The sequence below is a fragment of the Carex rostrata genome, chromosome 4 (genome assembly GCF_964058835.1).
Source record: "Carex rostrata chromosome 4, lpCarRost1.2, whole genome shotgun sequence".
In the NCBI taxonomy this organism is placed as follows: domain Eukaryota; kingdom Viridiplantae; phylum Streptophyta; class Magnoliopsida; order Poales; family Cyperaceae; genus Carex; species Carex rostrata.
Window position 1 is genome coordinate 12,318,994 of NC_135921.1, and position 72,089 is coordinate 12,391,082.

The 72,089-nt window shown below is 33.1% G+C and overlaps 6 protein-coding genes across 9 annotated transcripts; 5 read left to right on the forward strand and 1 right to left on the reverse strand.

The window, feature by feature from the left end:
- The first annotated feature begins 559 nt into the window (after window positions 1-559).
- On the forward strand, window positions 560-5,492 carry LOC144552698 (uncharacterized). Its single transcript, XM_078300692.1, has 4 exons — window positions 560-1,287; window positions 3,305-4,466; window positions 4,922-5,005; window positions 5,143-5,492. The coding sequence occupies exons 1-4, from the start codon at window positions 652-654 to the stop codon at window positions 5,193-5,195; spliced, it is 1,935 nt and encodes a 644-aa protein (XP_078156818.1). The 5' UTR covers window positions 560-651; the 3' UTR covers window positions 5,196-5,492.
- A 2,089-nt stretch (window positions 5,493-7,581) lies between these two features.
- Window positions 7,582-9,325, forward strand: PRXQ (Thioredoxin superfamily protein). Its single transcript, XM_078301555.1, has 4 exons — window positions 7,582-7,938; window positions 8,387-8,524; window positions 8,762-8,851; window positions 8,948-9,325. The coding sequence occupies exons 1-4, from the start codon at window positions 7,741-7,743 to the stop codon at window positions 9,164-9,166; spliced, it is 645 nt and encodes a 214-aa protein (XP_078157681.1). The 5' UTR covers window positions 7,582-7,740; the 3' UTR covers window positions 9,167-9,325.
- A 3,177-nt stretch (window positions 9,326-12,502) lies between these two features.
- LOC144553411 (uncharacterized) lies at window positions 12,503-13,599 on the forward strand. The gene is made up of 2 exons (XM_078301557.1): window positions 12,503-13,326; window positions 13,388-13,599. The coding sequence occupies exon 1, from the start codon at window positions 12,595-12,597 to the stop codon at window positions 13,210-13,212; it is 618 nt and encodes a 205-aa protein (XP_078157683.1). The 5' UTR covers window positions 12,503-12,594; the 3' UTR covers window positions 13,213-13,326; window positions 13,388-13,599.
- Window positions 13,600-29,690: 16,091 nt separating this feature from the next.
- LOC144553414 (uncharacterized) lies at window positions 29,691-33,414 on the reverse strand. Its single transcript, XM_078301560.1, has 6 exons — window positions 33,001-33,414; window positions 32,536-32,629; window positions 32,306-32,376; window positions 32,157-32,213; window positions 31,658-31,951; window positions 29,691-29,957 (listed from the first exon to the last, which is right to left on the reverse strand). Exons 1-6 carry the CDS (start codon window positions 33,133-33,135, stop codon window positions 29,883-29,885), a joined length of 726 nt encoding a protein of 241 aa, XP_078157686.1. The 5' UTR covers window positions 33,136-33,414; the 3' UTR covers window positions 29,691-29,882.
- A 4,642-nt stretch (window positions 33,415-38,056) lies between these two features.
- On the forward strand, window positions 38,057-39,041 carry LOC144552582 (HSP20-like chaperones superfamily protein). The gene is made up of 2 exons (XM_078300562.1): window positions 38,057-38,422; window positions 38,532-39,041. Exons 1-2 carry the CDS (start codon window positions 38,189-38,191, stop codon window positions 38,790-38,792), a joined length of 495 nt encoding a protein of 164 aa, XP_078156688.1. The 5' UTR covers window positions 38,057-38,188; the 3' UTR covers window positions 38,793-39,041.
- Window positions 39,042-56,542: 17,501 nt separating this feature from the next.
- Window positions 56,543-65,311, forward strand: LOC144553416 (phosphoinositide phosphatase SAC2-like). Of its 4 annotated transcripts, none has more exons than XM_078301563.1 (16): window positions 56,543-57,271; window positions 57,639-57,843; window positions 57,926-58,082; window positions 58,330-58,555; window positions 58,639-58,715; window positions 59,395-59,576; window positions 60,196-60,290; window positions 60,387-60,520; window positions 61,046-61,177; window positions 61,476-61,875; window positions 62,487-62,608; window positions 63,215-63,319; window positions 64,000-64,110; window positions 64,274-64,399; window positions 64,513-64,627; window positions 64,808-65,311. In XM_078301563.1, the coding sequence occupies exons 1-16, from the start codon at window positions 57,182-57,184 to the stop codon at window positions 64,901-64,903; spliced, it is 2,373 nt and encodes a 790-aa protein (XP_078157689.1). In that variant the 5' UTR covers window positions 56,543-57,181; the 3' UTR covers window positions 64,904-65,311. The 4 variants fall into 4 exon arrangements, with proteins under 4 accessions (XP_078157689.1, XP_078157688.1, XP_078157692.1 ...); XM_078301562.1 differs by having other exon boundaries at window positions 56,547-57,271; window positions 60,384-60,520; XM_078301566.1 differs by lacking the exon at window positions 64,000-64,110 and having other exon boundaries at window positions 56,560-57,271.
- The last annotated feature ends 6,778 nt before the right edge of the window (window positions 65,312-72,089 follow it).

Below are 72,089 nucleotides of genomic sequence, written 5' to 3' on the forward strand. Positions count from 1 at the left end.
GGCTGTTAAGTATATCTGATCTCTCCCCTTATACTTCAATGGGCCATTAACGGTCACGGCCTACCTTATTTAGAGTAAGGTCTAGTCATCTCAAGTTAAGCCAAACTGGATGTGTCCATTAATTTATAATTTAGTCTATCAACATTTACATATTCTGACCTTTTTATAGATATAATTAGTAATCGCTGAAGCTTAATTTGTTTACCTTTTCATAGCTGTTATATTCTTATAGAATTCATACAGTCACATCCTTAATTTACAATTCAATACAAATTAATTTCTAGCGCGTGTAATTAAATTAAGTTGACCATATACAAGAAATAATTAAATCAGAGATATTAATGTGGCCAAACAGAATTTGAAATCCCACAAAACAGGAGGCATATTTATAAAACAATAGTGTACTATAGAAGCCTTTTTGCCAAAGAAGTCCATTAATTAACACCTAATTAATATTCCATTTCAATTACTGTTTTTTCAAGCAATGGAAACTTCCATCTTACGCAATTTTACAGACTAAACCCTCCTATATAATCCCCTGGCATGAAGTTATTCTACTGTGACTTCTCATCTCATATTTTATAAAAAAAATGTATACATATTTCCACACACAAAAAAAAAAGTATCTTGTTTAACTATATATATATATAGATGAGGTATAAGGAATGGCAGTTAAGAAGCAAAACCGCAAAAGAAACATATTGCTTTTCCAGCGCTGGCGAACGGGTCCCACCACTCAGAAACTTCCACGTGTACAGTACAGTACCACTACGACCATTTCAAGACAAAGCACGCACGGAGCCATTAACCAAAACTGTACAAAACCATCCAACATTAAAACCATCATCTCCTTACAAAACTATACAATACCACAAAGAAAAACTTCAAAAGAAGAACAAAAAAGAAAAAAAGATGATGCATCAACCGCGGCGTCAGCAACTGACTGCCGATCTGTGGGCGAAGGCCGGAGAGTTGGAGAAGCAGTTTGCGAGCTACAAAAAGAAAGTCGAGAAATCAGATCAGGCGAAAGATGAGTCGACACCAAGGGAGAAGAGAGACGATGGCAGAGGCGAGTATTACGAGAGGTATATGAGGATAAGGGATGTGAAACTGAGACAACAGTTGAGTCTTCGAAAGCAATCCGAGATGACGGCCATGTGGGAGCAACTTGAGAAGAGCCGGGCTGAGATGACAGTGCGGTTTGGTGGAGGCGCCGTTGGGAGAGCGGGACCGGGACCGGTACGGGTACGGACGCCATCTCCGTCTGCACCGAAGAAAACCGTGCAGGTACGGTAGCTAGCTTGTGAGCTGTGATATATCTTGTTACATCTTTTGTGTGTTTTTTTTCTGAGTAAATAATCAAATCAAACTGTATTCATGTGAATGTTTTCAAATTTGTTTTATGAAAGTTCAATGTATACATGCATATTGCATAAGAATGTGTCTCCAAAGAATAAAAGTTTCTCTCTGTTTCTATTTTCTACCAGTTGACATTACAAATATAAATTTTTGTGTTTTGTTTAATTATTCTGTTTATTAATTTGATGAAGTCAGCATATATATATTCTCATTAATGCATGTCTCTATAGAACCCCACCAAATCCTAAAACCATTGATGTCTTGCAGCAAAGAATTTAATGTTTGCTCTTGAACAATCACATTTTTTTTAAATTTGTTCCTTTTGTATTTATTTGGTGTATTTTATATTTGGTTGGATTTATTTATTTGAAAATAAAGGTGGTGTTTGTTGTTTATAGCTGACAAAATGTTGACAGCGACAATTTTTTTTTTTATTATTATTGAGATAGTTTAAAAATTAACAAAGGATATGCCTTGATTATTAATTACCTATGGTTAATTTAATCTCAGATCTATTATTCTATGCTTGAACACTGGTTTGAGATTTGTCATCTGTCTACGAAAAGTACACTGGTTGATTCAGTTTAATGGAAAAGAACAATTAAAGCCTGCTGGCTAATTGCTGCAATAGGGAAAAAAAAAAGTACAATTAGAATATGAATATATGTAAAAAAAAAAAAAAAAAGATTCTTGCAATGGTTTTTACCATGTAATTTATGGTATTTACCATGCACCGTCATAATTGTGAAAAAAAATTAATCTTGCATTACAAAATTTAATTTGTAATAGATTATTTTTTATTTTAAAATTTATACAGTTTAAAATTAACATATTTCCAAATTTTCATTTCCTACATTCCAATTTTGTTTTGAGTTTAATATATCCTCAAATCAAAATACTAAATCTAAATTTTTTAATCTTCAGTTTAGATTATACTACTAGAATGGTTTTTGGCATTAGAATTAATTGATTTGCATAATTTGAACTATTTAATATTGGAACTTGTAAATTAAAATTTGTTACTTTTATACTTGAAAATTTGTATTTGTTTATTTCAAATTTTCATGAATAAAATTGTCAATTTAATATAATTTTAAAGTTAATATTTATTATATGAAGTTTCATTTTTTTTTTTGTAATTACCGATTTAGTTGATTTAGATATATAATATTTCCATAAAAAAAACACTTCTGATTGCGTTGTGGAAATTTAACAAAAAGAATATTAATTGATTTTAATATTTCAATGTTAATATGTATAATTAAAAATTAGGAGGAGATAAATGACACTGTTTAGCTCCCAAATCATCTTGAATCTGAAACAATTGGAAAGAAGAAAAAAAAAAACATATTTTAGCATTAACTTAATTAATATTTAAAAATATTTAAAAAAAAAATAGGCGCCTATATAATATGTGGGATCCTCCAACCTTTTCCAACTGTTTCCTTAATTATTTTCAACTATAAAACTGGCATTAACCCAACTAAAATATTACCCTCTAAAATAAAAATTCAAATAAAAGATACATGGCTATGCATAAACACTAACCCAGCTATACACAAACTGTAGCAGCTATTTTATTACCTGATATCTTTTTCTTCCACCCCAGCACGATTCCTAATCCTATTTATCTATTTTTTTTTTTTAAAAAAATCATTAGAACACCTCGCTAAATAAAATGTTTTTACATCCAATCAATTGACTGTTTCGCAATCAAGCTGTTAGCCCATGATTTCAATTTAATTTGGGCTGGGCTTTGTTAATTGATTGGAACTTTAATGATTAGTTAATTAATTACTTAATTTTAAATGGAACACCTTCATTTTTATACAAACAATCCAACAGTCTAAGAATTTTTCAGAATTTGTTATTGTTAGATTTTTTTTTCATATATATAATAACAGTTTTGTTATTTTACCAACATTTTTTCCCTTGACACTAACAGTTAAGAAGAGAATTCTCAGATGAAAAGAAAGGCCAGAATGTGACACCTAGAAGTACAAACACAAGCACAAAAAGACATGGCACCCCCTCTCAAATTACACCATCAAGCTCTCAATCCTCGACCACTCGCGCCTCTACCTTACCGCAAAGCCCGAAACGATCAAACATGAACTCAACCAATCAAACAAGAAGCGTACCAAGGCTCAAGTCGCCTGCCCGTTCACCTGCTATATTTTCGGATTTGCGTAAAGAAAACAAAACACCGGTAACTCCTAGAACAAGGGTTTTAACCAAGAGTCAGAGTTTAGTGTTGGAGAAGAGCAATGCTAGAGGGGCACCGCAAAAAAAGGCGCCTCAAACCGTCAAAATTAGCTCAAGGTTTAATGATACCGGTGCTACCATTGAGTCGAAGGAAGACGACCAAATGACCCCGACTGCCCTTGAAGAAACCCCACAAGCCGCGATCGACACATTTTTTGACCCGGACATTACAATTGAAGACGACATATTGCCTAAATTACAGGAGACTTTAACCGAGATAGTGTTAAATAAAAAAACTGAAGAAGAAATTCCGAGTGTGTGGTCCAGTTCGAGCCACGAAATGCTTGATCATGAAAATAACAACAAAGATGATAACACGAACATTATTGAACCTGACATTGCAAATAACAGTCATATTGATTCAATCACTGTGAGCAATATCAACAGCATATTGAATCCCGCAATCGATGATGATGAGGAATCATCCGGTGGGAGTTCGAGATCATGGTGCTCTAATTTCGAGACATCTTTTTCGAGATCAACTGTTGATCCGGCGATTGATTCTCCAATTCTAAGCCCACGCGGGAGCGGGTCCACTTCCTTCAGGTTTTTGCCTGAGCCAACCACCGTTAGAGTGAGAAAGAAGTGGGAATCACGGTCGATAAATTCCCCGAGAGGCATAAAGAGATTTTTAAGTTTCGGGAAGAAAAACAAAGGAACCGAGATATTAGCCACTGACATGATCTCGCCTCATGGCGGCTTAAGTTCAATTTTCATGGATGATGAAAGTGATAATGCTTCAAACGTGATTAATCAAATGAGCTTGGTGTCATACGAGGCTAACGGGTCCAAAAATGAAATCGAGTCAGAGAATAGCGATCGACTATCTGTCTGCCAACAAGGTATGTTTAATTTCTTTCCAGCAGTAGAATTGCACAAATATGAGAAATTTTAAATGAATCTTTTGGTCGTCGTGTAGATACAATCTCTCAACACGAATTCATCAAAATAACAATCTATCGACATGGTACCATTGTGGGGGTCTTTTTCCCAGTAGTATTTTCTTTAAGGTATACTGGCATGCAGCATTGAAATTCGACTACTGTTAATTGTTCTAAGTGTGAATTTCTTTTTATTTTGAGTGTGCTTATTAGTTACTGGTAATGAGTATCAACTAGACAGCTCTTTAACTGCTTTGAACTAATTATAAAATGCCAATGATCTTTATTATTAACTTATCGAAACACCGGTGTTATTCATGTCATACTGGTTAAATTCTACGGGACTGTCAATATTCAGTTTCAATTTTTCTTGGTTTTAAAATGAGTTTCCAGAAATTAACCTTTTTTATTTGCAGCTCATGCTTTGACTGGCTCCCTAGCTGCTTCTGGTGCAAAGTATGATCAAAAGGAGGATCTCTTATCTATAAATTCTCAAAAATGTAAGTATTCAATCTTTCTAAGATCAATTAACTCTTCAAATTATACTATCTTTATACCATTTTACATTTTTTCATGCAAACCTGTGACCTGTGGGTGCTTCTGCTAATTAATCTATAAATTTTGCTTATTTCTACAGCTCATCGCTCGTTCTTTTCCTTCCCACCATTTCTTAATTTTCAAAGAAGCTGAATCCAAGATGAGATCATAAAAATGGCTAAAATGAGCTAGAATGTATTCATTCATTAACTGAGTGTGCCTTTTTGTTATCAATCAGTTTCTTTTTCTATGTTCTTAATTTATTCACATCTTCTTTTCTAATTTTATGCCTTTGCTCTGTTCTAGGATCTTTGTTCTGATTCTCTGCTTACAGTTATACTCATCAAAACAGAACAATTATTTTAGAACTTGAGCATTAATTCTCCAAATTGACCATTATTGGTTTGTTATTCTTTACTTCATTTTATTTATATTTAATGAATTAATTATGAAATCTTCTATTTAGATGATTTATGCTCACTTTTCCAAAAGCAGTTGCGCGCATGTACCAATTATATCTGTAGAAACATATTTTTATCAGATGCATTGTAAGATGGTTGAACTGACCTACATGATATTTTTGCATTCAAATGCTTTGTTCATTGACTGTGTAACAGTACTTCTTAAATGCATGAATTCTGACTGAGTTTTGCACTGTAAAAAGTCATAGATGGACCCCTTTGAAAGAATAGTTCATGTCTCAAATTCAGGTACAAGACTGATCCAGTCCATTCTAAAATAGAAGGACCAGATGTACACGCCTGATATCTTGTACGAGACTAATTATGGGCGATCAATAATACTTGGATCTGAATCATAGCGCACTGTATGTGTGTCGTTACTTAATTATGTACCACCACTTTTGGGTGGTACATACATAGTACACAAAAGCGGAGCCAGTGTCAGATTATCGAACTATGGGTAAAATACACAATAAGAGTCAATTATATAAAAATAAAAATCAATTTTATAATACTATAATATTTTACTCTTTAAAAAATCAATTATAGAAAATTATAAAAAGATACAAAAAAAAAAAATCAGGGTCAATTGAAATTAGTTGACCCCCATTCCTTTTACGAATCCGTATCCTCTCTATTACTACAGAGATACTGTTCCGTAGAGTTACTAGATCTGAACCGTTCCTTTTAACTTGGCACGAATCTCAAAGCCCAAAAATACTGCCCCTATTGCGATCCGAATCTCAAACCGATTGAGATTTAATCTCAAACTGTAAAGTGAGAGTGATCCTCTACAATACTATAGAGGATACGGATTCTTCCTTTTACTTGGTCCGCCCGTGATAGTACATACATCCTACAATTATGGTATCAATGGCACCCTTCTATTTGTTTATTGATCGATATCGTATTCGATAAGATGAGTATAGTTAAGAATTTTTTTTTTCGTTGACTTATTGAATATGGACATAGATAAAAATAAATTTATTAGCTTAACGAGTAAGGATACAGTTAAAAATTATTTTGTATCCGTTACTCTATAGGTATTTATAAAAAATTAAATTATATATAGATATATATCATATAATAATTAGTTATGATATGATATAGTTTTTTCCCTAATCTAAAAATATATGATGTAACTCTAATAAAATATTCTTTTCTTTTTCTTTTTCTTTTTCTTATTTTGAAAAATATTTTATTAAAAGCATAAAAAGAAATGTCAAATAGCACTATTTTTTCATATTTGATAATATATCAATAAAAAAAATTCATTAATTTATCAGTTATAAATATAAATATAAAAAATTCGCTAATGTAATGAAAATGAGTAAAAAAAATGCTTCCACTCAATTTGTACTGGATCCGTTGGCACCACCATAGTTACAAATGAATTATTCGGATTCGGTTCGGCGAGTTCAAAATTTTTGTGATTCAGGAATATTTCGGGTATAATTCGGGAATGATTCGGAATTATCCAGATCAAAGATCTCTGTCCTGTAAGAGAGAAAAAAAACCAAAAAAATATATATTTAGGGAAAAGTTTGGGAAAAATTCGGAAAATTTGGGAAAAATTCGGAAAATTCAAGAAAAGCTCATAAAATTCATGAATTATTCGGATTTAATTTGATCAAAGTTTAGTCAACCGAATAATTCGATATTCGGTTCGACATTACCAAAAAAATGAATTATTCGGATATAATTCGAGTATAATACGCGAATCTTGTCAGTATGGTCACCACTGACTACAAGCAGAGACAATAAACGGACAAAAATGGTTTACTTTGGTCAAACTTCATCGGGTTTTGATTACAGTTTCGGTTCGGATCTAGTCCTTTCTCGGATGATCAAGATTCCCAAAACTAAGCCCAAAGAAAACAGCACTATGGGCCTCCGGCCCATTTTACAATGGGCCCAATAGCTGTGACGGCAGCCAGCAAAGGGTCAGAATGTGGCCACGTCCGAGGCGAACCCAATCTACGGGTATATGTAATGACAAATCATAATTTACTTCAAGCAGCGCATCAGTCAATGTAGTGCTGCTTTAACTTTATTGTCTGTGTGCTGCGTAAAGAAAACACTTCTCTGTCAATATTTTTACCCCAATCTGCACCCAGTCACCCAAACCCAATCCCCAACCCCAACCCCAACCCATCTTCTTTCTCCAAGACTCGAACCAAACCAAAATTAATAAAAATAGAAAAATACTCATAGGAATTGCTACTTGCTACTCCACCATGGCTTGTGCTTCACTCTCTGGATACACCCTCCTCTCAGCGCAACCCACTTGTTCAAGATCAAGAACGAATCATATGGTGTCTAAGCCGTTGGATTCCAGCTTCAACGGCCACAGATTTCCGGTGCTTGTTAAGTCTCGCGCCTCAACTACATTGGCGCCTAGGAGAGTGCCTCTGATATCCCCCATTTGTGCCAAGGTAGTTCAATTCATATGATGAAAAAAAATTAGCGTAATGTGGCGTCGTGTTGTGTTGTTTGTTCATTGTTACTGTTGTTTGGATTCTTGCTGTAAAAAAATATGATTTATTTTTGTAACAGAATTCAATATTTAATCACTCTATGTCTTATCATGTAGTTTATCATCAACTAGGTGTGATAAAACAAATACATAAAGGAATATTCTTGCTATGATTCTGGCTTGCAGCGCCGTATCAGATTATAAGAATATATATAAGAGCAACAAAACAAAATAAGATGCCTTGGTATCAGATTATAAGAATATATCATGCAATTTCCTAAAGGGAAACCTTATTTAATGTGTATAATTTATAATTTCTGGGGAACTGGAAATCAATATCTGTTCATAATTCTTATTTAATTAGCATCAAGCAAGTTATTAATATTGTTGATTTTGGGTCTTTTTAGGTAGGCAAAGGTGATGTGCCGCCTAATTTCACATTGAAAAATCAAGATGGGAAGAATGTATCTCTGTCCCAGTTTAAAGGAAAACCCATAGTTGTATATTTTTATCCAGCTGATGAGACACCTGGCTGTACCAAAGAGGTAGATGTTTATATATATAACTATATTTTTCTAATATTTCATATCATTTTAGTATCAGATCCTCAAATCATGCATGTGGGTTTGGCCTTTGAAAATGCCCAAGTTGCTTCTAGTTAGTATTATATTGAAGAAATTACAGATATGCATGTGTGGAAGTGGAATGGATCACAATTTTGTTTATTTTACAGTCATATATGATAATTGGTACTAACAAAATGCTAAATTATATTTCTTCAGGCATGTGCATTTAGGGATTCATATGAGAAATTTAAGAAGGCCGGTGCTGAGGTTGTCGGCATCAGTGCTGATGATCCTGATTCTCACAAGGCAAGAAACTAAAATTAATCACATTTCACAGTCACTGTTTTAGTCTATGTTACTGATGATATACAGTGGTTTACTGGCAATCTGGCATTAATACAGGCATTTGCAAAGAAGTACAAGTTGCCATTTACATTGCTAAGCGACGATGGAAACAAGGTGAGGAAGGATTGGGGGGTACCTTCGGACTTGTTCGGTACTTTGCCGGGACGACAAACGTACGTGCTCGACAAGAAGGGGAAGGTACAATTGGTGTATAACAATCAGTTTCAGCCCGAGAAGCACATCGATGAGACCTTAAAAGTTCTCTCCAGCATATGAGCTCTTTTTTTTTTTTTTTATGTTTTGTATAACTCTGAAAATGTACTCGTGCATTTGTTATTTAGTGTTAATATGTATAGACAACTGAGGAAATGTAATTTCTCCTTAGAGCATGTGTGAAAACATGTATAATTAATTATACGCGTATTAATTTGTTAATTAAGTGTGATGTTTTGTATAATTTGATGATGATATCTTAATACAATAAAAAAGAATGTTATGGAAATGATTTTTCTTGTACGATAAGCTACAAATTATTTTATGAAAACTCATGTTTATAGGTATGCAAAAGAATGTGCTGAAATAAATATTTGGTTGTATCATAGGAATAATAGTGAAAAATACTGTTTTGTTTAGAAACTATTTATATCTATTTATAAATTTTTATTTATATTAATACTGAATTTACTAATTACGTAGAATGGATTATGAACCTTGAAGGGGATACACATGAGTGGTCATCGATCCACCAAAATCAAAATATGATATGGATTCTGGATTCTGGATTCTTCTAAATTTTCCACTTTAGCAAATATTATTTATCGTGAAGAGTGAAGACCATCACCCAATAAATTATAGTATGAAATCAGCATACAGAAACCGACTCAGTTTCAAAAGTCTGGTCGGTTCGTATTTGCAAGCCCAAAAAGATATCTGGCCGGCCCATTAGTATACCTGTGACGTCGGTTGTTTGTATTTGGGGAAATTTTATGCATGCTTCATTTTTTAAATATGATTTGGGTTTTCAAGTTATCTAACACATTTCAAACTCAGATGAATTAATACAGATAATTTTCTCACTTTGTAGATTAAGAACATATGACCTCTCTTATGAGAGTTATGTATCTTTGTCACTATATCAAAGTAGATTATTTTAATGCATACTTCTTAAAATTTTCAAAATTACATTTTTTTTTTGTAATCATATTTATTCTTCTATTTTTTTTTTTTTTTAAACTTATCTAACTTAATTTATTCCTATTAAAACTCATTTTAAATTTATAAAATATTAATTTGTTTTTCTATTACAAATTAAAAAATATATATAATGTTTAAGACAAATGTTCAATCACTATTGTGACATACTTACAGGTGTATAATTAAATATCACTATTGCTTCACAAGTAAAAAATATATATTATCTGCTCTCAGAAACTAATTAATTAGAAGATCTATATAGACAATTAATATATCTTTTAAAAGAGAAATTTGTGATTTTTAAATTTAGAAGAATAAATATGGTATTATGAATTTTAGAAGATTTCAAAAAAATTTGAAGGATATACGTAAAATACCCTTTTTTGTATTTTTATGTTTGTTTGTATCGTCTACGCCACATCACCACAAAGTCATATCATACTTCATGATTTCCATGCTACGCTTATTAGCCACCAAAACAAGATTCAATTAATTAGTGGCCAGCAGAACAAGTTTCTGGATATTAAACAAATGATACAACAAATAAATAGAAAATGAGGGGGGCCACTCACATCATACAAAGACAAAAAAATAAAAAAAATGGCGTAAATTAAACCTATGTCATCCATTCGTTTGATCACGACCCCACCAACCATTAGGAATTTTTTTTAGAAACTATAAATAAAATAAAAAATTAGTTGCTTTGTTTTTTAAAAAAACTACAAGAACCGAGATGTCATTTCGGTCCCAGCCGTTTTCACAAATTTCGAAAAAAAAATATGTTGAAAAATTGTGAAAATACATGGGATCAAATTGTGAAAAAATCGGGACCGAAATAGTATTTCGGTTCTTATAATTTTTATAAAAAAAATATAATCATGTTGGTTTCATAAAAATCTTTTTTTTAATTATGGTTTATAAAAAAATTCAACCAATAGATCAAAATCCTTGAGTCTGGCTGTGCTGGCCGTACACGTGTCCAACTTATCATCCACTTGGGATGAAAGAATTTGATGGGGAACTAGGTATATCCGGTTAACTCAAAGACAAATTTTGTTTAAAACATTGTAGGTGCATTGAATTGAAGAAATTAAGAAATTTCACCGAATACAATGGATTGACCAATTAATCCAATCCGTCTCATAGAAAATTGATAAGTCAATAAAATGTTAATCAAGGAGCTTTTTTTTTATTATTGTAAATGAAAGTATCTAAGTTTTTGTAAATGGTCAAGGCAATATTTTTTAGTACTAATTTTTTTATATATGAAGAAATGTAATTAATAAGTACTTACCAATGTAGCTTCCATCTAATTATTGACATTACAAATATTTAAAAAATATATATATTGGCATTACAAAGTATATAATTGTGTACACAATATGATCAACAAAATAATAATCAATTATTAACGCATATGGTTTTTATTTATAAAAGGTTACTACATAATAAACATGTATAAAATGTTATTTTTATAAAAAAAAATTATCGCTTTTAAAATTGTCATTAAATAAGTACATGTCGGTATTCGTCCTTAAAACATATAAAAACATATATTGTAATTACTAAAAACTTAAAGTTTGATATTAATGTATTTGATGAAGTAAAGATTGTGTTTTGCTTCCGCTCATGAGATTTATTTTCAAAATTCAAACAGTTGACCTGAACTGTTTTAAATTATTCTTATATTAACAATTAATGAATTTTCTACCTATCTAATAAAAAATTAAAAATATATAATTTGGTCTTCACGTTCATTTTTAAAATGGAAATTCCGTTTAACAGTTTAAATTGACAATTTAGATTTCAAAAACAAAGACATAAGTGATCCGACTTAAAAACTTAAATTAATGATTATATAGATTAAATGATTAATAGATGTATTTTCGTCAAACAAATATCACTAGATAAAATAACATGTGTCTTTACTCTTTTGCAACCAGAGAACCTGCCTTATAAAATTGTACCTACTACCTTAGTACCTACCAATAAGCCCAAACAATGACAAACAATTTACTAAATCCTAATTCCCAATCAGGTCCAAAATTAAATTCTAGACCGTGTCTAGGCAACTTAACTAAATCCAGTGGTGAAAAAGATTTCCAGCGATCGCATAGCATCTACTTGGCATCTACCGATTCTCCCGCCTCCGATTCTTAGCATCTCTGCATTTTGATACCTCCTTCAATATCCGAATTTATATTCCCTTAGTCAACTCAAATTCTGAATTTAGATCAGAACCGTCCGATCTACTTCAGCACGAATATTAAGAGAACCGGATGGTCCAGATCTAAGCTCATAATTTGAGTTACTTCAGAGAAACTTGAATCTCACTATCCAACGTCTCTCGTTGCTCATCTCTCCATCCAACGGCTTGCAGCATTGCTTCTCTCTCTTCAAATACCCCACGCTAGTTAAACCAAACCAAGCTCAGCCATCAGACCTCAAACTCAAAGCACCAAACCTCACAACTTTTGCAACTCTTTCTCCAGCAACTAGACTTACAAGAAATGGAGTTCCTCGAATTCCAATTATTCGAACCCATTTCCTTCCGCATCTACGCTCTGACAGCCTCATCCACTGGCGGTTCTTTTTTGACATGGATTGCTGTGTTGGCAGCAGCCGCAGTTGGTTTCTGGCGAATTCGAATTGTCGGGTCGAAAGCTGATGGATCCGATGCTTCTACCCTCTTCACCGCCCCCGTCCCCTTGGAAGAAGCACAACAAAAGGTGGTGCCTTTGGTACAGAGTACGAAGAACGAGGCCTCGCTCTCTTCTTCTTGCTCTGTCGACCGATCCGTTGAAATGGTGGATACGCCTAAAGTCAGGTTCACAGCTTACTTTCAAGAAGAGGATGGTTGCATAGGATGCTTCCACGTGGAGGATGAAGAGGAGGAGCCGACTGTGGATGTTGCCGAGGAATTTGGTCACCGGGAGGTGGAGGTGGAGGTGTCACGGGAAAGAGAAGAAATGGAGGTGAAATGGGAAGACATGGTGGTGAGGAGAAGAGGAGATTTGGGGTGGTATTCTTACCAGGATATGGCCGTGTTAAATGGTAGTGTGGTTAGATTATGGGATGGAGATAGCCCCAGGAGGAGGAAGAGCTCAATTGCAATTTCCTCCTTTTAGAGGGTGGATTCGGGAATTGTAGGAAGTTTGTGTAGCATTTGTTGTTGCCGTAAGATGGCAGCAATTCAATTCATTGCCATAAATTTGGCAATGGAGATTGTGCGCTGTTGCTTAGTCTTAGGAATGAAGGAAGAAGAAGAAGAAGAAGAAGAAGAAGAAGAAGAAGAAGAAGAAGAAGAAGAAGAAGAAGGGTAGAAATTGGATTTGCTTATTTTAGAGGGCGAGAATGAAAACGTGTATATATAAATTCTTATGCAAAATTGCAGTTGTGCCCTTTTTCTGTCTTGGGTTAGTTTTTTTGGTGATTTATTTGAATTATTCTATGTTGTACTCAGCAGATAGCTATATTTTTTGGAATAATTAGTTGATGGAAACTTTTTGTTGGAATTGATGTTTCTATATTCAATTTAGTAAAGAATACTTTTGTTATTAAGCATTTAAACAAGTTATAATCAATGAAGCAATATTTATTAAACAACTGTTCTATGAATTTTAACGAAAAAGACATTTGTAGTATTTTTTAAATCTACTTTTCCGAAAAACAATATTTTTAATAATTAGAGATTATTACAATTTACAAATACATATTGAGTTGGATATGATTGTCTTGGAAAAAGAAGATTGAATTGAATGCTGGTCAGTACTAGGATAAGGGCTCTGTACAAAATTTTCATATCAACAAGGTTATTTATGCAAGAGAACCTTCGCTCTATGTTATGGAACAAATGTTTGTCCTACCTACCTTGGTTTCTAGCTGAAGCACCGATACCGATATGTAAAAGAAAAACCAAAAAAGATACATGATCCATCCACATTCAAATGTTTTTACCAATTGTGTACATATAAACACCTCTCGTTTTTTCAATTATATATTAATATTATAAAATAAGAGTTGGGCTAAAATGAGTTATGGAGTAAAATAAGTTATTGCTCTATGGCACTATATTTTTATTTTGAAAATTCAAACAACCGATCCGAGCTGCTCAACACGATCTCCATATTGAAATGTGCTTTGAGACCGAATTTTATTTTATTTTTGAATTTTTTTACTATTTATAAAGCCACTTTGAAAATTACTGATCCGATAGTCTAGAAATTTTTACTGTTTTTTACTGTTCACAGTAAAACAACAGTTTCAAAATGGCTTAATATATATAGTAAAAAAATTTCAAAACATGTAAAATTTAGTCTCCAAGCACATTTCAATATTGATAACATGTTAGAAGGTTCAAATCGATTGTTTAGATTTTCAAAATAAAAATATGACGTGAAGTACAAGCGCGTTTTACTCCATAACTCACCCAAGTCAACCTCATAAAATAATAGAATACGTTAATACTTAATACCATAGGAGCCTTGGATTTAAAATTTTAAGAATAAAACTAAATAAAAAAACTTATGTTATTAACAGAAGAGGGATATATATTTATAAGTAATGTATATTTATTAATCAAATATGGTAGTGAAAACGGTATATTTGTTGATATCTCAAAAAATTATCCCGACAGATCCGACAAACCTTATTTTTTTTTCCCATCACAATTGTCTAATATAACGTCACCTTTTAAATTGTAATTTTTTTTTGCAAATTATGAACATATTAATTTCCGTTCTTAATATTTAACTAGTATTACTAACATCTAACTAGCTAAAATTTAAATTTTAGATATTAAAAAATAGACAGCAGTAGATGAATAGGATTTAGATAAACTTACAAGGAAGATACGAACTTTAAATCGAATGTCTTTTAAAGTTCAATAAAAGCCGCTAATTTGTGATCCTGTCCAGGCTGGACTAAAATGGAATATACTTCTCGAATGGCATATTTAATTATTGGAGCCCGATAATTGCACTCCAAATAAATCTCCAAGCGAGTCCCTCAACTATTTAATGTATAACTTTTATTTTCAGCATCCATATTCGATCTTTTAAAGTTTTGTTTCTAACATTTTAAAATGCTACTCACAAGTATTTAAACCTCTATCTACAAGCAACTAAATTCTAAATATGTGTAGATATAACTTCTAACTATTTTTGAATTCAAGCTAAAAAATGAAAGATTTTTTTCACCTACGATTTTTTTTTATCATTCTCGTCCATTTTTTCGATAATCTGTGATGAATTTTGCAATTTCAAAATAACTCAAAGATATTTATTCATGGATCTCATTTGAAAGAGAAAATCGAGTAGAAAACACTCGTATTTTTAGATTCATAAAATTCATCACAGATTGTTGAAAAAATATGTGAGAATGATCAGAGAAAATTAAAAAATAGTGAGTAAAAATAATCTTTCATTTTTTGGCTTGAAGACAAAAGTAGTTGGGAATTAAAACTACACAGATTTAAAATTTTATTACTTGCGTATAGAAGTTTAAATGCTTGTGAATAGCATTTTTAAATGTTATAAATAAAACTTTAAAAACTTGAATATGAACACTAAAAATGGAAGTGAAACAAAATTGAAAAATGTTTTTTGTTAAACTAATTGAGGAACGCGCTCGGGTATATGGGTTGGAGAACTTGAACATTTCTCTTAATTATTTATTGTCTAAAATATAACTTCGTGGTTGAAAATTGAAACCCTCCAAAGAGTCGTATTTGGAACGGCTTCATGTGCGCTGAATTACAGTCACTGATAATATGATATGTAAAAGGAAACCAGAGCCATTCATATTGTAGTCTTTTTATCTAATAGAGAAATATTTAGTCTGTTTTCCAAATAGAGACAACCACTATTTTTAAATGGTCTAAAATTTTAGATCAATTTTATCTTTAGTTATGACATAAGTTATGGGATGAGTATTTTATTCTGTTATAGGGTAAGGCTAAGGTGCTATGGGTTGCATAGAGACCTACGGTGCTACGGCTCAATATTTGAGTTTTCAAAATTCAAACAGTCGATCCGAACTGTTCATCTTGTTCTCCATATTAATATGTGTTTGGAGACCAAATTTTACATTTTTTTTAAAAAATTTATTATTTTTTTAGATGGGTAGAAAATCAGTTGATCTAAAAAATTCTGCACCATTCTGATATTTGATTTTTTACCTATCTAAAAAAATAGTAAAAAATCTTAAAAAAATGTAAAATTTGGTCTCCAAATACATATTAATATGGAGAACAAGATGAACGGCTCGGATCAACCGTTTGAATTTTAAAAACTCGAATATTAAGCCGTAGCACCGTAGGTCGCTATGCAACCCATAGCACCTTAGCCTTACCCCTGCAATTTTATGCTGTTAAATATGAATAAAGTTTTATGAAATAGAAAATTACTAATGTCGTCATAAGTAACACGTCTGGAAAATCACTCATTCCACATTATTATTAATGTTAGCATCATTATTATAATCATTATTTTTGTCAACATCATCATCATCAACATCGTGGTCGTCATTGTTATTATTATTATTATTATTATTATTATTATTATTATTATTATTATTATTGTTGTTGTTGTAATTAATAAAGCTTGCTAATTGTTATCAAATACATAAGACAAAATATATGGATTAAGATTAAGATTAAATTTATTCCATCATAACTTTAACTCACAACCAAATAAAAATATCTAAGTCATCTTAACTTGAAATAACCAACTTATTCCATCATAACTTTAACCCACAACCAAGTGATTTTCTACCTATTTAAAAAAAAAAAGTAAAATAAACTATAAGTATGTAAAATCTAATCCACAAAGTACATGTTCATATGGAGATCATGTTGAACAGTTTAGATCAACTAATTGAACTTTGAAACGTAGAAATTGATCCATAGTACAGACCAATCTGTGCTATGCAAAGTACCATAGCCTCACTCTAGAATTATGTAATTATTAAATAGAGAAATTAAACCGTCTAGCAGTTTAAAATTTACAAATGCAAAATTATATTTAATAAAAAAAAAAGTGTTATTAACAAAAAAAAATAACTATATATCTGTAAGTAATGCATATTTGTTAACCAAATGTTATTATATTTACACAAAATATCATATTATTAATATTATATAAAAAAAAATTGATCCCTATATATCTGACTTGTATTTTTACCACGATCATCTAGAAGAAATGACGATCAAGGATGTGAGGTTCGTATAACACGCCAGTTATTTTTTAATTCAATTTTTTATGTAAATTTTGAACATTATATGATTGACAAAATATATTTGTCCAATAAACAATTACTTGTTCTTACATTTAAGCTCGTTTCATTATCATGATTCATGAAACATCTTTTTTTTTTCCGAAGAAAAGTGGATTTTTTTCACCGATTTTATTACTGAAACCATGACAGTACCTACCAAGATACCCAAAGACAAGGACATAACTAGAAAATATTAATAGGGAGGGGTTAAAAATTAAAATATATTTAGTTAACATGTGTTTATTTATGAGGGGAACTTGACTATATAAAATGTTCTAAGAAAATAAAATTTAATTAAATCTTAATATATATAACTAATATTTTAAAATCATAGAGATGACTTAGCCACCTTTTGATTGACTGACTTAAGATCCGCCTTTGTTCAAGGAGGATACCTAAACACAAGCACATGTTCTTACATCTGTTTTTCTTACAACATAACCTACACAAAAGTCAGATGAGCAAAAAACACAAGATAAACTGTATATCATTCGAACAACAAAAGAGCATAACTAAAATACTTAGAAACTAGTTATCTAAATCACTCCAGTCCATAGAGTGAGCATCTTCACTGCTTAGGGCGCTTTCAGACGTTGGACCTGTATTGCCAGCTCCCGCAACAAGCTCCTGTGTGGCACGAGCAGATACTTGACCCTCTTCCTCCATTGCTACCATGGACAGGAGCAATGACACAGCTTCCTCCTCCTCTGCCAGGAACTGATCTGGTAGACCCTTGACATCAGAGGAAAAAATAATTGATAATTTTAAGAAAGAGTTATCTCTACTTGATTGACACCAAAAAAATGTTAAAGAAAGAATTTTTGTCCCTAAAACCTTAGCTAAGATAGGTATGGTATCATTAAAACATACACAATTTCTTTCTAACTATACCACCCAAAGAATGACTCCTCTGATTAATTCCAATAGAAGACAATCTTTTAATGGAATTACAGCATCCAAAAACCACAATTCTTCCAAGGTAGTGCATGAAAAAGAAAATAAATTAAAGTCAGCTATCCATTGATTCATGAAACATTTAACTTACACAGTAAATGTTCAAGTATCTAATCTCACCTATGATGCAATTTTAACCTAATTAAGCATAGCAATTAATCCTCCTGCTCTCCATTTCAAGGTGCCACCTGAGAGTCTGCTAGGTCCCACACCTGCAGAGAGGTATTCTAAAATTGAAAAATAAAATATTAAAAAATAAACATTGAATCGACAAAATTTAGTGGACGCTAAGATAAACTCTTAAAGGAAAACATGAACTTTAGATGACTTTAAAGTTCAATAAAAGCCGCTAATTTCTGATCCTGCCTAAGCTGGTTTAAAAAAGGAATATACCTTTGAATGACATATTTATTTATTGTCCTAACTGATGATTAGTCCAAGGTTTAGTGCCCTCTCAATGGCGAACGGTTTTTCATGTGCCATGATCCACTTATATCCATGTGTGTGTGTGTTTTTTTTTCAACATTTACTCGAATCCGTATCATCCCATGTACCTGAGGTGCAAGTGGTAAATTAATTCAGACCGTTCATTTCACTTGGCACGAAATTCAAAGAAGACCCCCTACGGCTTAACAGACACCAAATTGAGTTTAATCCAGCTGAGATTAATCTAGACCATCCATTTTTTTCAACTGCACCTCAGGTATCTAAGGGGACACAGACTCCATTTACTTGTCATAGTACGAGAATGAATTCACTTTTTTCTTTGCAATCGCTTCGTTGTTAAATATTTATAATGAGTGAGACTATCAGTTTGTCTCTGATATTTTTATTTTAAAGTTCAAACAGTCTATCCAAATTCTTAAACGTGATCTTCATATGAAGGTATATTTACATATTAAATTTTTATTTTCTTTAATTTTCTTACTAATCTAAAAGATATATGTTTTTTTTTGCCATCTCTTTTTAGAAACTATTACAAAAAATATTCTTTCTGTTTGAAATAATTATACAATTATGTTCTATCATAAAAATGTTGTCCTAACCTATTATATTTACTGGTCCTATAGATTGTATGTTGTCTTCATATCACAGCAGTTTAGTTTTCAAAATATTATGAAAAATTTCAAATTTAGAACAACACCTTAAACACATCATTACATCAATTAAATAAATTACATATACAAAATACAAAAAATAATATAACACACTACATGTTTTGCATTATATCTATTTCAATCGACTAGATTATAAAGAAAAGAGAAAGATATTAGAACTCATTAGTCAAAAACAAAACAAAAAAAGATGAGAATCAGTCTTTAGTTTAGTGGTAAATGCACATGGTCTCTATATAAGAGGTCATGAGTTCGAAATCCGAATGGAAGAAATCATTTATTGTAATAGCATGGGTATTAAATAGTTAGATAGCTTGATCTCCAATCTTTACTTAAAAAAAAAAAATGGTTTCTCATTGAGAGCGCTATATAAGCTACCTATTTGTTGCCAAGGATGAGAACATTTATAATTCCTTCATCAATAGACACACGCCATGTTGTCTAACGTGTCAACCTTATTTATTTTAAATGTGAATTAAATATAAATTTGTAGCAATCACAATTATTATTTATTTTCATTTATCTCTAATTATAAAAAGAAGGATCCATACTTTGTTTGTTGCTTACTAAATTGGAGAGTAAAAATGAAAGAAAAAATATATAGTTGCCAACCAATTAAGAAAAGAAAAGAAACTTGATGTAATGGTCATTAGTCTCAAATGGTATCAACTTTTTAACACTTCAAATAGGTTTTTTTTTAAATAGAACTAAATTTAATAATTTTAACGAAACGAGCACTATTAATTTGGATTCTACAAGAAATTTAATGTAATGGTCATTAGCCTCAAATGGTATCAACTTTTTAACACTTCAGTTAGATATTCTTTTAAATAGAATTAAATTTAATAATTTTAACGAAATGAGCACTATTAATGGATCGGTGGAGGCACAAAGACATTTGATGTACTGATCCAGCGTATGACCTATCTATACAATCTGACCACATAAATCAATAGTAAATAGCTCCACCGATCCACAGAGAAAATATGTTTGTGCCTCCACTGATTCTGCGGATTGGTGAAGCTGTTTTTTATAAAAAACAAATTAATACTACTTGTTATCTTAAAATATTTAAATTGGTGTTATTTAAAAAAAAAAATCCTTCAAATATATCATGCGAGTCATATTATGTAAGATGCGTCAATCCTGAATTCCTGATCCTCCAAATTTGTATACATCTAATTTGAAAAAAAAAAAAAAAATGAGGTCTTCCTATATTATATCAGGATAGCAATACATATGGATATAAGAACATTTTTTTTCTTGTGCCTTCACATCATAATTGGAATTTACACTAGCTTCTATCCTGAAATTGCAAAGTTTCTCGTGTGATCTATTACGTAATGGAGAAAAATGTTTTATTTTGGTAGAAAAAGGCCAAAAAAAAAAATTTTGATTAGCTGCTCCTAATTAATATTTGGTGCATCATCAGTTGTACCAACTGATTACGCCACTAATTTAATGATTGAAGGTGCTTTCCCTGCTATTTTCTAATTACTTTATATTATTTTAGGTGTACATTATGGAGCTTTATATATCTTATATTATCATATGTTAGCAAAACTACCCACATAAGAATGTTGACTCTTCACCTCATTTTATTAGATGTTTTTGACAAATGGGTATGATTCATCTATAATTGTTTAGATAATATAATATATCTAACTAGAATAGCATTTTAGAAAAGATTAACAAAATCATATCTATAATGGTTTAGATAATATTATATAGTTAATTAGCCGCCCCAACTAGTTCTAAAAAGGATAGAACTAGAAAACAACAAAATAAACAACTGGCAATAGAAAAGAAACAAAAAATATTTTTCCCCTCTACTGAACAATTGCTTTAGTCCCATGATTAACAAAAAGACCTATACCTAGCTTGCACTACTTCTTTTTTTTAGAGATAAAAAAAAAAAGGAAAATCTACCTCTTTTTCTTGATTCAATTTTCTGTTTTCTTGGGTATTTGTTGTAATTCCTTATCATATTTAAGGATGGATTCTTTGATAGATAATTACTTTATAATCTTTGCAAAAGTAAAAAAGTAAGGTTCTAAATAGCTAGCTGTAGTTTTTTCGGACCTCAAAAGTTATAACACTATTAACCGTTTTTCTTTTATAATGATTCTAAATAGATAGCAATAGTTGCGCTATGATTTTTTTGAACCTCAAAAGCTATAACGCTATTAACCGCTTTTCTTTTATAATGATTCTAAATAGATAACAATGGTTGCGTTATAACTTTCTTGGACCTTAAAAGCTATAACACTATAATCGTTATTTAGAACCTTAGTAAAAAGTAATTAAAATTTGAAAATCCGACTAATATATACATCATAGGCTATGATTCATAGCATATCATACACGTAAAAAATGAAAAACTTTGGTACAAGTTTTGACATTTATAAAATGACTTAAAATTTCCAGCAGTTCATATTTAATAATATTTGATAAATATCAAACCACATTTCAATTATATGAAACTTGATACACAATCAAACTATAAGGCAGACAATATGTTTATATTTTTTTTTACTTTAATTTAAAAAATGTTATTAATATTGTTCAACTAAACTATTTCGGTTGATTCCAAGTTTCCAACCCTTTAAATGGACTCAAGGACCAAAATAATATAATAAAAGAACTAATTTGTTTTTATCAAATGATTGGAGTGCGTTAGTTAACAAGCAACACATTATCTACTAGGCCCATGGATAATATTTGTATATTAATTATTAAAAAATATATAGTATGTTTTTAATTTATTTTTGTTTCCTATGCTATCTATCATTTATGGTTAGTGGCTCACTATTATGTATAATCTCTTATAATGCAAAAGGTAAAACACGGGAGGGTATATATTGTCAGTGTCGTTGTTTTTAATTTATGCAGCGAATATATATATATATATATATATATATATATATATATATATATATATATTTTGATTTTATTGACAAGAGCTCCATATGTTAATATCTTTGATTTTATTGTCTATAAACTATATGAAGTCCAAACGACACTGTTAATATCTTTGCTCAAAACATGGAGCAATGTATTTGTGATCATTATTAATAATTAAGCATATTGTAAATCATAGATTTATAATTAGTGAAATGATAATTGACAAGAGCTCCATATGTTCCACAAACGTGGATTAATATAAATTTTTGAATTACTAAGAAATTTATACTTTCGCAGCATAACACACCAAGGCGAAATTATCAGGTTAAATTATATATATTTCCAAGTCAAATTCATAACGAATTTAAGACCTTGTAAAACAAAGAATTTAGTACAAAAAGTGCCAACTGGTTTTGGCAGCCCGGTCAATAACGAAATGTATATTTGTATTTAATTTGAACTTGTTTTCTTAAAGAAATTGTTGAAAAAAGACCACAATTTTTGCGTGTTACTTAAAATAATGGTCAAGAGTAATATGTGGATAAAACAAAATAAATACCATTCAACAGATAATAAGATAAACAGGTTGCGTCTTCTTGAAAGACTAGAAAGAAAACAAGGGGAGAAAAACACAGGAAAAGAGTAACTCATAAACTATGACTGTTTACATTCCTAAACTAATGTTGATAATTTATTAAATCACATATTCATGCTAATGATTTATTAAACTGTATATGCATATATATATTTTGGTGAATAATATAACACTATGATATGGTAAGTGACACATATTTTAATAATATAAAATATGTTTTGTAATCCACAAACTTATTATGAAAAATATTAGATCTAATTTATGAATGAAAAAATTAAATGTTAATAATTTGGTATGATTAGTGACTAATGTTTTAATAATATGATATATGTTTTGTAATCAACAAACTTATTATGAAAATATTAGATCTAATATCCATATCCATCTGATATCTGATCCATATCCATAGCGCTCAATATCCGATCCGTATCCGTATCCGTATCGGAAAAATTATAACGGATCTAAACTCCTTAGGGGTGTAAACAGTCGGATACGGATCGAATAGTGGTCAAACCGTATCCTTATTTTTTAGATTGTATATTTTGTTAGTTTAAAAGGTTAACCTATTTTTTTTTAAATGCTGATTTTATAATTGATAAAGTTATAAGTTTCTTTATGCTTAAATGAATCAAAATTAATTGCTTATTTTACATTCTTTAAAAATTTAAAGTGATTGAAAATAATAAAAAATAATGAAAAGTTAGGCCTCATATCCAATAAAATTAAATTACCGGAGAGGTGATTTAGTTTAGATCAAGTTAAGTTAGTCTAAAGATCGGCTTATTCTATATTAATCTGACTCAATTAAATCACATTGAAAAGAATAAGTGAGACTTATAGCCCTTATTTCACTGTTTAGTCCACAACCAAATCACATTTGACGTAAAGAAACTAACAAACACTCTATTCAATTCTTTAAAATTATAGAAGTTATGGGTAGTGAGACTCACTGAGCATTAATTACCTCTAAATTTAGAACTCTCATACATATATAATTCATTCAAGTCTCACCGCACCGGTTCTCAAATCTCTCCTCCGGTCTCTCTCCATCATTTAATCTGCATTGGAGCAACAATGCATGGTTATAGACTTATAATATCGTCAATCCACAAACTTTTTCCACATTTACAGGGCACGCTTGTTGGATTTTCAATGTGATGCTAACAGGTCACTGAAGTCAGGAGGTACCATTTTAAATATGATTGTTGCTTGGTTGGTTTGAATTAGCTCCAAAATTAATTGATTGCCACTTGATTAGGGCTGTAAACGAGCTGGCTCGAATCGAGCTGGGCCTTAACTCGGCTCGTTTATTTTGGCCCGAGCCTGGACCGAGCGAGCTGGACCTAGGTCACCAGAGCCAAAATCTCTGGCTCAGCTTGTGACAAGCCAGCCCGAGCTAGCTCGCGAGCTGACGAGCTGGCTCGCTGGGCTTTATTGGGCTGCTATTATACAAATTCAAAAATAAAAAAGATAAGAAAGTTCATTCAAAAAATTTAAGAAATTGTCCAATAGACACATCTTCAAGCAACTAAAGCCCATATCATTTCTTCCCAAACCGAAAATACATCAATTTTGAATAATTACGCCTTTGAAAATGAGACTGAACTTAAAATTATACATGACTAAACCCTAAATCCACTGTAGCTTAACGAGCCGAGCTGACCCCTGGCTCAGCTCGTTTAGTTTGACCCGAGCCTGAGCCGAGCTGGCTCATTAACAGCTCGGTCCATTACCGAGCGAGCCACGAGCCGCAAGCTTTTTTGACAGCCCTACACTTGATTGATCTGAATTACCTCCAAATTTAATGGACAAGTTACTCACGATGTAGAGTTTGATTGATTCGGAATAGCTCGAGTTCGATAACTCGGTTAATTTTCAGTTCAAGCTTAACTCGATGTTTAACTTGTAATTAATTCAAACCAGAATTTAAATTAGCTCACTTGAATTCAACTCGTTGCAAACCGTTAGGCCCATAATTGGTTACCTTGGGCTGACAATTGCACAAATCAGGCCCAATTTTCCAAGTAAAAAATATTTCATGTTGATAGAGGAGAAATTAAATTTAGATAAAATGAGTTGGTAACTTTGTATGGTTGTAGTATTGGTTCAAGAGTGAGTCTATGGTACTATGCATATCACGGGTTGTTACCATGTTACGGCTCTATATTTGAGTTTTCAAATCCTAACGGTCGATCCGAACCATTCATCTTGTTCTCCATATTAATATGTGTTTGGAGACCAAATTTTACATTTTTTGAAAAAAATTTACTATTTTTTTAGATATTTAGAAAATCACTTGATCTGAAAATTCTGGACCATCCAAAAACAGTGATTTTCAATAAATCTAAAAAAATAGTAAAAAAATTTCAAAAAATGTAAAATTTGGTCTCCAAACACATATTAATATGGAGAACAAGATGAACGGTTCGGATCGACCGTTAGGATTTGAAAACTCGAAAATAGAGCCGTAGCACAGTAACAAATCGTAATATGCATAGTACCATAGACTCACTCTTTGTTCAAACCCAAAACATTTTTGCCTCGCTAAATCAGAGAGATGGCAATTCTTATCTGACGGCCCAGTTAGGGACCAGCAGCTGGGCCTGGGCCTGGACCTGGGCTACTGAAACGATGTCATGGGCTCGAGCCATATTCTATGCTAAGTTTCCTCCTTACGTGAAATCAAGGGTGCAAGCAGATCGGATATTATCCGTTCGTACCATATTCGTATCTAAAAATTTCATACATATATCAGTTATCTAAATATCCGTATAAATTTTTATACGAATATGATTTCAATTTTAATTATTCATATTTGAATAATATAATATATCATTGGTTTGATATATATTATAAAAAAAATAGTATTCGTTGTTACAAAAAAAATAGATATTTGATTCATATCTGATCCGTAAAATAAAAACGGATACTGATACAATTTTACTACAATTTTACTACTATCCGATCCGTTTACACCAATATATAAAATATAAGGTCTGCGGATTAAAGAAGATAAGAGACAACGGGGAGTGGATAGCGGTCCGATGTCGGTGGAAGTCTTTGGTATGTACTTAATCTGCACAAATTCGGTTCCATCAGGCCATCCTGATTCCTTCGTAGTTCGTACGAAGCCTGGACCAAACGCAGGGAGACAAAGGGACTGCACGTGGAATTAGTTTTCTTAGTTTTTAATTTTAATTGAATACATAATTAGGCCATGTTCGGCCGCGTTACTTTTTTCGACTGAATTTTTTTTTCTCACGGAAACAGTTCTTTTCAGTTCAATTCGGGCCTGTTCGGCATTTAAATGGGCTGGGGAATGGGCATGGTAATTGAACTGATTTTTACTGTGCTCGTGGGAAAAAAAAAATTCAGTCTGAGTGATTTTTTTTTTCCCACGCGCACAGTAGCGCACCGAACAGGCCCTTTCTATGCCCATACCCATTCCCAATTGGAGACCGAACAGGGCCTTACACAACGCAAAGGATACTAACATGCTGTATAGCCCGCTGTAAACTCAAAACTTTATCGGTTAGCTAAGCTCTACTAGTGTCTCCAATATATTTACATCCCTTTTTATTTATAGATTTCCTCCTTTCTTTTTTAACATACTAGTCAAGTGTCCGTGCGTTGCAACAGAGATATATTGAAATATTATTTTCAGCACTTTTTTTAATGTGACTAATTTTTAATTAATTTTTTCATTATGTGTTCATCAATAATAAGCAAACGATAACTTTAGAGCTTAATACTATATTATTTGTGGAGAAAATTATAAGTGTATGTGCATATTAAGGAAATTAAAGGTAGAAAATAAACAGTATGTGAAAAGCAAACTCTATGAAGATACATCTCGGCATTCTTGAGGAGTTAAAATTGATGAAGATATTGACAGAGTGGATATGTGAATATATATAAATTCAAAAGATCTAAAATAGTTTGGTTTCTGGTAAAATCTGAATTACGGTACAGGCTGAATCTGTTGTCTTACTAAAGCTGTGGAGTATTAAATTGAATCATCTTATTAGGAAATTTGTATGAGTGTTTTGTTAATAACTCACATGTGTAATGTTTTTTTTTTTTTTCAATTCTCTCCTTGAATTTAAATCGTGACATAGAAGACGGGTTAATTTGATAGAGCTTACAATTTGAAAGATATTATAGCATTAAGAAAAAACTACTTCACATTGATTATTAGTTTTTGTTCCATACTTTTCGGATATAAATTGAAAAATATCACATGTCTGCTGGGCATCTTTAAAAAATTTCTTATTTCTGAGATCTAAATAAAAAAAACTGATTCACATTGATCAGTAATTTTGTTCGTCTTATTCTTAAATTTTATAAGAAAAATTTGCATGTGTCAGAATAAAACTTGAAAGCTAACAAACATTTGCCATTTATCAAGAAAAATAATAAAAGGACACCAGGGACTCAAAAATAATATAATTGGAAAATAATAGGAAATAAACATGATGAAAAAAATTAATAAATGGAGGTGTTGAAATGGAGAATATCAAATAGAAAAATGGTAAAGAAAAAAAAAATAGCACCATAGGTCCAGAGCATGTAGCCCAGTTAGCGGTAGGTAAGGTAGTGGTATCTTTTGCTAAAATTACCTTTAGTTTCAAAGTCAGAATTTAAACAAATTTGAAATGAAGCGTCGGAAGGAGGAAACCGCGTGGTCGCGTGGAGAAAAGAAAGGAAAACGCGTGGTTACCTGTGTTTTTCTATGTATCTTTTCATGTAGTGGATACGTTGTTAATTAAATTTAGATTTCTACACGCTTGACAACATGAAATATATGTATAAAATCAAAATCATTTATTAAAGGCTGAAATTAAAATGTGTTTTGATCAGTGGCTGAGATTTTGTTTTGGATTCTAAAAAAATTTGCGTGCTATTATAGTACTGAGGATGAGGATGGGGATAAGCATCAAAGAGAGGAATTTTAATCTGGTAACGCTGTAAACTGTAAAGTTATTATTTTCAAATCTGGTAACGCTGTAAAGTTAGTTCGCCTCTCACATTGAGTCTGGATCCTCTGCATTACCACATGTTTGAATCCAAAATGTTCGATAAAAATTCGGATCAATTCAGTCCAAACCTGTAACGGACAGAGCCCTTTATGTTTTGTGTCAATATACAATGAACGAACGGACCAAATTCAAACGCAAACAGTGCGATAACTGTAGGTGATAATGTGATATGAATTCCTCTCTCTTGCGTTGTCGAATGAACGAGTTAGGTAACAGCACTCACCATCCCCTTCCCCAAATTATCTCATATTGTCATCTTCAATTTAAATCAATTTGTCAAGAACACGAGTGAGGTTATCATACTGTCGTTCCTCATTCGCGAAGCACTCTCCGTCAAAACAACTGCTCCTAGAAGCGAAGGCGACAAGACAAATTCCACAAGCCAATAAAAACTTTTATTTATTATCTTACATGTGAATAAATCTTAAAAGTTCTACAAACATGAATGAAATAGTCCCAAATTCGATGGCTAGTTGCTTCATTAGTCCAAGATGTTACTTTTGGTCGTTTAATGGAGAAAGGAACATGTACCTTTTCAGACCACCATTTACAATGACATGACATTATGACATACTACAAATTGCCAACTTGGAGGAACTACTAGAAGATGATAATACTGCAGATGGGTCCCACCAATTTTGCCTCCAATCAATGAAAAAAACGAAATCATTTTTTTCTGGTAATTGGTGGATATGATTTGGCATAATCAATTTGATGAACCACTAGGCTAGAAATCCTCTCCATTTGTAGAGAAATGGGACAATTGCACGGATCAATTCTAAATCATTATATAAAATCATAGTAGTTACTTTTTTTAGAAATTAAAAAATCAAAATCCTCGGTTAAAAAATTAATTGTTTTTTTTTAACAATGGATGAAAGGTGGTGCAGTTTCAGTAAGGACAAACGGATAAAATTGTATTAATGGATTAGTTTCAGCAATTTTTGGACAAATCAATGGTCAATATGGAACTTAATCTGCATCATTGATAGAAGTTGCACCTAGTGAAATCGCGAAATGATATCCTCTGCGGAGTTTTTCCGTGCGGAGCTTTTAATCTGGTCCGTTCGTTTCGGATCGGACGGACCGGATTAAAAGTTCCGCAAATTTTTTTTTTTTTAAATTCAGGCAAGATCTGATCTGGTCCGTTCGATTCGAAATAAACGGACCAGATTAAAAGCTCCGCACAGAAAAACTCCGCAGAGATACGCTTCCGTGAAATCGCACCATTAGTACGGTTTAGGGGTGTGAATGGTACCATTTTATCCCTGCTGCTACCCAATCCGTTTCAGGTGTCGGTTCCATCTATTTTTTTCGAAAAAAAAAAAAAATCATTCCCTTCCCGGGAAATGCATGATTCTTTCTAAAGAAATTCCTGTATTTTTTTTTTTTTTGTTGTCATTTAATAGAGTCTTGCGGGGAATATCAGAATATGTACCATCACTTATGTGACTATGTCAGACCCAACTGGATGTCAACATGTGAATTGCACGGCTGGATCTGACACAAACATGATACAACCAATTATTTCCTGCAAATGGAGAGGGATCCCTATCGAAAGAGATAGACCCCACTGGTGAAAGTTATAGCACACCAAATGAGATTCTTTGGTACATTGTTGGTTCATGCACCAACAAATGAATGAAATTGGTAATCCTTCTGCTTTCCAAAAGTTGGACAGACCCAATCAAATGCAACCCAAATCAGCACACAGAAACTGAATAGATACACAGCAACAGAATAACACTAGAGCAATCAGACAGCCTATTCCAATCCTGAGAAGCATTACATAAATGATAAATCTAAAATAACGAATTAAAGAAAAAAAATAAAAAGAAGAGAGAGAAACAGGGAGATTGATTAAAATACAATTGAGAAGTTAGAATTATGCCTAGGATTATCTAATTAGATCTCTTTCATCGTTGTTTCATGCCGCTCCTTTGCTTGCTATTGCATCGATTTCTTCCGTTGGAATCCCCAATACCACTAGCCTGTAATTTAAAAAACAAAAAATTAGCAAGAACAATTGACAATTTTAAGTTTCATTAGAAATGAAATTGAGCAGTTCCCACAACCCAATTTCAGAAAAGAGATCAATTGACATTTTTAAGTTTCATTAGAAATGAAATTGAGCAGTCCCCACAACCCAATTTCAGAAAAGAGATCCTTATTAGTGCATAACAATAGGGTCCACCAGTAATTTGATAAAGAGAGGTGGTGCTGCAAGGCGAAAGGTCAGATTGCTGGTATCAGATCAGTTCAAATAAATCACACTGAAAAGGTATTCTGTTCCATTAAAGACAAAATAAGTTGGAGAAATTTCATGTATGTCCTCCAAAAATCTCAAAATTATGTATTTATTGCCCTTACTAAAACTAATTTTATATAAAGTACCCATTTACCAATAATTTAAAAAATAAAAAAAATACGTAGCATGTTTGAGATAAACTTCTAATTGGCTGTTTTCCGAGCCCAAATGGTTCATTTATTTACATGTAACGCATTAAAGACTGACATTTATTGAGGGAAATACATAATTTCGAGATTTTTAGGGGTATACATGAAATCCCCCCCAAAAAGGTCTGGGATGGAGAGCTCTCAATACTGGTCCCTCCCAAAAACTGACTTTATTGGATGGTCCCTTCAAGATCTGAGCCACCCATTTCATATCAGCTGGTCCATATAGAGCATGACAGTAATTCTGTCTCCTGCCTGGCCGTTCCACTGGACTTCAATGGCAACATGTTGAGTGTGATCTAAACTGTGTAATCTGAAATAGACAATGCCAGATCTACCAGGAACCAGCCAATCATTTATGCACTACTGGAGAGAACCTGATCCCTCAAATGCATCTTTAGATAGGGTATCATAACAAATAACAGCCTAGTATCATGTGCCAAAGTGAAATCCTATGGATGCAGCCAAAAAGACAGAGATCTGTGAAATATTCCACGAATTGCAACATGTCGAGCCAGAATTTGGCAATAATGTTGGTTGGTTCAAATTCGGGTAAAAATTGCAACAAGAACACAGCCACAAAAAGTAGGAACTAAAAGGGGCAAAACGAATATATATAAAGAGCAGCGGACGATTCTAATTGAAATGGGCAAAATCCGGCTACCATGATATCAGTGATATTTGCCACCATCTCCAAAACTTATCGAATCAGCTTTAAAGGACAAATCCAAACCGATCTATTTTTTGAGTGATGGGTTTACATGCAAAATTAATATTTTTTTGAATTATTTTAATACCAAATCAAGCAGTAAAAAAATAATGAAATGAATGCATTAAATAACTTGTAAAACTCCCACATTTGAATGCTTGACTTGATCCTAAATAACTTCAAAAAATTATAAATTATGCGTGTTTAAGCATCAGTCATGAAGTAGATCGGTTGGAACAGTTTTGATTCGTCATTTGAAGCCAATTCGATAAGTTTTGAAGCTGGTTTAAGCTGAAATACTACCAATGTCATGGTAGCCGGACTCTAGGGAAATGCATAAATGTGCAAAACAAAATAAAATGCAACACTTTTATCAGTCTTTTGACTGGGGAAAAAAGAAGTTTTAAGTGATACAAGGGAACAGACCAATCCATGACGTGTGGTTCAAATTTAGCAACCTCCGACAAAATTTATCACTATGCTTGTCTACCTTAGAGGACCATAACAGAGTTCAAATGGACTAACCCCAAAACAAAAGGTGCCTGTGACTGAGCTCGGCATCTCAAAACCCGACTTCGCCTGGTTCATATCCGAGCAGCTCCTCTTGTTATTCCCGTTCACGCCCTCATTACAAAATTGAAATGAAAATGACGATGAAAATGATGGTGGTGGTGGTGAAGAAGACGATGATGACGAGGATGACGATCCGGCCATATCAAATTTCGTCTGGGTCCCGCAAAATCCCGAATCCAGATCAGTCTGAAACATGTCCACAAACAGCTGTTGCAAGTCCTCAAAGCTCTCTTGCTTGTTTTTGTCCTGTACATCAGTCGGTGAAGAATGCATCTTAAATCAAATCAATTCAACGAAAGTTTCAGATCAGATAACACCACAAGTTTTGCATTTAATTGAAAAGGATGCATTCAATCGTATTTTTCTTTCTTTCTACTTACATTGTGAGAAATTAGTACATAGGACCACATTTAGAATGAAATTGACATGAAAAAAGGTAATAGGTTCGTACACTGGGCTTTATTTGACTCATCATTTGAGCCATTTCCCCAAGGAAATCTCCCATTGCCTGAAAAAAAAAAAAGACAATAATTAGCAGTTCACAAGATTAACCTAATTAAAAATCAATTGATGTTAATATTTATGCAATTTGAGACATACATCATGATCCTCATCATCACTGTCGTAGGCTCCAACATCGTACAGGAATCTCTTGTTGGAATCTGACAGCACTGCACATGCACTCCAAAGCCACAAAATGATTATCTTTTATGTCAATTTAATTTTTTTTTATGTTTTAAAACTGCAGTAACCAATTGATTATAGACAAATCTATGGTTATTTTGTAAATACAGTCCAAATATCTGAGGGATTAAAAATAATAAACAAACCCGAGTAGGCGCCTTGGATTTGCTGGAATCTCTCCTTGGCTTCTTCAATGCATCTGGAGTTTCCTGAGGCTGTGCATCTATCAGGATGCCATTTCTGCCATTAATTAAAAAAAAAAAAAATTGAAGTACAAAAATTATTATTTTTGGTACTTAGTGTGAAAATAATTAGGTGAGCTGTAAACCTACTCTGTAAAAAATGGATTAAAAGATTGTAGAATAAAGAATTCTTCCCACAACCAAGCAGAGAACCAGAAGGCAAACATTTTTTGCAAGGTATTCTAACATTGACATTGACCTCTCAAATTATACCTTGGGGTTAACAATTGATCAAATTAGTCAGTATAATTTCAAACCAAATAAACCAAATCCCAAATAAACTCATTGAAAAATTGAATTTGTCCCAGGTGTGAAAACCATGACTAAAACAGAGAAAATTTAAAATCGAATCAGAACAAAATACCATACCAAAGCTAGCTTCTTGTACGCAATTTTAAGGTCAGCTTCTGTGCACTCCTTCTTTAGCCCAAGGACAGCATACAAATCGACGGCTCCGGCAGCAGCGTCGCCACCTCCCACGCTCTTCTCCTCTGCGGTGGTCATCACCGTCCAGACAAGCCACCATAAAACGGAGAAGAAACCACCTTTTTTAGATTGTTAATAGATTAAAGCAATATAGCCGTGGGATATGGGATTCAACAAACTTTCACACGCAACGCAAACCCACGGTTGTTTCGAGAGAAGAGAGAGAGAGAGAGAGAGTTTAATGGTCTCTACTCCTTCCTAGGAAGCCTCCAGAAACAATTTCTTTCCTCCTTATTTGAGTTTCTTTTCGAATTTTTTTTCTATATTTCTTTTTCTGTTTTTAGTTGTACTACTGGAGACTGGAGAGGTTGGTGGCAATGCGTTACTGGGATCCGAAAGAAGATAGCGCCATTCTAATGGATAAATGTATTGGCAGAGCAGTCTTTGTATCATGCAGCGCACCGACGATAGAGCAAAAACAGACTACTGCGCTGCATGAAGTAAAAGTTACTATGTCAATATCTTTACCTCTTACTACGATTGATTTCTCCGCATTCCTTGACAAATTTGTTTTTTGATTTTTCTATTTGGAATTTAAAAATATTAGGATGACGAGTTCAGAACAGAAAAGTATTATTGAATTATTATTTTACATAATGGAAGAGAATCTATTAATATATTAATAAAATTATTACTATAATGATGATTGTAAATTGAGTAGAACTAGGGTGCTCTTAAGCTCACCAAAGTTTGGTGAGCTTAACTCTAAAACTCATCAAATTGATTTCAAACTACAAATTCGAACCTTTGAAACCCGTCTACCTTACGTGTGATGCATCTACATGTGAAATTTTTAAACATTCGAATTAATTTAGTATAAAGTCAAGCGGTCAAAATTAGAAGGTTAATAAATTAATTTTAGTGCATTCATTTTTGGGACGTTTTTGACCGCTTGACTTTATACTAAATTAATTCGAATGTTTAAAAATTTCATATGTAGATGCATCACACGTAAGGTAGGTGGGTTTCAACGGTTCGGATTCGTCATTTGAAATCGATATAATGAATTTTAGAGTTAAGCTCACCAAAACTTGGGTAAGCTTAAGAGCACCCTAGTTCTACTCTTGTAAATTTATTATTGGTGGATTTTGTCGACAAACTTCGTTACATTTAATAGTTGTTTAAAATCATAAATGTTCACGTGCAAAATATAAAGTGTCATTTTTTGTTGTCATAATTTTTGTTTTTGCATATAAATAACACACAATGTGTGGTTTCCTCTTTCTAGGATGTTGTCGCTAGATATATATCATTAATTAATTTGTTGTTCAAACCAATGAGAAGCTGAAAATAAAGATGATATTTTCTTTGAACACGTCAATAAAATGTAGATAAATATAACTCACGTGCTTATTAATACATATAGTTATCTAAGTTAGTTGTAGTAGAATATATTGAATACAAATAAAAAAAATTCGGATGTAGACAAAGATTTAAATATATGCACTTTCTTTTGACACCTATTAGCAATTTATAAATATGCATATCAATACAAATTGAAAGTAATAAACAGATGAAAACAATATTTATTAATCATACAATTTCATTGGTGCTTTAGATTTTTGCATGTTACATTTTTCATCAAAATAGTAGTGTTAGCTAAAAATATTAAATCGAAATATGCATTGAGCTTTTCACAAAAAATCTTTCACATAGTAATAACATTTTTGTAATTTATTTGTAAGTGGTGTATTATTCAGCTTAAATCTTAATTTGTATAATAATATAAAAAAATAAAATATGAAAATTTTATTACTGATTGATACATGATACACCAATAGATCGCTTGTGTTTGAATGGCACACGTAGTCTTTTTTTTCTTTTTTGAGGCACACGTAGTCATGCCTGGAGTTCAGATTGGAGGCTTGAATCATAATTACCATACTTTGTCCGTTTATACGTCCTACCCGATCCATTAGCGCCTTTTTCTCAAAGAGGAAAGAACAGTGAGCATACCGCGGTGCTCCTGATCAACACTTCATCTTATCAAGATTCGTGCTAACCATCCAACTGTCCAGATTCCACTGCAAGAAGATATTTTTGCGCCTCCAATTCTCTAGAAAGTTCTTCCAACAACTTTATCGCTAGTAAAAGTGTTCCGCAGATTCCGATAAAGCGCGGCCTAGGACGATATCATGTGGACCCGATTCCGGACCCACATTCGTACAAACAAACAATGCACCGAATATGAACCGGGTGTAAACCTGTGTCGCGATTTTCGAAAACGGAAAAAAGTGATTGGCGCGCTGGACCGCATGCAGTGAACCTTTCCGATTTAGGTAATATTGCTGACTAGGAAAGACCATCCAGAATGATCAATTACTTTACCGTCTCTTCTCGAGTTTTGACGACAAATGGAGATTTCCATCATTCAACGTCAATGGTGGCTAGAGTGGGAAAAATGACACGGCCACACCGTGGAGCCGGCTCTGTTACGGAACAGTATGCGTGTTAGTTACGTGTTGTGACTCGTGTGTCCTGTACCGTGATCACTTGTGTATTGTAATTATTTTTTAAAAATTTGACATGGCATGTCACGAGAAGTATCTAGTTATGGCACGGCACGACACGTGGTCATACAAATTACGTGTAATTAGAACCGTTAAATCTTAATCAAGATTTTTTGAATAAACTAATTTAAATTATGATAAAATGGTCACGTGAGTCACTTTTAATCATGACACATTTGAACATGGTGTGACTCACGAAACATGATTATTTACGTGCTGTGACTATTCTTTGACATTTTAGTTACAGTATAACACAGCACATGAAAAATTAACTTAATCACAACACAGCACAAAACTAAAGTCACAATGTATTAATCGTGACTTCCCGGTACGATACAATTTTTTCATGCTAATAGAAGTGTCAACAAGCCGAGCCAAACGTTATATAAGACAAGTTGAGCTACTTCGTTAACAGCTCTCTAGATAATGTGAGTTGCGTAAAGAGTAAATCTTTTTGTTAATTTAATATTTTGAGCTGCAGATAAATCACAGGTTGCAAATAATTTTATTTCTTTCTTGTAACAAATTACGTCCTCTTATAATAAATACAAACAAAAATAGTAAAAAGGTCAAAAAAGAAGAACTTGTTCTAATTTTTGCATCAAGGTATGAAACTGGAACAAACTCGAACTCATTAATAACAAGCCAAGACATATATTCTCTACTTTTGAAATGGTGGTGGCAATTTAAGGACCCTCGTTACTCCAATATTTGAAAATCCTCTCTTCCTATACCTGTGTCCCCTTTCTGGAAAGAGATCCAAGCCCTCTCTCATATATGTAATTTAGGGGTGACTTACTAACCAGGTATGCAGGGGGGAGTCCAGTTTTGGGAGGATACCTGATATGAACACTGTCCTTTAAAAATTATGTTTTCACAACTATATGAAATATGCCTTACTCCTCAGGTGACAGTACAGGAAGTGATAGCTATCCAAGGACAATATTTGAAATTTAGGAGATTGATCTCTTGGTGGTGTATTATTTCAAGAATGGCACCATGTGTTACACATTATTAGTTCTACTGCCTTTACACATGATTTAGATCAAATATCATGGCTTTGGGATAGTAAAGGACACTACACTGTTCAGTCTATGTATTTATTTGTTAATTTTCAGGGTGAGCAACCTACACAACCCTTTCTATGGTGGAAATTACCAGTTCCACCCAAGATATGGGCCTTCACGTGGCTCATGAGTAAAAATAAAATTCTTACCAAAATCAAATTACGGGAAAAAAGGATGGCAAGGGGATACCACATGCTATTTCTGTCATTCACCAGCGGATAATGACCATCTCTTTTTTCAATGTTTTTTTGCTCAAACTATTTGGTTCTATATAGATCAATGTCAGAATGTCCGACACCAATGACACTCAATGGATGATGTGCTGCTGTTTGCTAATACTTTAAATACCAAAGCTAGAACTGCCTTTTTATTAGTTGTTAGTGCTGTCGTCTGGTGTATTTGAAAACAAAGAAATGATCTATGCTTTAAACAATCTATTGTCCGGTCATGTCGAAATATTATTCTAACTATTATTTCTATTGTTGTTTACTGGACAGGACAGTTGAAGGAAGATTTGCAGGAGGAGGTCAATGCATGGCTCCCTCAGGACTTGGATGCGGTACTGCTGCAAGTGTCTCCACCAGAAACAGAAAGACTTGTGGGCTGGATTTCTAGCGACTCTGAATAACTCTAGTAGTGTTCTAGTTTGTATGATCATTCTCTGTTTTGTTTTCTGTCAGAGAGTTGCTTTTTACTAATCTGCATTGTTATGCTGTGTGTTTGTTATCTAAGGCCAGCTGTGCCTCTTTTGGTACTTGCTTTTAGATATCTGTTGAATAGTTTGTAAGACTTTTATGTCTTATGGCAATGAAACGGGCTTTTCTGCCTTCTAAAAAAAAAAAAAAAAGCCAAGACACAATGGAACAAGCACGAGCTATCCACCTGTTACGACTTCCGAGTTCTTTTACTGACCCTTTTTCCATCACATAAGTGGGCCATCAGAATTATTTTCGAGGCCCAGGTATTTTATAGGGCCTGTTCAAGTTGAAATTCAGACCACAATGCAAAATAATGTTAAATAGTTCCTTCTTCGTTTTTGAAACCCTGGCAGGAGCTTCCACTAAATAGTTAAAACTACTCAATAACAAGTTCTCTCAATAGCCAGCTCAGCCCAATTTCCTGAAGAGTCCATATCCTCTGAGGCAACAGAATATTTCCGTTTAGATCCGGCCCGTCCACCGGCCCAAAAATGCACGGGCCCCTTTAATATTTGTGCTATTCTGATCGGACGGCCCGGTTCTCAACAGAAATATTCTGTTAACGCAGATGGGAGATGGATTCATTTCTGAAACGATCGGGATTCTTCGCGAAGCGACAGCGCATCTCCTTCCCCGATTTTTCTCGAACTTTCTCTTATTCTCTTTTTATTCCTCCCGCTTCACTGCTGAAGCCATCCACTCATCCAGTCAAGCTCTACTCTGCATTGCGTTTCGCCAGTTGTACGCTCACACTGTCACACACTCTTAACAACCTCGCAAGGCTAGTAATCGGGTAATGGATTCGGGTTTATTTGATGCTGCGGTTAGCCACCTCATCCACATACCGGAGACGATGGAGAGGCTTGTCTTCCCGTCTAATCATCAGCACGGCGGTGTACAGGAAAATGGCAAGGGCCGGGTTCACGGAGAAGGAAGGTCCTTTGCGACTGCCCCAGTGGATATACTAGAGATGCCCAAAGAATACACATTTTTTCTCGATGTGCCTGGTCTTACCAAAACAGACATTCAGGTACTGCACGATTAGAAAATTTTGCTTTTTTTGTAAATTGTTACTGTACAATGCAAATTTGCAATCGAACTATGAGTAATCGTATTTTGGTGCATTTAATTCTGTGAAGGTGACATTGGAGGAGGAGGGGAAGTTGCTGGTGATAAAGAGCAATGGAAAGAGAAAGAGAGAAGACGATGAAGAAGAGAGCAAGTACCTCAGGCTAGAACGCCGGGCCCCGCTGAAATTCACGAGGAAATTCAAGCTGCCTGATGATGCAAATGCCGAGGCAATTTCGGCAAAGTGTGAGAATGGTGTGCTCTCGGTGGTGGTGCCGAAGCTGCCTCCCCCAGAGAAGAAGACAAAAACCGTTGAGGTCAAGATCGGTTGAGAGAGAGAGAGAGAGAGGGAAGGTGGTCTGCTTGTTTTGCATGTTTTAGTAAATTGTGGTTTAGGATTAAGTGTTCTCTAACAGTAAGTAATTTGGGAAGTTGGTGCTTTTGTAATTAGTGCCATAGTTAGTAATCGCTAGGAATCGTTAGCGTTAGTCTTTGTTTTGAAATTAAGCGCGCGCTTATTCTAATTGACTCTTGTTTTATAGCTTTGGTCAATGCCCGAACTTTGTGATTGTAAAGCATAATGGCTTTAAGAATGGTACCAGTATTTCATCTAAATATACATGCATGGTACCAGTAAGTGTGATGATACAGTGTCTCAGTAATTGCGCACTCGAAAAAAAAACCAATTGAGGAAGATTTTCACGCTGATGCCTGATGGATTATCGGGGGCAACTAGGATGACAACTGCTAGCGAATTAAAACAGTTTTTATTTTATTTATTTTTGGAAGTTAGTGGCTGAACCCACTAACAAATATACTTATAAAGAAAAAATATTTACAAAGTGTTGACATCTGTGTAGTTACTAGTTAGTAGTCAATCTCTAGTGAAAACAGGCTAGACAAAAGAGAGCAAAATAGTTTAAGGCTACGGTGCTATGGGTTGGGTTCTATGTTGCATGGATACGGATACGGGTATCGTATCGGATACGATACGAATACGGCAATTTTGAAAAATCTAAGATACGATATGTCTATTATATATATTATTTTTAATTAATTTATATATTGTATTTAGATAATTATAACTTAAATCAAATTTGTAGAAAAATAAAGAATTCGTGAAAATTTAAGATAAATATTATATTGACTAGATCTTGTCACATGTGACGCTCTAGTGTAGTGGTTAAAGCTTTTGACCCACACTTGGGAGGTCTCAAGTTCGAATCCAGCTTGGAGCGGAAAAAAAAAGAATTATGCTCCGGTCCACTGGCGCGGTCCACACGCTCGGGCGCGGTTCACACGGTCGGACTAGTCCACGGGCGCGGCTCGCGAGTTTGTGGATCACAGGCACGTATCCCGCCCGTATCTCGCTGAAACAGACGTATCGGATACGAGTCAACGCATATCGTGGCCGTATACCGATACGGGTACGGTGCCTAAGTCAACGTATCCGAGTAACATAGGTTGGGTTGTATAGAGGGCTACGGAGTTACGGCTCAATATTCGAGTTTTCAAAATTCTAACGGTCAATCTGAATCGTTTATCTTGTTCTTCATATTAATGTGTTTGGCTATCAAATTTTATATTTTTTGAAATTTTTTTTACTATTTTTTAGATAGATAGAAAATCAAATATATGAATGGTGCAGAATTTTTTAGATCAACTGATTTTCTACCTATCTAAAAAAAATAGTAAAAAAATTCCAAAAAATATAAAATTTGGTCTCCAAACACATTAATATGGAGAAAAAGATGAACGGTTCGGATCGACCGTTAGGATTTTGAAAACTCGAATATTGAGTCGTAGCACCATAGCCCTCCCATAGCACCGTAGCCTTACCCGGCATGTACTAGCAAAATCCCTCACCCATGCTCTGCTGGAACTAGGGGTGTCAATGGGTACGATACGGGTTGAGTGGAACCATTTTCATACTCACTAAAAATTGATTTTACCCATACCCGTTAAGAATTTGTCTTACTCTACTCTACCCGTACCCATTAAAATTAGTGGATAACAAAACGATAGTGGAGGAATAACGAATAATACAAATATAATAGTTTTATTACTTTTACAAATAAATTATCAAAACTTATCATATCATATATATGCAATCACAATTACTAATATAAAATTAAAATATAAATATGCAATTAATTCTAAGTAATAGTTTTTTATTAAAAAAAACAAAATCATAAATATCTCTTCTAACAAATTCAATTTCTTTAACTAAATAATAAAACATTCAAATAAAAAAATAAAATGTTTAACATAATATTCTTCTTATGATATAATATATTTTATATAATTACCTGTTACCTAACGGGTACGAAATAACATTTATCCGTACCCATACTAGTTTATCTAAAAAAAATATTTTTATCCATACTCAATAAGTTAACCAAGGTAAACATAACCAAGGTAAACAGATAAACGGGTGTCATTGACACCCCTAGCTGGAACCGTATAAAATAATAAAACCCCTCAACTATACTGGCGCTACCGGTGCATTTCGAGTGCAATATCATTTATATGTATTTGCTACCGGTGCATTTCGAGTGCAATATCATTTATATGTATTTGCACCTCACGGTTTGTTTGGGAAAAAAAAAATTATATTCCTTTCGCCGAGTGCCACGCAGCCTGCGAATTCGGATCCCCCAGGCCCCAGGTACTTGACTGAGAAAAATTATATCTAGACCGCTTTTTTAACCTGGCACGAATCTCAAAACCGACTCCTTTCTAATTTTCTATAGGCACTGGATTGAATTGACCCGACTATGATTAATTTGTGCCGTCCGTTGTTAAATTTCTTGGTCAGGTATCTGGGAGGATGGATTCAGCAGCCTGCAGCCCAATTAAAACAGTTAGATGCCATACCAGTTGGTGAATTCATATAATCCAAGCTAACTAAAAATATTGGTACCAATTAAAGTGATTCTGATTGTGATCGAACGGTCCGGATTCAAAGTTTCACACCATAACGGTGAGGTAATACAGAGGATCTGGATCTGGACCCACTAAATTGACTATTACCTACTCGTGTTTTCGAGTTCATGCTAGAGGTGTGTTGCTGTCCACACAGATGATTAGATTCTTTTAAAGCTTGTCATTTGTCAAGTGTCAACACGTGTTTTGTGTGTGAGGTTTTACAATTCTGATAGACTGGTACTCTGGTAGTAGTTGTCGTAGATAAACGTATATTTTTTAGATAATTTTTATTTGCCTAAGATTTTTAAGTATAAGATTTAATAATGTGTACTTGATGTTTGATGTGAATTCAGTCAAGTAAAAGATACCTAAAAAATATACTCTTATCTACGACTACAACTAGTCTTTATATCAGAATTATATAATCTCACACATGAAACACGTTTGTCATTGTCAGTAAACTAAGATTTAAGAATGTATATTGATTGATAAATAAACAAACTATATCCATCTCGACAAATGAAATCAAGATATAAACAATCCGAAATGCAATTTTGAAATCATCAAAACTTAAGCGCATCTGCATCAGAAAATTAACAAGAAATTAAACATAGTCAAGCATTAAATATAAATCAGTTAATTTTAATTTGTAAATCTCTAACAATTAACTTTTAATTGCATTTGATAGTCACGTCAGCAATTATTATTACATAAGAGAGAACGATATGAACGAGAGTCAATAACACAGTTAGAAATCGATTTTTCTAAAACAATATTTTAAAATTAAAAATTACGCTACATCCCAAAAAGAAAAATAAGAATTACCAACGTTTATCTAAAATAAAAAAAATTCAATACATATTAGGGGTGTCAACAGGTACGATACGGGTTAGGTGGAGGCATTTTTATACCCGTATTCATTATGACAATGAAAAAAATCTTTACGCTTATCCGTCTTTTCGAATACGTATGGGTTGAGTAAACGGATAAAAAAATGCTATTGACATCTTGATTTGTGTTTTCGATATAATATGTTTTAAAACAAAAAAGGGAAAAAATAATAATTAATACAACTAATTTGTATTTTGCAACTTTAATAAAATACAAAATTTTATTTGTATCATGCATCATTTTCATACAAATATATATCTATATATATAATTTTATTTTTAAAAAGTATCTTATACAATAACGGGTGAGATAATGAAAAAAAATCGTTACCCTTGCTCGTATCCAATAAGCTAACGAAAAATAATCTTACTTTTACTCAGGGGCAGACCCGGGATTTTCACCAGGGGGCAAAAAAATATCGAATCGGATTTAAATAGCTAATCCGGTTTAAACCCGTTCACTAATTAGGTACTCGATAAAAAATAATGCTTTAACTATATTTTTCAATACTATGACTTGTAATTTATGATTCTCTAATATGTAATTCTAATTACCAATTATAATTCAAAAAATTATTTTAATTTTAACTCTAAATTTAACCCGAATTACAAATCAAATATCCAGAGGGGTGCAAAAAAAATTTGGGGGGAGGGGGGCAAATTAAGTTGATCGGAACGTCTAAAACTCGAAATTCAGGGGGGTCACTACCCCTCCTCTTGGACTACATGGGTCCGCCCCTACTTTTACCCTTGTTTTCGTATACGATCCGGGTCAAATAAACGAATAAAAAGGTGCCATTGACACTCCTAATACATATATATTCATACACAATAATAAGATCCATGCTGATTACATGGATCAGCCCTTACTTTTAACTGTGTTTTCGCATACGATATGGGTCGGATAAATGAATGAAAAGGTGCCATCGACACCCCTAATACATATATTTATACACAATAATAAGTTCCAATTACATCTCTCTCTATGAAGTGTGTGGACAGGGAAGATCCAAACCGATTGTACGTAATAATATGGCATTTGCCAATTGCCACCTATGAGCAGCTTGTATCACATGATTTGTTGTGGGGCTCACATGCCTCAGCCGCTACTTATTTTGATTTTTGTTTGATAATAGATAGAATGATAGATACAACATTTTGGGTCTTTATACAGAGAAAGTAATTAAGCTCTCTCTTTCGCAAAAGCCATTTGGAGCACTTGGTTTGTCTCCAGTTTATAACACTGGACAGCTCCATTGAAAGACTTAAATTTCGTTCGGAAAATTTTAATAGCACAAATTGAGTTTAAATATTCGACCGCTCACGACTTCACATCCTCTGTGAAAACTAAGAAAAAAAATACGATAATTCAATAAAAAAAAAAAAAAAATTTAAGTACCTCCATGGCAACACCATTTTTTTTTTTTGACGCTTGATGTAATGATGCTATGTTAATTCTTGTTAGTTATATGTGAACAAATTAAAAATATATTATGGCAGCACACAGTACAGTAATTGCCCACGTGGCAGTTGGTTCAATTTTTGCCATTTTAGATTTCACAAAGTTTAAACACGCTAATTGTATGGTTATATATATACGTCATTGATATTTTTAATTTTGTTCAATAAGTCATGGTCAAAGTCGTCCCTAAGCAAGCAACAAATTACATTTAATAAAAATATTTCATGTGTAATCCGTCATTTCAATAGTTACCTCTTACCTTGTCCTTTGGGTTCATTTGATTTTTTATTATTTTTTTTGGTATGATTGGATAGATAATAGATTTGATGGGTGAATCTTAGGGCCTGTTCGGCCGACAAATGGGAATGGGCACGGACACGGGAATTGAATTGAAAAACATTGTATCCATGGGAAAAAAAAATTCAGTTGAACTGAATTTTTTTTTCCCACGTGAACAGTGATTCGGCCGAACAGGCCCTTAATGTTTAAATTTGAGTTCAATCACTTCAATTAGTTGTGCATCTAACTTTTGTCTACCTCATTGTTCACATCTTCATTATTTTCATTATGGCTACTTATTTGTTAGTGATATTTGATTAAATGCTAGTGAACGATAAATTTGATTTAATGCTATTAACGATATTTGTTACCATTTTTTTAAATAAACCATTTAACCACTTTTTTTTTTTTTTTAAAAAAAATCATTTTTATCAGGTTCACAAATTGGTTCCACAGTACCAAATTAATACACTTCAATGCTATATCTAATGCACTGCTAGTTCCGCATGTTTAAACTGCGGAACGCAACTTAAACCTATAAGCCAGTTAGATATGAAAAAGTTTCAAAAAATGGTTCTTTTGTTTATCTTATTTTTAAAGATGGTAAAATAAAAAATCGGCATGATTGCTCTTATACAGTCGTGATGACAGATTCTATGTCAAATTTATTGGAAGCAATTTTTATGATATTACAAATATAACATGAGGAGGGATCCACTTAACTCTTTTTTGGTGATACCGAATTACGCTCTATATTTTCAAAGTTTAATAGTTGATTCAAACCGTTCAACATGATTGATAGTAAAAAAAAACGGGCTTGCATATCAAATTTTACATTTTTATGATTTTTTTTTTTTACTATTTATTAAAAAAACAAAAATTAAATGGTCTGAAAATAACAATTTTGTAAAATATCTAATAAATAGTAAAAAAATTAAAAAATGTAAAATTTAATATGCGAGCACATTTTAATATATCCATCATATTGAACAGTTTGGATCAACTGTTTGAATATTTATATTCATCTTAATAAATAGTAAGTAAATTAAAAAAAAATGTAAAATTTGATTTGCAAGCCATTTTAATATATCCATCGTGTTGAACGGTTTGGATCAACTGTTCGGACTTTAAAAACTTTGAAAATGTAGACTGTAATTCGGATTTTTTTTTTAAATAGAATTGCATTGAAATAATTTAATAGAACAAGCCCAGACTGTTGGAATTTTTGAAAACTAGCCTCCACCGATCCCTAGGATCGGTGGAGCAAAAAAAACACATCCTACACCGATCCCTAGGATCAGTGCAGCCCATTTATCACTCCACCATTTCCTTGCCGCAGAATATCACAGAATGTCACAGAAAATCAGAAAATCAAAACAAAATAGCCCTCCACCGATCCTGTGGATCAGTGTAGTTTTTTTTTTTTTTTTTTTTTTTTTTTTTTTAAACAGAAATTTCTAATTTTTTTATTAAAATATTAGAAATGTTGAATATATTTCTTTGAAAATAGATGAAATACAATATAATTTGATTTATTAGAAAGACTGCAACAAATAACCCGGATCAATATTTTTCAGGCCGGATTTTTCGCGGCTGTAAGAAAAATTAATATATTTCTTTATGTGTTATTGGAAAAAAAATAAAAATGCTTAGATTCTGAGTTATTGATCCCGGTTCAAAAGTCACTTCTATGTAATCCAGAAAATATTGTGATCTTTATAGGACATTTAATTTATAAAAAGTTGTATCTATTTTTGAAAAAAAATAAAAACTTTAATTTATTTAATGATTGTTTTTCAAAAAGAATTCTCAAAATAGAAACAATTTTTTATTAATTAAATGTACTAGATGGATCACAATATTTTCTAGATTACCTAGAAGTGACTTTTGAACCGGGATCAATAACTCATAATCTAAGCATTTTTATTTTTTTCCAATAACACATAAAGAAATATATTAATTTTTCTTACAGCCGCGAAAAATCCGGCCTGAAAAATATTGATCCGGGTTATTTGTTGCAGTCTTTCTAATAAATCAAATTATATTGTATTTCATCTATTTTCAAAGAAATATATTCAACATTTCTAATATTTTAATAAAAAAAATAAAAAAATTAGAAATTTCTGTTTAAAAAAATAAAAAAATAAAAAAAAAAACTACACCGATCCACAGGATCGGTGGAGGGCTATTTTGTTTTGATTTTCTGATTTTCTGTGACATTCTGCGGCAAGGGAATGGTGGAGTGATAAATGGGCTGCACTGATCCTAGGGATCGGTGTAGGATGTGTTTTTTTTGCTCCACCGATCCTAGGGATCGGTGGAGGCTAGTTTTCGAAAATTCCAACAGGCTGGGCTTGTTCTATTAAATTATTTCAATGCAATTCTATTTTAAAAAAAAAATCCTGTAATTCAGTGTCACCAAAAAATGATATAAGTGGATCCCTCCTCATATGACATTTTGACTAATATATATGTTTGGTTACATTATATTAGATTAAGGTGGTTTCTTTTGTCACCAGGCCAAATATAGTGTATTTCCCCTTTCTAATATGATAATTTAGAGGAAAAGAGAAATAGAAAATATACATATCGTTAAAATTATACGCCCCCCTCCCCCCCCCCCCCCCCCCCCCCCCCCACCCCACACACACACACATTAATTAGGATGTGCTTTAAAAGTATATGCATTTTTCGCATAAGCAAAATATGAAAGTTGGTTTTTAATTCGTCCATCCCCAATTGTTTTTAACATTGACAGAGATCACACAATGACAGAGCTTTAATCATTGTGTAAACAAAATAATATTGGAAAAGACAAGATAAATAAATGCCCCCTCCTTTTAAATTAAAGTCATATTCATAAGCCATATATTAAGTGTCATGGATGACCTTAAATGTTGAAAATATCTGTATATATATATATATATATATATATATATATATAATATCATATCATACAAGTTATAAAATTGCATCATTATAGGCGTGGTACAACCATATAGATTATATTTTGCTTTCAGATGCTATTATACAAAATAATTTATCTAATCTGTAGATAAGATCAATTCTACAAAATTGATACCCAACATTTTAAAATTGCTTGCATGCGCCTTCTCATTTTTCTTTCGACGAATTTTCTTGGAATGGCGATATATATTATTTAAATTTTGTCAAAATTATAGTTAATAATAGCTGAAAAAAAATGCACCAAGTCAAAAAGTGAGTTAAGAGGATGCAAAAATAATAAAAGGATGAAGAATAGGTGAAATTCACCGATCGCAAAGTAAGGTTACGATACTTTGCAATGCGTAGATTGGTCCGTGCTATCAAGTGATATCTCTATTTTAAACATACAATTCACAAAATTTTTAATTTTTTTTTTACTATTTTATTAGATATCTCTAAAATCATACTTTAGAATGGTCCATAATCTTTAAATCAGTTGATTTTCTATCTATTTAAAAAAAATTAAAAAATAATAAGAAAAATCCTTTTTTTTTAATTTTCATATAAATATTATGTTAAACTATTTAAACTTTAAAAACAAAAATATAAATTTATAATACAGATTTAAATGTGCCTTGCTAAGTACGGTAACCTCATTTGAGTTTTCTCAGTGATGTTATAAAATTTTAAAACACAATTCACAAAATTTTGTATTGTTTTACTATTTTGTTAGATATATCGAAAAACATTACTTTAGAATAGTCCAAAATCTTTAAATCAGGTGACTTTCTATATTTTAAAAAAATATTATAAAATAATAATAAAAATACAATTTTGTTTCTAAATTTTTATATAATGATCATATTAAACTGCTTTAATTTTAAAACAAAAAATTTATAAATTTATAATGTGACTTGCAAAGTCACATAACCTCATTCGAGTTTTCTGAGTGATGTTATAACGATTTGTTGGCATTGCTTGTTGGAATTTCTTAATTAATGATGCATAATGTGTTGATTAATTTATCTTCGAAGAACCTTCTTACAATATCTCCTAGAGTGAGTCTATGGTACTATGCATATCACGGGTTGTTACCGTGCTACGGCTCTATATTCGAGTTTTCAAATTCTAACGGTCGATCCGAACCGTTCATCTTATTATCCATATTAATATGTGTTTGGAGACCGAATTTTACATTTTTTGAAAATTTTTTACTATTTTTTTAGATATTTAGAAAATCACTTGATCTGAAAATTCTGGACCATCCAAAAACAGTGATTTTCAATAAATAAAAAAAAATAGTAAAAAAATTTCAAAAAATGTCAAATTTGGTCTCCAAACACATATTAATATGGAGAACAAGATGAACGGTTCGAATCGACCGTTAGAATTTGAAAACTCGAATATAGAACCGTAGCACAGTAACAAATCGTAATATGCATAGTACTATAGACTCACTCATATCTCCTATCGTTTTCTTGCATGCTACGCGTGCAAAATATTTTACCTCCCGGGATTTAATTTTCTTTTTAAATGGCGAGACTGAATTAATTAAGTAGAGCGACGAGTTTTGAGTTTTCACATTATATAGGTCTATTGACGCCGACGCACGGCTAAGCACAACAACGCCAGCAAAATTCTCAATCAGACTTGCGTGTGTACATATATATATATAGAACAAAATTAACATGTGATGTGTTCATCAAAGAACTTGGTGAGCATAATTTCAAAACCTATCTCATTATTTAAATTTGAAACTACATGATTGTTCATTGTGCTTAGTGATGTTTCTTGAATTATTTGAAAACATAGAAATGACTTGTGCTTTAATGATTGCTCACCTAAATCAGCAAGATCTATTATTTTACTAATTAAATCTACTGTTAACTACTGAATAGGTAATTTGAAGGAAACGACTAAGGCAACTGCTACTAGTTGTTAGCTGGCGTATCGGAGCCGTATCGGGTGAGTATCCGTATCCGATACGTGTGTGATACGGGTACGGGACCTAAACTGGCGTATCGGGATAACATAGTTAACTACTGAATAGGTAATTTGAAGAAAAGACTAAGGCAACTGCTACTAGTTGTTAGCTGGCGTATCGGAGCCGTATCGGGTGAGTATCCGTATCCGATACGTGTGTGATACGGGTACGGGACCTAAACTGGCGTATCGGGATAACATAGTTAACTACTGAATAGGTAATTTGAAGAAAAGACTAAGGCAACTGCTACTAGTTGTTAGCTGGCGTATCGGAGCCGTATCGGGTGAGTATCCGTATCCGATACGTGTGTGATACGGGTACGGGACCTAAACTGGCGTATCGGGATAACATAGTTAACTACTGAATAGGTAATTTGAAGAAAAGACTAAGGCAACTGCTACTAGTTGTATGGCTATCATAGAAGATACAATACTTCTAGATGTCATCCCCTTGACTTGGAGATAGTTCTCTATCAACCACATACTGGAGTAACTGCCAGTGATGAATGAAAGCACACTATCCAATCTTTTTTTGTATCTAGTTTACCTCTTAGCACTTTACTGAGTGGCTTAGTATTAGCTTCTATGGAGTAATTTGTTGCTTGCTTGGTTGTTTTGCTAATATTTTGATGAACAACAAGTCCATGGTTTCTCCCTAGCTGAATTGGCACCTGTAATTATACTATTTTTTTTGGTAGGTATGATGGTTTGTAATTTTTAGATCAAGTGATTTTCTAATTGTCTCAAAAAGTAGTAAAAAAGTTTAAAAAAAATATAAAATTTGATCTCTAAGTATATTTTAATATGATAATAATGTTGAGCAGCTCGGATTAACTATTTGAAGTTTAAAAATAAAAATATGAATTGAATACACGGAACCATCCGCGAATTGCAAAGTACCATAGCCTCACTCTATTTTATTTGTTATACTTTTGTGAAAGTTGTAAATATAAAAAAAAAAAAAACTATGAATGCTCGGATTTCTATTTTATTTTATTTTACAAACTCTTTAACGTTTATTTTATTTATAAAATTGTCAGTCGGTAATTCTATCTTAAAGTAAGGAAATTATTAATTGATAATCACCGGCCAACCTTCAAAGGGATAAAATAAAAATTACGTAGAGAGTCACGCTTTGTCAGTTGTCACAGTAATTTTTATTTTCTTTTATGGTAAATAATGTCCAAGCTGCTTAGCATTCTAGCTGAGTTAAGATTATTATAATTTTACCTCAAAAAAAAAAAATAACTAGCTTTTGATTTAGTAGCAAAAACACATGGCATATGATGTGAAAGGTCGTGGGTTCGAAATCCTGATAGAAAGAAATTATTTGTTGTAATAACCAAGTGTATGAAATTTAAAGGTTTGACTCATATGAGAGAATCTCATTCCTTTAAAAAGTATGAATTTTAAAAGTTTGACTAAAAAAAAGAAGTTAGCTCACTAAATAAAAAAGTGTAAAAATAACATCATTATTTTTTTTTCTTTAATTTCAGAACTTTAGAAAATAAGAACATGAATTAGATTTCTTATGGAGTGTTTTTATTTTTTCCTTTTTTATGTTTAATTTCATTTTCATGTAGCCTTCATAAAAGGCATCAACTATTAAGGCTAAGTTTCAGAAGAGGCTATGCAGAGGAAAGGGAAGACAAAAACACTGTGTGGAGGTTACAACATCGCCAGACCGTATCTGACAGAGGGTCCGCACCTACTTCAGAAGGGGAGAATTGAAGAGGAAGCGGAGGAGAAGAGAGGGGAGCGCCAAGTTTTGTTTTGACGAAATCTATACTCTCCGATTTGAGGTGTAAATTTACTGTGCAGAAAATTGACCACCTCCGTCACATTTCCCTCCCTTTCTTTTAAATGATAGTTTTCCCTCTCCGCTCTGAAACACACCCTGAAAGTCTCATGCTTTGCGTATCCAGCAATTATACCTTAAGCCAACAAGTAAATCAATCAATCATCTTTTGCAACTTGCAAATAAGCACTGCATCCATTTACACCTCCATTACTGTTTTGTGCTAATCTGATTAGATTTCTAGTTGGGGATGTTAATCATTTCGTCAATTCTTCCTAATAAAACACAGCCATTGCTTTTTCCAGGCAATTTACTTCACCTCACCCGTGCACTCAACATTGCCACCTGCCCACCTCATCAAATTCACCAGATTTTTTTCTTATAGAAATTATTTAAAAATAATAAAAGAAAAGGATGCATTGCATGAAGATTTTGATAACGTAGAACCGTTTTTTTTTTTTTAAAGGAAGCAGCTAACAGTCTCCGGTCTTCAGTACTTCGAAAATTTCCGGACTTTTTACACTAATTCTATAAACAAGTTTATTAGATCCTGTAATACTATGAAAACAATCCTATAAACAAGTTCAATGGATATTCTGCAAATGAAACCGCGTGGTCCCAGATGAAAACGCGTGAAAGCTGTTGAAAACGCATAACAGCTGTTGGGGACTACCTTCTGTGAAAATACATAGTATCATGTGAACATACACATATTATCTTGTGAACATACACATATTATCCTGTAAACATACACATATTATCCCGTGAACATACATATTGTACTTGAAATTATGGCAGTTGAAAGCGCGTCGGAATTAAGCTAAAAAGGGAAGGCTTTTATACGCGGAGATTTTCAGGGGACTGTAGCCCGGGGGACGTTACATTTTCTCTTTTTTTTAATCGTCACACAGTTACACAAAAGACCAGTGGCGGAGCCACCATGTAAAATAAGGGTGGACAATTGCCTACTCCTAAAATTTAAAATCAGATATAAAGTAGTATAAATATGTTGGCCTGCTTACTCTTAAAAATTAAATTGTCTATCCTTGTACTTTGACAATTCAATACTTCAATTCAATCGAATGAATTAAATTGCAAATTGCGACTGATAATTGACTAAAATTGTTAAGTGTTAATGTTTTTCTTGATTTATGTTTAAATCTGATTTAAAATTCGGTGAGATTAATTAAAATGATTCAAGTATATAAGTTAATTTTGCCCACTGATCTGGTAATCCGAAACTTTTTGTCCATTCCTGACTCAAATCCTGACTATGCCACTGTAAAAGACTGCATTACAAATTCGACTTCTAAATCTTTTAATTTCATACAGACTTGTGTATCGCTATCAGATAAAATCCAAATAAACTGAATTAATGTTTGTTTTCTTTAGAAATGTCTAAAGAAACTGTTTTATTAATTCGGTTCTTCTTTAGATTAAAATTTTCCTACACTCCATCTAATTCTATATATTATTTTTACATAATTTCTATAAATAAAATATTATGCAAATTTAGAGCAACTAATGTGAAGCGAAAGGGTCATTTTTAAATTCTATATTAGCCGCCAGAAATGTCTAAACTGTACGGATGCAATTTCTAACAAGTATTCTCTTCTCAGATGTTAATAATTTTTAATTAAAGCGACCTTTCATTATATAATGAATTTACAGATTTTCTCTTTCTAGAATGTTACAGATATTACTTTGCTTTTCTTGTATCTATGGACAAAAGGGAGAGGTCAACTGATTATGTATATTTATAGGGTTTTTCTGCAAAGCTAAAAAATAACTTAATATAATTTTTTTTTTTACCCAAAAGATAGTAAAGTTTAACATCCAAGTACATTTTTACACAAAGATTATGTTAGACGGTTTAAATTGAATTTGAGCTTTCAAATAGTGATACAAATTCATAATACAATTGATGGATTGATGTGGACAGGACATAGTATCATAGCTTCACTTTTCTTGTATCTAAGGACAAAAAGGAGAGGTAAACTAATTAGGTGTATTCGTAGGGGCTTTTTTGCAAAGATGAAACTTCAGGCTATACTGTACAACTCGCCAGCTATTAATTATTGGTGTATTTGAGGAAGTCAATGATAAAATAAAAGACAAATATGAGATGTAATGTAACGACATGTATTAAAATTAAAAGCATATTCGTTCGTCTAAGATGAAATGATTGCGCACCCAAGCAGTCAAGCTCAAGCACAGACAAAGGGTCTCTTTTGTAACCATTTGATTTTGATTTGGATTTGGATTTGGGGATTCTATCAATTAAAACACCCCAAAACCCGTCAAACCAATGATTTGACATGCTGTTCCAGTTTAGACATGATTATCTCTCTCTCCATTGGCGTTTAGACTGGAGAGATGAACCTGATAGTTGGTTAATAATTAGAAGTTAAAAATATTTACAATGTTGTTTTAATTTCATGTTTTTCATTTTCATTTTCATTTTATAGTCTGCGCACTGTGTGATGCGAAGATATTGATGTCTATATCTTTATCCAAATTTATGGAATATTATTTGAATTTTTTTTTTTTTTTTTGAGTAAGTTGACAAAAAAATTTAATTATTATCGTTGTTGTTATTATATTAAGCTACCAACTTAGCTCTCAACTGTTGTAGCGATTTTGTCTGATCTCTGAACGATAATTGATCTTATACATATCGTAGATGTCAATTATGATTAACTACATCTAATTGAAAAAAAGAAAAGAAAAGTATCATTACTTAATTATGGAGAGCGACCTTGGAGAGAATTACCTTTCAGTATTAAAAGCATCCTTGGATTTACGGCAAAATCAGTAACAAGTTGGGAATTGGTAATGGACATCTCCAGTAAGTCAACCCAGGGAATCAGGTTCCGTGTTCTCCAGTTGTAATGCTTTTACCCAGTGTTTTAAAATGCGGTTTTGTTCATGCATGCGGAAGGCCACTGCATACCGCATATGCGGTATGCGGATGCATATGCGGATTTTAAAATAAAAATTCACGTATATATATATATATATTCATATTCATATATTTGAATTTATTTTTACATAATAACATAACCAACAATAATTTTTTGATTTTTTTAATATAAATTTTAATTAAAATACAATCAAATTATCAAAACCGCATGTAAGACTGCATGGCCGCATATTTCAGTCCGCATGGCCACATATTCAGACCGCATGGCCGCATTTTCAATCCGCATGACCGCATATTCGGACCGCATATGCGGCCGCATGGAAAAACCGCATAGGCATTCTGAGCACGGCTGTCGACCGCATACGCATATGCGGCCCATGCGGCCGCATTTTAAAACACTGCTTTTAACAGCTAACTGAGATTTTCCTAAAATAGTAAACCATCTTATTCGCCATTTATTTTATGATATCTCAATCTTTTTTTCTTTTTTTTTTGATGGTTGGCATAAATAAATGCCAACAAATCCATTGATAAAAAAAATGTATACACAAGGTTCTAGGGTTATCCTTGTTCAGCTACTAATATATATATATATATATATATATATATATATATATATAGAGCTAGGCTACGGTGAGTTGCGAAGTAAAGCAACTATTTTACTTCACACTCATATTTTACGATTTTAAAGTTCAAAACGTCGATCCGAACCATTCATCTTGTCCTCCATATTGAAATGTGCTTGGAGACCAAATTTTACATTTTTTGGAATTTTTTTACTATTTATTAAGCAATTTTGAAAGTCGCTGATCTGATGGTCCAGAAAATTTTACTGTTTTGTACTGTTCACAGCAAAACAACAATTTTCAAAAATGCTTAATAAATAGCAAAAAAAAAATCCAAAAAATGTAAAATTTGGTCTCCAAGCACATTTCAATATGGATTAAACATCTAATGGTTCGGATCGGTCATTTGGACTTTCAAAATAAAAATATGGCGTGAAGTAGAAATGCGTTTTACTTCGCAACTCACCGTAGCCCACCTCTATATATATATATATATATATAATTATACAAAGATCTCCCTATATTTACACTGGATGTGTTCAAAGGATAATCTCCATAGTCGTATCATTGATAAGACCATGCACTAATTTTCTTTGTTAGAGAATGACCTTCTATTCCTTTCCCGCCAGAGAACTCATATTCCAGCAGCCCGAATTATACACCAGCGAGCGAATCCTTTGTTTTGGAGACCGATAACAGTGACTCTGAATCTCAATTAGAATTGTGCATGGCCTTTTGGCCATATTGTACTCGGATAATATATTGTGCTCTAGTGCTATTTTTTTCATGAAATAATATTTTTATATTCAATAATCATGATGTTATTGGAAATTACACTGATAGATGGTCTATCTAGGTCATAGCACATATTATATATAGGTTAATTCTGAGTATTTCACGGTACGTGGATTTACTCAAAAATTTAAATTATAAACATGTTAGATTTAATTTAAATAAAGCGCGTATCAAGTTCAAATTAATTTATTATCTATAAAAAGTTAGCTAAGATTTTAAAAAAAATTACGAGGGAAAGCAAAATGAGTTTAACATTGTCCAAACTTTAATACATATCTTATTTAAATAATAAAACAAAGCAACAACTTTATTTTAATTTGGTTTGAACAATATTTTTTAATTTTTAAATAAATGTATCACAAAAAAATAGATGTACATTAGAATTATCATTTTATGTAATACAACTTCACAGTGTAATTAGAAGGATACAAATATTTTAAAGGGAATAATTTATTGAAAACAAGATTGATTCGGTGGTTGCAACAACTGACAAAACAATTGTCAAAATACAAAAGGTAAAATTGTTGATGCTCTCAACATAATTTAAATAAATTGTACATTAATTTTGATGTAATTTGAATGCCATTTAGTTATCAATCATAACGGTAATGTCGAATCGTCAATAGATAAAATAATTTAAAATTTAAACTATAAAGAAGATATTAGAATTTAAATTTTATATAACTAATTGCTGTGATTGAAAAAAATATAAAATAATTTGAATGCCATTTAGTTATCAATCATAATGATAATGTCGAATCGTCAATAGATAAAATAATTTAAAATTTAAACTACAAAGAAGATATTATAATTAATTGCTGTGATTGTGAAAGAAAAATCAATTTCCATTTAACCCATAAAATAATTTAAAATTTAAACTACAAAGAAGATATTATAATTGAAATTTTATATAATTAATTGCTGTGACTGTGAAAAGAAGAAGTCAATTTCCATTTAATCCATATTTTTTAAATCTTAATTTCTCCTTCTCTTATTTGGAACAAATCAACAAACCAAACCGGCGCAAGATTTGGATGCCCATCACGGCATCACCTGCTAACAGGTCAGAACATACAATAATACTTCATGACTTTCTCCAGTTTATTGAAGACTGGAGAGCATGTGATTATATTTTTCCCTAGTTCTTCTCCGCTTGTCTCTCCTAGGATGCACAGAGCAAATAATTTTCAATTAATCAGGGAGAATCTAGCCAGACGCAGCACAATGCAAGCAATCACTGACACAGGGGCCCCGCATGTCCAGGTACTTACAAACAGAGCCAAGTCAGCAAATGACCTCTCCAAATTTGGTAAAAGATTTTAGCAGTGTAATTTTAGCTTCATACAGCTCACTGACTATAGAATCAAAACAGCATTACATATGTTTATAGCGCTGCATGAAGTCAAAAATACTCTGTAAAAATTTTGACCCGAGTTTTTATCTTGACGCAGTATAAACGTGAATTATCACATGTAATTTAAACTTTCAAAAAGCTCGACGTTTCCTTTCTCCATTGGACAGCAGCTATTGTCTCTGTTGTTTTAATGATATTTTTATATTTTAATTTTTCTTGCCTTGATTTTTTTTGTGGATCGAGGCAACGACGCAGCTCTGTGGTTTTCCTTTGTTCGCACGGGCCTCTTTCTTTCCAACTCCTTTCCAAATTATACAATTAACCATTATTGCTGAATCTTATTAATATATTTTTCTCCTTGTGTTTGCCGATTCAAACAGCCAAATCCACCAGGGATTTATAACAATCTTCCCATTTTTCCTCCGCAATCCTCTCTCTTCTAAGATCCTTCCAATTCTCAATTCCCCAACAAAGAATTGGAAGGAATTTGAAACGAAATTCGGGCGATTTCTCTCTCTCTCTTTTTTTTGTTTTGAAAAATTCCAAAACTCTACAATTTTAAAGCTCAAATCTTTCGAAAATTCCTCCAAGTTCCCCATTTCGGATCTCATTCCCAGCTCAACTTGAGCCATTAATTTGTTCAAATCTACCTACCTTGTTGCCATTTTGGGTTCAATTAAGAATCAAGTATTGTTGGAAGAGAAGGAAGAAGGAAAGAGATAGGCCAAGAGGTGGCGAGAAGAGAATGCTCTATTTGAAGCAACCAGTTGGGGATATAGGGTTTTGATTGGTTGCTAATGGCAGCACAAGAGGTCATGCCGGAGCCCGGCATGGGGCCGAATTATTCTAACTCTTTCCAGAGATTTCAGCTCTATGAGAATAGAGCGGTTCGTGTTCTCTCTCTCTCTCTCTAATTTTTGTATAAATTTTGTAGTAAGTTGTTTAAAATGGTGAATTTCTTTGTTGATTTGTGATCTCGTCCGTTTTTGCTTTTTATTGAATTTTTCAATGTGTGCATCTCTCCTGTTCTTTTGATAGTCAATTGGTAGATACTAACTTGATCACATAATTTCATTCCTCTCAAGCAACAATTTCTAATGGTTATGATAGAATTTAATGATGATATTAGATTATTTGTAAATTTCTGGTATTAATTTGGTCGATAGTTCTTCTATATTAAAATGTTCATTTGGCCATTTTATATTTCTCGAAAACCAGTATTTTATTCTGATATATGTGTCCTTTTTTTTTCAGAATTTCTTCATGATAGGGACTAACAATGACCAAAGTTCGTATAAAATTTTGACAATCGATCGGCTCAAGCCGTCAGAGCTTGACATACGCGAGGATCCAAATACATACAATGAGGTTGAATATAATGAGTTAATAGAGAAAATCAAAGAAGAAAGTGATCCAAATGGGGGATTCAATTTTGTCACTGATTTCTATGGCATCATCGGTAGGTCAATCTTTTACCTCAGTTACTAACTTTAAGTGGTCAATATATCATTACTATTATGACAAACGATGTGTCTTTTCAGGTTTTATCAAGTTTTTGGGGCCATACTACATGTTGCTAATAACCGAGAGGGATCAAATCGGTGATATATTTGGGCATGTAGTATATAAACCTGCTAAGACCAAGAAGTTTGTTGTCCCATCCACTTCCTATAACTTTTCTGATACTAAATACGAAGAGTGAGTCATTATTTCATCTTTCAAAAGATCATTGTATTGAACAATACCTAGAATGGGTACACCAAAAAATTGAAAATGTATGCATTTATATATTGCACGTGTGAAAAATTCAACCACTACTACTTGACTAATGGATGTTAACCAAGGACTGTAATCTTCTAGCCAAGATTTTGTACCTACGACTGTACACACATGTAGCTCTCTAAAAATTTTCTATAAAATTTGATAAAAACTTTCATGTTTCCAGCCGCTACATGAGACTGTTTAGCATGATTGATGTTACAAAAGATTTTTACTTCTCATACACATACAATGTGATGAGGAGTCTCCAGAAGAACCTGCTCGGAACACTTTTGGATGAAAATGTGTACGATTCAATGTTCGTCTGGAATGATTACTTGACGCAACACCTTCGTGGACGCGCCAAGAGTGGCATTTGGACCGTGCCCCTTGTTTATGGCTTCTTCAAGCAGGTGCTGTTATTTTATTTTCGTAAACCTGTTTTTGAAATGTCAGACATGATTGTGTAGTGATTGTGTTGTTAATTATGTACCAGGAAAAGTATTCTGCATGTGGGAATAATTTTGTCTTGACGCTTATAGGAAGGCGCTCACGATATTTTGCAGGAACACGGTAATTTAGTAGTTTTTTTTTATATTTACATTTTATTTAGCAAAGCTAATTTATAAACTGCAGCTGGTGTGCCTATCTAACCTGTTCTCAGTTCAATGTCAGTGAATTCTGGTTAGAAGACCCTTGCCAGTAGCCACCTGCCAAATATCTTAATTAAAGATCGCAATGTTGAGTCTGTAAGAAAGATTCAAATACTTTATGCCCATGAAGTCCTATACTAAAATAAAGGAAAGGAACTGAAAAACCAAAAAAAAAAAGAACATAAAGACTAAACCCAATTAGTGTTTTAGTTTGATGAGTGCTGTACCAGTATGTTCTGGTTCAGTACCTTTATAATACGTGATAATCCTCTTGGTCAAGAGATTGGACTGACCCAAACCAGCGTGGAGCCAGACTTTCAGCTATGGGGCTTAAACACGTAATACGGGGGTCAATCATATAAAATGTTTATGCCGAGTATGGGGTTCAATTTTACAATACCGATAGCATTTTACTCTAAACTATATAGAAAATCATGTATAGGCACAGAAATTTTGAAAATAAATGGGGGTCAATTGACCATTATTCACTTGGAGTGGATCCGTCCCTGGACCCAGACCTACTTTTGCCGTTGATAACAGTTGTTTTAGTGGTATTGTAGCTTGTTAATGTATATTAAGTTAAACAATTTTTGAAACAGATACTTAAGGAGAGGTGTAAACATGACGGGGAGAGTTGCAAATGATGTAGAGACTGAACAGATTGTGGCGGAGGACGTACCAAATCCTACTCGTATAAGTTCCATCTTACAACACAGGGGCTCTATTCCTCTCTTCTGGTCCCAGGAGACCAACCTATTCAACCCCAAACCTGACATAATATGTAAGTTCAAATATAAAAATTGTATTAGGTAGATTTCGACCAATAATTGCAGTGCTGCATTTAGTTGTGATACCCGCACAATATACACAGATAGGCGTACAATATGTATTAGGCACGTCACCTGGTGTATCACATATTATAACATTGTTTTCTAAGCCAATACAGTCAATACGGTCTGATACATATATCGGTGCATACAGGGCCACATGGAGTGGCCCCACACAGGCTCCACCTAGTGAAGTGGGAAGTATCACCTGAAACATTTGAAAAGCATCTTAAATTTGTGGTTACTCCTTGAAGCTTTCGTATTTAATCACTCCTTATCCACCTATGAATTTATGAATTTCTGTGTGTGTGTGTGATAAAAATTATGTAGTTTTTTTGCTCAACTTTATCCTATGCTTCTGAAAATGGAAAGTCCATCTTTAAATATTCATTTTAAGACATGATTTCTAAGTTCTAGTGCATATAAATTAATAAAAGAAAATTTATAAAAAAACCCACCATATTCTAGGATTCTGCCATATTTTGTGTCGCCCTATTATGATCATATTCATATCAGATGCAATACTCAAATCTGTACGGGACTAAGTTGACTAAGTAATTCCTTTTGTTTCAGTGGGAAAGAACATGGGTTATGAAGCTACCTTGCTCCATTTTAAACACCTCGAGAAACGGTACGGAACTCCAATAATTATCCTGAACCTTATTAAGGTGAGAGTCTTGTGACTCATAGTTACTTACATAGGTGTGGTTACTCAATACTACCTATTATACAATTTCCCACTCACACATTGTCTCTGCCAGCAGAAAAAAGAGAAGAGGCCTCGGGAGTCGTTGCTTCGTAGGGAATTTGTGAAAGCAATAGAAAATATAAACAATCAATTACCGCCCAAAAACCAACTTCAATACCTTCATTGGGATGTTCACATGAAACCTCGCAGGTACATACCTCTCATTCCTATATTACTTTTGTTGTTACTGGCAATATTACCAGGGTTGACTAGATAGGGGGGACTGAACCGTAAAATGCATAATATGTGAAAGTACATAATGTGTGGTCACTGCGATTTGAACAGTTCTTAACAATCACTAATGGGAATTCTAACCACTAGGATACAATCACATATTTAGCATTTCATGAGGGGGGCTAAACTATATAAAAACAAAAAAAAAATGAAAATTAAATTAAATTTCAATATACATGATTAAAAAATTTGAAATTGTGGGGGTGGCTAAGCAACCTCTGTGCTATACCTAGATCCGCACCTGAATATTACTGATGTAATTTATAAAATAAAAATTAGGAACAAGGTGGTTTCTGGTAGTGGCCATAATATCGTGTCAGTACCAGGCTTGATTGGAATGTACCGAGCTCATTATACTGTATAAGGTGGAAACTAATGTTTATTCAAAACACGTTTCTCTTTATGATTTGAAACTGATATTTATCTCCTTTCCCTGATTAGCTCCCCGGCTGTGGAGGTGCTTGTTCGGTTAGCTAGAATAGCGGAGGACGCATTAAAAAGGACAGGCTATTTTTACTCGCGAGTACCATCTGCCGATGGACCTGATCCTCTTCCCTGTTGGTCTGCTTATCTGTAATCTCTCTCTCTCTTCGTGTCTGTGATTTCAGTGTTAGATAAGAATGGAAGTTCTGTGTGTCAATCAAGTGTCAACTCTCAACGCTTGTCAAATCTGTACATGTTTCTCAAAAAAGATTAAGATAAATAAATAAATGGAATGATAAGGTAAATAAATTATAAAAATTAAATAAAAAATCTCAGCACCTTAATTACAATTTGGAAAATTGACAATCATTGGTTAAAACCAGGACAGCCACCTTTGATTTCGATGTTAAAACCAGTTAAATTGAGGCTTTAATCCCCTCTGATGCAGAAAGAAGCACATTAGTGATGAAAACAACAACAGTGACCACACAAATGGCGACAACACTGACGACACAGAGACACTTGGTGAGGGATCCCAGTGCACGTCAAGCAGCTCTGACACCTCTGCCGTTGGGGCAACAGAGGAAATTGAAATCCTCAACCCGGAATCTCCGATGTTCCAAAAGGGGATCCTGCGCACGAACTGCATTGACTGCCTTGACCGCACAAACGTCGCTCAATATGCATTTGGGCTGGTTGCACTCTGGCACCAGCTGCATGCTCTTGGTCTCGTTAATGATAGATACATTGATTTGGACTACCCTGTGGCTCGTGATTTAATGAGATTGTATGAAATCATGGGCGACACCCTAGCCCGCCAATACGGCGGCTCTGACGCACATAATAAGGTAAATACATATAAATTGGGAAGAAGGGGAAGGGAAAGCGGGTTTATTTGGCAGTTGCGATATTAAGCAAATCAGTTGGATTGATCTGAGAAATCAAAATTTTAACTGAATAAAGAAAACTTTAATTGGAGGTACTGAATAGAGAAAACTTAGGCTGCTTTTTGTTGGTTAGGCGGGTCCAATCGGCCACGATATGAAATGTGTACCCTGGACCTTACACCGGAGGAAAAAAAAAGTAACTTTTTCGAAAGATTAGATATTTTTACTACTTTTTGTTCTCATTACAGATGACAAGCTGAAATGCTTAAAAAAATAATCCAGGTGGCGTAAGGCCGTAACCTGCTGGCTCAAATCTGACCTGAATAGCCTGTGGAAATCCGCACTTGGAATTGACCTGCTGAGTCCCTGGTTGGTGGGTCCAGATCCCCTAAAGTAACCCATTTTCTTAGTTTAGATCCGGACTGTCTGATCAAAATTTGAGTTACTTTAGGGGATCTGAATTCCTGATCTGTTTGGTTGGGTAGAACTTCACTAGCTTTTTTTTTTTTTTTTGTGTGTGTGTGTGTCAATATTTAAGTTATTTAACATGGCCCATTTTTCATGTTAAGTAGATATTCTCGGAGCGGAGAGGACACACCAAGTTTTTGATTCGTACACACGAGTTTTTCAGGACGATTCAAAGACATTACAGCAATGCATTGATGGATGCTAATAAGCAGGCTGCAATAAATTTGTATGTTTTCCTTGAAGCATGAATTGTCTCAAGTACTTGCGGTTTGCAAAACATATCTTAAATCTGCATAGTGACCATGATAACATTTGCTTTTCATATTTTTCAAATTCAAGCACATTCAGGAAATATAAATTTGGTTGAAATTGTATATAGAGTTGGGTTAAAATGCCCCATTGTTCTGTGCCCCAATCACGCCTCACACCCTTATCTCCATTTTCAAAGTCCAAAAAATCGATCCGAACTGCTCAACATGATATCCATATTAAAATGTGCTCGGAGACAAAATTGTATTTTTTTTGGAAATTTTTTACTATTTTTTTAGATAAGGTACAAAATCACTGTTTTCAAAGATTTAAAAGATTCTGAATCTTCTAAAAAACAGTGATCTTGTAGCTATCTAAAATATTAGTAAAGCATTCTAAAAAATATAAAATTTGGTCTCCAGGCACATAATAATATGTAGATCATGTTGAGCGATTCGGATCGACTGTTTGGACTTTGAAACGGAAATAGGTTTGTGTGGCATGATTGGGACACAAAAACATTGGGGCATTCTAACCCTACTCTAGTATAAATTTATTCACTTACCATCACCTTTTGTTGCAGATTCTTGGGATACTTTGAACCACAGCCAGGCAAACCAGCAATTTGGGAAATCAGATTCAACAAACCTCCACCTGAAGATGATCAGGTTCTTAGTCGCACCACAAGGTACCTTAAAATTGCCTCCACTCTCTATCTAGAGTTATGTCTTCTTATGCGCATATTTACCTAGAGGACGGTTCAGATGCCTCCAATTTTTGTGCCTTCATTTTAAGACTACAATAACTTAAAATTTAAAACTTTAATGTCAAAATAAAACCATTAAATATGATCTATATCATTTTCTCTATGCACACGTAAAAGATTATGACATTTTGAATTTGTTTTGATTAGTGTCAAGAGCTTGCAAAAATACACTGATGTGGATAAATTTTTGACGTTGAATTTTCAACTTGCTGTGATTCATATAAAACCAAAATAAAAAAGTGGTAATTTTTTACGTGCATGTACATAAAATAAAATAATATAGATCACATCTAACAGTTTTATTTTGACATATTAATTTTAGAACTTTTTTTATTAGAAAATAAAAATGTGGAGGCACAAAAATTGAGGCACTTGAATCCTCATTTATCTATTTATCTGTTGTCTATCTATCATCATTGTTTATTTTTTCTTCCTCATTTCGATCTTCTTCTCTTTCTCCCTTTTTTTTCCTTCACTTTTTTTTTTTTTTTTTTCTCTAGTACCTGTACAATCATGCCATATGATCTTAAAGAAAAAGTTCTTATGTACTAATTACGGATTTAAAAATATTTTTCTGAGAATTATGCAATTCAACTAAACAGTTCATATATGAGAAGGGCCTTGTCGGATGGCAGCATTATAGTCAAGAACCATTCAAATTCGTGCCCTATGGGACAAGGTGGAGCCAGCAGCAGCAGCACGTGGTCTTGCGTGTAAGCATCCATTTTACATCTATACCCAGCCAATACTTGGTATTGCTGTGGCTTTGAACCTTTGACCTCACCTTGCCCCAAACCATAATTACCAAGACTTCATTTTTTCTCAATTGTTTGAGTTACCTTACGATTCCCTTTTTTTTTTTTTTTACTTCAAAAGGTGTACACCATCCGAGCCTCAGAAGCACTTTGTATCCGACAATGAGCTTGCAACAGAGAATGAAGAATACGAGGAGTCAAATTTTTTTGACACTTCTATCCTTTATGGACAATTGCCTCCCATGAGGTAGGGTTCTTTGCCTTTTTATGCACTAATTTCAATATTTTCCTTTGCTCGGTTTCATGGATGTGAGTATTAGTAATATAATATTTCCTTCTTCTTTTTTATGATTGGAGTAGTTCTCCTATTATTTATTCGCCAACTGTGAACACGCCAACTCGATCGACTGGTGATGTAAATGATGTAGCGAGTATCGGAGAAGCTTCGATTAGTGAAAGTGGAGAAAGTGGGGATGTGAGTTTTTTTCTTTTTGGGCTACATGTACATAAAAATGATTTAGATTTGTTATTGTAATCCCACTCAGTTTATAGAAAAATGGAAAACACAAGAATTATATTAGAAATCATTATTGGATTTGGTTTGTTTCAGAAATGCATAGTACTAAAATAATTTCTGGCTGTCTTTTGTTTTCAGGATGTTTACCGTGGGAAAAAACTGATCAAAGCACCGGGTTTCTCGGACAAATTTCGTTACTGGGTTGATCACGACGAGCTGCTGGGTTTCTACTAATATAAGAATTATTATTCCATTATTATACATGAATACTTCTTTTTTCATGCTTCATCTGACTCCGGCTTTAGGTTAAGCACGTATTTATGAGGAACTACTAGCAGTCAGAGTTTTCCGCGCTGTGATAAGAAAAGAGACCAGGCCAGGCAGACGGGACCCACGGTAAACTGTGAGATACGTATTTCCACAACCAGATACGTATTTTACTACTTTAGGAAAAGTACAATTCTGTTCATTATTTGTTGTATACATGTGTATGTTTACTTTGTAGCTAGTAGTACCAGTACATAGCACAATTCTTTTTTTCTCTCCCCTCCTTCAAAAGTTGTATAATTATTTGCTCATTGGAAGTGTCAAAAAAAAAATGTTGTAACAATTTCAGTGTGTAAATATTTTTTTATTGACGGGATTGTGGTGGTTTTTATGGTTTCTGGCTTTGATTTATTTTGTTTTCATATTTCATTATTTGAAAATAATAAACGATCATGGTAATGACACATTGAGGTCCTATATATATATATATATTTTTTTTTTTTTTCTTTTTTGAAATTGTTCTTTTTCTTATATTCAGCTCTTTTTGTATAAATTTGATTTCATTTTGATACAACGGTGTGATTCCCGTACGGACAGGAGCCTCCCAATTTTTTTCTCATATTGATGCAAGAAAAGATATGATGATGATATATACACATTTGTAATCATATAACCCTAGCTCTAAAGCAAGAGGCTTCAAAAATCTAGAAGCTCCTCGATTTGTCCAGTGCTTCCTAGTTCCTACTGTTAAATCAGTTGGTTAGACATGAACATCAACTAATAAAGGCGCAATAATTGCTTAAAATTATATTTCTGCATGAGGACAAAAGATAAAAGGCAAAATATAAGAAGTTGCTGTCACTTGTCTCCAAATAATTAGCCGAAAAGACGAGCATATAGAATGACCAAATCCTAGCCATTTTAACTGTAAAAGCTGTGCCTTATGAGATAAAGGATTTTCGATGGACGTCAGATGAAAGACATCCAACTTCTGAGCCCGGCCCATTAACTGTCGGTCCGTTTTCTTTTTAGTTTACCTGAGAGATTTTCAGAATACAAAAAGAATTCTGATCCCAATAGGGAGCCCGGCCCATTAACAGGAACTCTGATCCGGGTTTTAAATTATCGCTGTGTTGATGTTACTGGGCCGTCAAATACGCGGCGGTGTTGCATGAAGTCTACATGGTAACATTTTGTGCTGAACTAAAAGGTAACAGAGGAGGGCTCAAATGTCTTATTTTAACATTTTTATTTTTAAGTTTTAAGTTTAAATAAAATATCTGAATCACTCAATATGATATTCAAGATAAAATGTATTTAGATATCAAATTTTATATTTTCTGAAAGTTTTTTACTATTTTTTAAAATAAGTACAAAATCACTATTTCTAAGAAAATTGTGAATCATCTAAAAACAATGATTTTGTACTTATTTTAAAAAATAGTAAAAAGTTTTCAAAGAAAATATAAAATTTAATCTCTAATTATATTTCATCATGAATATCATGTTGAGCGGTTCGAATTGTCTGTTTGAACTTTGAAATTGAAGATGAAAATGTTAAAGTACATTGTGGCATGAAGTAATTGGGCATTTGAGTAATATTAGTTTTAGACGGAGAAATTTGGCATGAGTGAATCCAGTTATCCAGTCTCTCTCAAATAATATTTTGACAAGAACCACCTGCACATAAAATATTTCTACCCTCCCGCATGCGACTTCATGTTGCAAAGAAATTAACAGAGCAAGCAAGAGGTGATAGATCCAGAGCACTGAGCAGTGATCTAATGCAAAACACAATAAAGGAGCCTGTCCCCAACCTGTCAACGCAATATTACTACTTTAATACGCAAAGACCTTTATTTTTTTTCTTTGTTTGGTGGTTAGGTTTATGTGATATCAAAGTTTGGATAAGTGCTACATCTAAACTGGGGCCCATCTGACATGGCATTTTAATATCATATCAGCAGCACTGTACAGATAGGTTAGGTCTAGTCTTAACTTCATCAAGGTTTACTTTTTCATTCATTCGTTATTTCATTATTTGCTTTAAAAATATTTATATCACTTGTTGAGAAAGCAGGTACTGTGACCTCAGTGTTTTAAAATGCGGCCGCATGGGCCGCATATGCGTATGCGGCCGGCAGCCATGCTCAGAATGTCCATGCAGTTTTTCTATGCGGCCGCATATACGGTCCGAATATGCAATCATGCGGATTAAAAATGCGGCCATGCGGTCATAAGGTCTGAATATGCGGCCATGCGGACTGAAATATGCGGTCATGCAGTCTTCCATGCGGTTTTGATAATTTGATTGTATTTTAATTAAAATTTATATTAAAAAAATCAAAAAATTATTGTTGGTTATGTTATTATGTAAAAAAAAAATTCAAATATATGAATATGAATATATATATATACGTGAATTTTTATTTTAAAATCCGCATATATAAATCCGCATGAAAATCCGCATATGCATCCGCATACTGCATATGCGGTATGCAATGGCCTTCCGCATGTATGAACATAACCGCATTTTAAAACACTACTAACCTCAATAGGCCGTGATTTTTAATTTTATCCATTTTAATAAATATTTTCAGAATATTTACGGTCCGAATTTTTTTTTTTGGAATTGATTGAAGTTTCGTACGAAAATTGACCGACATACAGTCTTGATATCTCATGATCTGTTTGGAGATTTCGTACGAAACTTCATAGCCTTGTTCTATGATCTCAAGACTGTATGTCGATCAATTTTCATAATTTTTGGAGATGTTTTGCTATGTTAACCAAGGGTGCAAAGTTGGGCTCAAAATGCACTCCTTTAGCAGTTCGGGTAATTTTTGAGACCTGATATCTCACGATCTGTTCAGAGATTTCGTACGAAACTTGACAGCCTTGTTCTATGATGTCAAAACTGTATGTTGGTCAATTTTCACGATTTTTGGAGATGTTTTTCTATGTTAACCAGGGGTGCAAAGTTGGGCTCAGAATGCACTCCTTTAGCAGTTCGGGCAATTTTTGAGACTTGATATCTCACGATCTATTCAGAGATTTCATACGAAACTTCACAGTCTTGTTCTATGATATCAAGACTGCATGTCGGTCAAAAATTGCCCGAAGAAAACAAGGCTGTCAAGTTTCGTACGAAATCTCCAAACAGATCGTGAGATATCAGGTCTCAAAAATTGCCTGAACTGCTAAAGGAGTCCATTCTGAGCCTAACTTTTCACCCCTGGTTAACATAGCAAAACATCTCCAATAGTCATGAAAATTGATCGACATGCAGTCTTGATATCATAGAACAAGACTGTGAAGTTTCGTATGAAATCTCCCAACAGATCGTGAGATATCAAGTCTCAAAAATTGCTCGAACTGCTAAATGAGTGCATTCTGAGCCCAACTTTGCACCCCTGGTTAACATAGCAAAACATCTCCAAAAATAATAAAAATTGACCGACATGCAGTCTTGACATCATAGAACAAGGCTGTGAAGTTTCGTACGAAATCTCCAAACAGATCATGAGATATCAAGACTGTATGTCGGTCAATTTTCGTAGGAAACTTCACTCAATTCTAAAAAATAATAATAATAATTCGGACCGTAAATATTTTGTACGGTCCAGAATTTTAATTCCGGTCCGCAAATATTCTGCACGGTTTGGACATTTTTATAATTTTTTCTAAAATCTGGTTACTTTTAATAAAATATTTATTAAAATGGGTAAAATTAAAAATCACGGCAGAAAGTCTATAACAGGTACCAATAGTATTCCAAATTGGATTGTCGTACTACTAGCAATTATTCCAATTGGTACGCATCCCTTTCGATTGTAACCAAATTGATCATTCATTCATAAATTTTAGTCCTTTAGTACCTAATTTTGGTACCGAATCTTGGTACCTGATGCTGAGATGTTCTAACACTTCAAGTTAATTTGATTCGTTGTTCTTTTCATAGAGGTAGCTAGGGTTGGCAATGAGCAGGCTCGTTACGAGTTGGATCTAGTCTGAACTCATTACGAGCAAGCTCGTCCGAATCACGAGCAAGCTGACTTTAAATCTCAGCTTGAAATCATCATGAGCTGGACCGAGCTAACAAGCTGGGTCTGACTATATTTTGTTTTTAGAAGAAAATAAGTTATACGAACTTTTTGGACCGAGTTGAACTGAGCTGGACAGTACAAAATGCACAGAAATCCATACATATTCATAAAATTGATGCCTGGCCGAGCTAGCTGGCGAGCAAACTAGATCCCAGCTTGAACTCGTTAATTATGAACCAAGCTAGTGGCGAGTTAGATCGTTAACAGCTCGATCTAGTAACGAACGAGCTGTTAGCGAACAAGTCAGGTGCGAGTCACAAGCTACGAGCTTTTTTGGCACCCGTAGAGGGAGCTGATTATTACAGTGCTTGATGAGAAGATATATAATACACAATTAAGCGACCAATCATCATATGACTTATTAAATATAATTAATTAGTCGGATAAAATATTTCTCAAATATTAAGCAATATCTATTATGATTTCATTATACAAAGCAACATCTATTATAGTATTATTACTGCTACCGCTGCTATCATTTTTTTTATTATTGTTTGGTTTATTGTTATTATTATATTTATTTATATTAAAATCTACCCTTATATTATTTTAACTAATATTTTACAATACAGCATTTGTCCTTCCAAATAGTACAAAAATAGCACTATTCTATCTACTATTTGAAAGGGTATTCATCTATTATTCTTCATTTATTATTCAAATAGTACTACTTATTCTATATGATATACAGCGTTACAGAGTGAGGCTGTGGAATCTTTTATTGACTGTTTGAAATCAAATTTTACATCTTTAAATTTTAAGCATCTTTAAATTTTAAGCGTTACAGAGTGAGGCTGTGGTATCTTTTATTGACTGTTTGAAATCAAATTTTACATTTTTAAATTTGTTATTACTATCTTTTTATATAGGTAGAAAATCATTACTTATCTAACAAAAATGTAAGAAAAATATAAAATCTGATCAATAAGTACATTTTCATACCGAGATCGTATTGAGTGCGGATAGACTAAATAGATTGATCATGCACATGATAAAATGGATAAAAATTGAATTCGATACGGTAGAAAATCAAGCGCAACACCAATTTGCACATGACTCCTAGGTCATTAGCAAAACTATGATGCGCACTTAGTAGTTTTTAATTTTACAAAAATCATTGATAAAATCAGAATTTTGAAATATTGAGGTGGTAACTAAAAAAATTTCAGAACTATTAACAGATCAATTCGATATTAGCATAAGAAAAAACATTTAATTTATGTCTTAATTTGTACATATATGTAGATATTTATAACAATAACCCTCTATTTTAAGATTTTACTCTGTGTAACTAAAATTCTATACTATCATAATTAATCAGTTTAAGTATAGAAAATTGAAATCTTTATTATTTATACAATTTTCATTGCCTGTAATACATGGCGGTATCCGAATTATTTATACAATTTAAAAAAAAATACTGATTGACAGATTCGGATGGATCTATTAAAATTTAGAGTTTAATATATATTTTTAGTTACATAATTATTTTTAATCCCTATAAAAGTGTGAGAATTATTTCATGAGTAACCTACATAATTATATTATTAATAATAATATTTTATATGACAGTTTACAATCATTCAAGATTCTTTCAAATTTTTTATCATGTTAATAGCAGCAAAGCATGCATGTCAGCGTCAATTTAGCATCTTTTTGTCAGATGTCGCTCTACTGCTCTAGTTGAAATAGTGGTTCTCTTCTCTCTTTCTTTTTTCAACAGAGAGAGAGAGAGAGAGAGAGAGAGGTGGGTGGTACATGATGGCAACTTGGTACAATAATTGCTTAAGCAAGCTGCACGATGGAGGGTCTCAGCTTTATAATCTCTGTGTTTATTATTTATTATGTGCCTCTATTGTTCCCGCTTTTCTAACAAAACTTTTACCTTTTCTAACATTTTTCTTTTCTCTTTTACTTTAGTATATATCGCACTCGTTCTGTATTGAAAAAGCCATGCAATGTGGGGAATGGGGGGAAGCATATCCTCTGCGGAGCTGTACAGAGTTTTTAACTTGGTCTGTTCATTTCAGATCAGATCTTGCAAATTTTGATAATGTTTTTTTTTCAATTCAGACAAGATCTGATGTGATCTGTCCGATCCGAAACGAACGGACCAGATTAAAAGCTCCGCAGAGGATATGCTTCTGGGAATGGGGACCGGTCCCAAGGATATCGAATCAAATTTGATCTGTTGTTCGATCTATGTCAAGATTTGTTCGTACTTGATCTGCACGAATTTTTAAAGTTGTATGCACAGATCTTCAGTGGATCGCACGGTTTCGACCGTAATTGTACAATGTTCATCATATGAAATGTTCACCTATGTTAGTTTCATTCCCAAAAACCAATTAAATAAAGATTTGAGAACTAATTTTGCAATGTTGTTCGTATGAAATGTTATATGTTTTCTATAAGTATTAAAATAGTTGATTGACTTGTTGGATTTATTGTCAATTTCGTTGGATTTAATGCCAACATTGAGCATATATGTAATCTAATTATGCATTGTTTACTGTCATATATGATTGTCAATTAAAGTGATCAAATAAGGTAATAGACAATTAATATATTCATTAGGATGTGGTCTATAAATGTGTAGAACAATTTAGGCAAAGATCAAATCATTGATGGACTGATTCTGAATTTGCAATTAAGGAAACCGATTCTCTAGCTGCTGCACGGATTTTGATGCAGTTGCACGCTTTTTGATGCACATTTTTTTTTAAGTTGGCATGTGGCCAGAAAATCGATTTAGGGTTAGGGTTTGGCAATATGTTGACTCTACATCTCTATATATAAGGATTGGTCCCCAAGACACAAGGTAACCAAGAAAAGCACAGAAATTGAATATATGTTTTTCTGTTAAGAAAAATACAGTTCTGTGTGTCTTCTCTTCTTCTTCAACTATCAAAGAATAGAGAAGATAAATCCATTAGAAAAATTTGGAGAGGATTTCTCAAGGGTCATACCTTGCTGTCTTGGAAGACTTATTCCTCGACCCGACGACAAAAGGTGAGAAGGGCTTCTTGCCATTGAAGACTTGTCTC

Coding starts and splice junctions, on each gene's coding strand:
- LOC144552698 (XM_078300692.1), top strand. CDS start 652: ATGAGGTATAAGGAATGGCAGTTAAGAAGCAAAACCGCAAAAGAAACA. Junction 1,288..3,304: donor CACCGAAGAAAACCGTGCAG/GTACGGTAGCTA, acceptor TGACACTAACAG/TTAAGAAGAGAATTCTCAGA. Junction 5,006..5,142: donor ATCTATAAATTCTCAAAAAT/GTAAGTATTCAA, acceptor TTATTTCTACAG/CTCATCGCTCGTTCTTTTCC.
- PRXQ (XM_078301555.1), top strand. CDS start 7,741: ATGGCTTGTGCTTCACTCTCTGGATACACCCTCCTCTCAGCGCAACCC. Junction 8,525..8,761: donor CACCTGGCTGTACCAAAGAG/GTAGATGTTTAT, acceptor ATATTTCTTCAG/GCATGTGCATTTAGGGATTC. Junction 8,852..8,947: donor ATGATCCTGATTCTCACAAG/GCAAGAAACTAA, acceptor GCATTAATACAG/GCATTTGCAAAGAAGTACAA.
- LOC144553411 (XM_078301557.1), top strand. CDS start 12,595: ATGGAGTTCCTCGAATTCCAATTATTCGAACCCATTTCCTTCCGCATC.
- LOC144553414 (XM_078301560.1), bottom strand. CDS start 33,135: ATGACCACCGCAGAGGAGAAGAGCGTGGGAGGTGGCGACGCTGCTGCC. Junction 32,377..32,535: donor AATCCAAGGCGCCTACTCGG/GTTTGTTTATTA, acceptor GTGCATGTGCAG/TGCTGTCAGATTCCAACAAG. Junction 31,952..32,156: donor TGAGTCAAATAAAGCCCAGT/GTACGAACCTAT, acceptor ACTGATGTACAG/GACAAAAACAAGCAAGAGAG.
- LOC144552582 (XM_078300562.1), top strand. CDS start 38,189: ATGGATTCGGGTTTATTTGATGCTGCGGTTAGCCACCTCATCCACATA. Junction 38,423..38,531: donor TTACCAAAACAGACATTCAG/GTACTGCACGAT, acceptor AATTCTGTGAAG/GTGACATTGGAGGAGGAGGG.
- LOC144553416 (XM_078301562.1), top strand. CDS start 57,182: ATGGCAGCACAAGAGGTCATGCCGGAGCCCGGCATGGGGCCGAATTAT. Junction 57,844..57,925: donor TGATTTCTATGGCATCATCG/GTAGGTCAATCT, acceptor GTGTCTTTTCAG/GTTTTATCAAGTTTTTGGGG. Junction 58,716..59,394: donor CGATATTTTGCAGGAACACG/GTAATTTAGTAG, acceptor TTTTTGAAACAG/ATACTTAAGGAGAGGTGTAA.